Genomic DNA, 72089 nt, shown 5'->3' on the forward strand with positions numbered 1-72089 from the left:
TTCTTAAATCCCATTGATTCCAGAGCACGCGCTGTATGAATGGAAAATTTACTAGAAGTAGAGCTGATTACAGAGTTCATATCCAGAACCAGATCCATATGCAAATATTTCTAAAGTATCAGCCCATTAAAGAACTAGGTGTGAGAGGTGAACTTTGTATTTGAACATACAAGTGTTCAACATGCAGGGAAGATTCAGATCTGATGTTAGATTTGATCCCATCTCTAGATAGAGCATCCCTAATATTTCTTTTTCTGGGCCCAGCAAACAAAAATAGATGTAGACGATGTGCTATTTCTTTTTGGTTTTTACTCTTTTTTTAAAAAAACCCTCAGAGTTATAAATTAGTTTTAAAATAGTTTATTAACATGGAAGACTACTTCCCTAATTGTAATGCCCTTTCTTATTCTTTTAGAAAAATTCTGTTAAACACATTTTGTGCGATTTGCTTCATTATCCTTTCATTTAAATCATCTTCAATGAGACACTATTTAATTAGGTTTGTTGTGCAGGTACTGACAGTTACACTTCTGTATTCATTGCATGCACTTCCATTTGACTAACATAATAAATCTTATTCATGCCAATGGCTCCATCTATTACAAAAAATAATAAAGCATCATCCAGTTAAATTCAGCTTACAGAATGTTATAAGGGATTTTTGTTTCACACTATTATAAAACTCTTTATTGACAAAATTTTGACAAACCCAGCCACAAACAAAGATTCACTTGTCAGCACATATTATAAATGCTACCTGCAGGAAGTTACATTGTCTCCTTCTTAGGTCATAAGTACAATTTGGCTTTGTTACAGCTGCATTTTTTTCTGTTATGAGACTTGATAGTTGTGAGTAGGAATAGAAATTGGCTAGTAGTTAATACAAGTGAAATAGGATTTTGTATCCTATTTCACTGGTAAAAGTGATTTATTGTGAGAGGTAAAAGTATGTGGTCCTCCAGAACTTGCTAACTCTGTAGGTAGCCATGTATGCCTGGGCATAACACCAATATTGTCAAAATAAATAATCACATATCCAAAAGCAGAAGACAACTTAAGAAATAATTTTGTCAATTATTCTTAAAAGGACTACTATAATGACCTCTGTTTTTCCATTACTCTTTTCACAGCTAATTAAAGATTAATTTTGAAAGTGCTTACCTTTACTTATGCATCTACTGCAAATTCACTTAACTATGAAGGTCAGTATTAGTTAGCATCAGTCACTAACAATCAATATCAATTTAGTGATGACTTTGTAATGAGAGAGGGAGAAAACCTGTGGGCTGAACAGCATTATATATTATGGATCAAATAAAACCTGAATCTCACAGGTTCTGTCAGACACACAGAAAGTACAGGTTTAACTACTGAATTTATCTATATTATCATCATCATCACAAATGCACCATCTACTAAGGGCTGTTGCACCAGCCAAAGTAACCATAGTTGATGGAGTTTGCACAGGCATCATTTTATGAAGTTCTCAAATTAGGTTCACTCCTGTCAATCCACAGTTCTGCCCTGTAGGCAGCACCAAGTTAGGTCAGGCTATGCCAGTGGAGATTTTGAGACCATGATGTGCTGGGGTGTTTTTCTCCAGCCTGGTGACATAGCAAAAGAGCATGTTGCAATGCCACTTTTGTATATGATTGACTGAAGAAAGGCCTGATCTGTGTGAGATTATGATGTTTTGCACAAAAGGAAGCCACCTTGCATTCAACATTGGCATGGATAGCGCATATAGAATGCCTCTAGCCCTCCAAGTCTGCCTGCAAGAAGATCCAGGTTTCTGATATGTAAAGCCATTTGGCTAACACAAGTTTGGAGAAATCCTGACCTGTGCCTTAACACAAAGAGTTTTTTGCATCTATAAGTGATAAATGGACTTTGCCCAGGAAGCAACAAGACTCAGGTGTTGAACAACATCAACCAATGTAGATGAGCATTTACCTGCACTGGGGTTCTTGTGGCCAGCTGTGAGGATCTAGACCTTGGTCCCAGTAGTTCTCAAATTTTTGTACTGCTGATCCCTTTCCTACAGCAAACCTCTGAGCGTGATCCCCTTTATAAATTTAACCCCCCTTCTTATATATTTAACACCATTTTAAATGCTGGTAGCAAAGGTGCAGGAAGACAATTCACAACCCCCATGTAATAACCTCATGAACCTGGGGTCCTGGTCCTGAGTTTGCGAACCTCTGGATCTATCATGTTCATTCAAATCAGTGTGTGTCCTCTTGTTGATAGGTAACACTGAATAAAACATTTAGTAGTTATATCATGCAAAACAAAAAACAAAAACAAAGTAATATTAATCCTTGCTCCATGAAAAATACTTTAATGTGCAGGTTGAACTTCTCTAGTCTGGCACCCTTGGGACCTAACAACTGGTTCTGAATGAGAGAATTTTCCGGACCATGGGAAGTCAATATTGTCTAATACTATTACTAACTCTTCCACTGCTTACTGGGCTGCTAGAGGACATTTAGGAGTAAATTAGAGCTAAATAACAGCACAGAATACTGAGAACTAGGACTGGTAGCTGTAAATAAACTTTATCGGCCCGTGGAAGACTTGGTCACACCCATAAAAAGTGGACATCAGGCTGGGTTCAACCTGTACTTCAATTACATATCTGCCACATGCTAAATATGTTCAATATATTACGTCCACTATTTGCCCAACTTTGTGGACTATATAATGCATGAAGCTTAATTTCATGGGACCAACAGGCACAAGGTCAGGTTTCTATATAACAATATTAAACAATCGGTTTGAAGGCAATTTTTAAAAAGGGAGTAGATTGGAAGAAGAGAGTTTTAGCTTGTCAGGGCAGCACAAACAACAAAGCAAAATCAGTACCATCTGAGAGTAGGAAGTCACAACAAGTAGAAGAGAAAGGACAGATCCCTAAATAGCCCCCTCAAGGATTGAACTTACAACCTTGGGTTTAACAAACCAATGCTCAAACCACTGAGCTATCCCTCTCCCCAATGAGATTACAAGGTGAAGTTTTGATCAGGTATGTCAAAGGTTCGGTTTTCTTATATCGAAATGTGTAAAAATGAATAAAGCAAACATTCACGGGTTCATACTAGGAAGTTCATTTAAAATATAAAAATACAATATTTCAAAACACATTCTTAATTTTAGTACTCTCTGGTATCTTGTACAGCTCTTGATATGGATCCATGGTGAGAGAACATTATTGTATCACAATGCACAGAAAAGAGCCCATTGTAAACACAACCACAACTAATCCTTTCATTATGTTCCCACTGACTCAGGTCACTAGTAAGTTATTTATATGCAGGTATTGTAGCCAGACAACCCCCCCCCATCTCATCCATCCTGCTTGCCCCCTGAGATGTCTGTATACAGGGCAGAGAAGGAACAATAAGAAAATCAGCATAGCCATTAAGCTTTGATCTGCTTTGATGCAAGATCAGGATATGTGAGTGTTCCCTGACTCTGAGTAACGATTAAGGCAATAAACTGAGCTCGAGGCTGCAAGAAGTGCCCGGCTGGCACCCATGTTGATTCGAACACACACAGTCCCTGGGAGAGGAATTTCCCACTGAGAAAAAGAATGCCCAGTACTTCCAATTTAATTCTCTCAACTCTCTCTTACAAGTGTAAATTAAGTTCACAACTCCCTTGTAAGAACTGGTCTCACAAAAGACAGACCAGCACCATTTGGCATCAAAGATAAGAAAGAGAAATACGTGACCCAATGGGTATAAAGGTGGGTACAGCAGCGCACTCACTTTTGAGTGTCATTCTACCCTCTACCTGCTGGTCGGGTTAGGTGTTTGACCTCCCGAGGTTCTATGGGGACGCCCACCTCGTATTTTCGTCTTTCCTAGGAATTGAGGGACCGGCCCTGGCCTGACACGCTGGAGTCGAGAGGCACAGAAGGGGGTAAAAGTTGTACCTGGATGTGATCCTCTGTCTTAAGTGTACACAGACTTAGAGCTCTTTAAAGGTTACTTGGTACTATTATTTCTGTTTTTCCTGTCTTTATCTTCTTTGTAACCATTTTTAAGATCTATATTTTGCTAGCAGTTAAGAAATAGAACAATAGCCATTGCAACCATATGATTTATAAGCTTCCTCAATAAACCTGTAACTGTTTAAGCTTTAACCTGACTCCTTCAGTTGCTGTAATAGAACCAGGCACAATTTAAAAGAACTTCAGCCGGTCTTAAGGGACAGATATAGGGAGAGCTTGGGCGTTTGGATTTGTGTCACTCCCAGGTGGCAGATCCATTGGGGCACTTCTCAGCCTCCCCCAGGCTGCCCGCTGCCAAGGAATCACAGATTTTAGCAGCTAAAATCTGAAGCGTAATAAGCTCTTTCTGTAAACTTATTGGGGCACTCGTCAACCTCCTCTAGGTTGCCCGCTGCAAGGGACCCCGGTCTCAGCAGTTGAAGTCTCGGGTGTATAGCACACACACACACCACTCACTGCCCTGACCATCGGCTGACAGGTATATATAAAGTTTCAGACAAAATATTGCATATTGTAATATTTGCCAGGCTCTATGTAATTGTGCAGATAAAGCCTGTGTCACAACACATGCACAAAGAGTCAGAGTTGTGTGGGCAGCCTTGAATTTATAATATGCAGCCTTGAATTTGGCAACTCATGACTATTGCATGTTTAATTAGGCATCAATGTCATTTTAATACAGGTGTTATTTTTTTATTTGTTTTGAAGACTGGTATTTAGTGTGTGTGTATGTGTGTGCATGCATCTCAAATTGTACACACTTTTTGTTATGTTTGAATATAAAAAGAGTCAATGTCAGGATGTCTAATTCTAGAAGTAAAACTACAAAATATTCCTACTCATTGTTAACAAGCAACTTATCTGTACTCTTCTGTGGGAATATTCAAGAACGGCGTATTCTAGAATTTCTATTTTTGGCCTGTGTATTTTACTGTGGGTTGAATGAAGATATATAATGATATGTTCAAAAACAAGACAACTGTTTTTGTTATACTTTACAGCCAAAATTAAAATGACTAATCTTGGCATTTTCATGTTGTCTATATTTAGCTGTTAATCCAAAGCTATTCTTCCCACTATTTTTTTTTCCTGGCTGGTCCTTTTCAGGTCCTTTCAGGTTGAATTTGAATATTCAACAGAGACAGTGGGTAACCTCAGCTTTTTCTACATGGTCAGTACCAGTAGCAGGACACCAAAGTAGAATTCCCTTTTTCTAATTTCTTCTGTTGGAACTTACAGACTGCAACAATCATAATTTTTGCAAAGGTAGGACCATTTGAGCTGTATAAGGAGAGCTTATGTATTATCTGGCAGCCCTCCAATCATAAGATAATGAAAAAATAACTAATACAAAGGCAGGAGCCGGAAAAATACAGAGAGAGAGAGGTTTTAATATTATTTACTCAGAGAGGGAGAGAGTCCTTTACAGCCTCAAAAATCTGAGTAAACCCCCAAATCAGACAGTTCCGCAAAGTTCAACCTGATAAGAGGCGTGAGAGAGAATAAAACTCTAATGCAAAACATATACATGCTAAATGGGCTATAGGGGTATCTCTAGCAAAGGACAGAGAAAAAGCATGGCTGTTACTTAACAGATAACCTTTGGAATTGCTATAGAAATAAGAAATACTGGAATATTATCTTTGAATAGTTTTGATAAAAGCTGGGCACTCTATGACCAAATAGCAACAATTGTAGTAGGTATACTATTTACGGCTAAATTAAAAAGTATACTCTCTTTATTCCATTTTTCAGAAGTAGTAACACAGTGTATTAAGTCTGATTTGTATTACATATTTCATGTACATATTGCAGGTATTTATTTGATGTATGAAAATCCTTTGCTATAAAAACTATATAGCCTACCAATTTAATGTTCTTATATTACTCAATATGATTCTGTTACATAAAGTAAACCATAGGGGAACCTCCTAATTTTATACTAGTAAAATTGTGTAGTTATTGAAACAACAAATGTTTGGGAAACCTAACAAAAAAGAAAAACCATCCTCACTATCAAAATCCTTTGAGTAAAATCCTATTTATGATTGCTAAATATGCAATTTTCATATTATCCTAGATATCTCCTGGTTGCTTCCCATATACCTTTTGTAATAAATATTGGAATATTTTTATTGAATTTCTTAGTAAGTTTCATTTGCATACATATAAAAACATAAGCAATCCATCCCTTGTTGCCCATTCCTAGTTTCTGACAAACAGAGGCTAGGGACATTATCTCTGCCCATCCTGGCTATTGATGGACCTATCCTCCATGAATTTATCTAGTTCTTTTTTGAACCCTGTTATAGTCTTGGCCGTCACAACATCCTCTGCCAAAGAGCTCCACTGATTGCACATTGTGTGAAGAAACACTTTGCTTGTATTTGATTTGAATTGGCTGCATATGAATTTCATTTGGTGACTCCCCTAATTCCTGTATTATAAGAAGGAGTAAATAGCACTTCCTTGTCTACTTTGTCTAAATCGATCATTTTATAGACCTCCATCATATCCCCCTTAGTTTTCGCTTTCCAAGCTGAGAAGTTCCATTCTTATTAATCTCTCCTAATCAGGGCTGCCAATAGAGGGAGGTAATGGGGTCAATTTCCCCAGGGCCCAACAGTTTAAAAGGAACCGGGGCTCCCAGCCGCTAATGCAGCAACAGCAGTGGCTGGAGCCCTGAGCCCTTTAAATTGTCACCAGAGACCTGCACAGCATGGTCCAGCTGACACTGAGGAAATAGGTCAATAATATGAAATGATAGTCACAAATATTTTTATTGCCAACATAATACATCTTCCTACCACTCCTTCGATTAATGAGATGCTGACCAAATATATCAAAAGAAAAGGTTCTGCTTGGTTTTAAGCATATCAAGATTTTGGACAGGTGACACTGGATACATAAAATAAGACTCAACCATGGATCTTCACTCAAAAAAACCTACAAATTGAACTAAACACATCATGATGTTTAAAAAAGTTTAGATAACTTTTTACTGAATTTTTGCAAGTCTTTGTACTGCTTGATGTTTGGCTGTGATTTGAAGTGAAAGTAACAGAATATTATAGACAAGGTATTTTTGAACTACCTGGAACAGGAAGTCTCATAAGAAATCCTCTCTCAGGCAATATCTGGACAGCTCTCCAAAACAAAACAAGTTTGCGCAATTTTGGCTGAAAACTGATGTGGTTCAGAAGTCACAGCATGGACCATGGGACGTGTTAAAGCAGTTCTTAGCCATCTTTGTACTTTCCAGATCCTATTTTGTTTTGGGGGCTGGCTGTAGAAGGGAAAGACACAAGAACTAGACTGAATGCTTAAAAAACTCCCCCAAAACTAACACCTAAAATGATCTGAATGAAAATTCCATAGAATTTAATCAAGATAAAACCTATGGGCTATGTCTACATTTCACTTTCTTGTGCAAGAACATATGCTGCACCTCATTTGCATACTTAATTAGAGTTTGGCAGGTCTAATATTTATATAATTTTCTTTTTTTATATAAGAATTAGATACAGTGCTCATGTCAGCTAACTGCTAAGTTGGCTGCCAAAAAAAATAGAGTTAGTAGCCTAAAGAGGTAATGTATGTGTGTTTCTGTGTGTGTGGGGAGGGGGGGCGAGGTTGGTGGAATTGGTCCCCCCCCCCTCATTTCATGCTTGGCTTATACTGCACATGCTCAGCAACACTGCTAAAGCCTTTGTCTCAGTGCACCTCCCATGCTTTTACTTTTTCCCTCCCATATCACAGCATGCACACGTCAGCTCCCTGCAACCAAAATCTGAAATGGCACCCCTGCTGTCAGGTTGATTTGACATGATTTGCTCTTTACAAATCCATGCTGACTGTTACATATCACCTTATTATTTTCTAGATGTTTGCAAATGAGTTTCTTAATTTTTTGTTCCATTATCCTTCCTGGCACAGAAATTAAGCTGACTGATCTATGGTTTCCTGGGTTGTCCTTTTTTTCTTTTTTAAAGATGGGCATTAATTTGCCCTTTTCCAGTTTTCTGTAATCTCTCCCATCTTCCATGACTTTTAAAAAATGATAGCTAATGGCTCAGGACCTCCTCAATCTGCTCCTTGAGTATTTTAGGAAGCATTTCAGCAGGCTCTGGTGAGTTGAAGACATCTAAAGTAAGTTTTAACTTGTTCTTATTTCTATTTTAGCTTCTGAACCTACCTCCTTTTCTCCAGCATTCACTATTGTAGGTATTCAATCATCACCAACCTTTTTTAGTGAAAACTGAAACAAATAAGTCATTAAACACCTCTGCCATTTCCACTTTTTCTTTTACTATACTTCCCTCTTCATTATGCTGTGGGACCTACTCTGTTCTTGGTTTTCCTCTTGCTTCTAATATATTGGTAGAATGTCTTCTTGTTACCCATTATGTCTCTAGCTAGATTAACCTCCTTTTGTGCCTTCACCTTTCTAATTTTCCCCTATATACTTGTGGTATTTGTTTATATTCATCCGTTGTAATTCGATCTAGTATCCACATTTTTATAGGACTCCTTTTTTTTAATAGGACTCCCAGATACTGCATCTCCTTCACTGATGTATCAGAATGAGGTCTTTTTATATTGGCTCTGCTAATAAACAACTCATCTGAAATCTACCAAGCAATGATAATTTACATCTGTTGAGGCTCTGTCTCCCCAGTATTTTCATGCTTTTTTCGACACACCTCCTCTCCTTTCCCCCAGTCCCTTTCTCTCCTAATTAAATGTACTGTAGTTTTGTCTGTGCCTTCTTTCCACTAATCACAAATGCTGGGAGCTGCACGTTACAAGTGTGCTCGTAGGCTGGTTTCCTACAGTGCTACAAATGGCCTTATTTTAATACCTAGCTGCTATTATTTGATCTTCCACTCTCCTCTTCCCTGGTTAAGTGTATAGTGAAAAAATGAGATGAGCTCATACCAAATTCCTTCCAGCAGAGTTACCCTCAGCAGGCAAAGAGGTTATAATTAGAGCAAATTTATGCAGCAGGATTTTTGTGCCAGATATAATGTAGCATGCTATTCATGAAGGCAAACAGTATAGGAATTCAATATTACATTTGTTATTAAAGAAAAAATCAGCACCGAGTTCTCATATTTTTTGGAATAAACAACATTTTACAAGCCAGCAGAGAACTGCATGGACCAAAGATGCATGTACAACCTTAAACATAATATATAAATCAGTACGTGTCTCAAACACTAGACTTTAGCAGCCATATTATCCTCTTATACACTGGAGTAATTCCAATAATTAAAATGCAATTACCCTCATGTACAACAGTATGAACAAGACTGGAACAAGATCCAGCTGTACTAAGTCTGTTTAGTTCTTAAGTACAGCAGCATACACAGAATGACAGATTTCAAACTACCTGATGTACTTCTGCCTTTGGGAAGTTTGCGTTTAAAAAAAATCCTGTGAGTAAATAAATTCAGCGTAATTTTAGTTCAGATTTGTCACTGCCTTGACCTTGCTGTTAGATGACTCAGTTACCTGGGGGATCAACCAATTCAAAAAATCTGGCAGGAATTGATGAGTTCCTTTTAAGACTGCTGTTATGCCTGCATTTTATAAAAATGATATTTAAATATCGAAATAAAACTTGCCCATCATAATATCCACACATTGTCTCAACTTTCAAAAGGATTATATGGAAAGTCCAATAGAAAAAAAACTATGTCATTGGAGTAACCTCCTGGGAGTTTCCTAGGGAGAATTCTTGGGCTTCTCCCTAGAATTTTGCATAAGAGACTTGTAAGTTACATACTTTTAATTTACATTTAGAGATGACTCCAAGGTACAACATTTGGAATCTGATTCAGAACTGAATTGCACCAAAGTGTGGCATTGTTCAAATCTGGTTTTTTTTTTCGGGCCCAACCAACTTTCCTTACAATATATTTATGATACCATTTGCAACTTTATTGTCCCTATTCTCCTTTTATGCCTTTCTGTTTAGCCAGATTTAGGATTGTTGAGCCTAAGCAGCTATATGCAATAAAACAATGTGACTGCTGTCCTTGACTAAACTGATCGTTAGACAACAATAAAGTGGATAAATTTATTTGAACTCCGATTACATTACACAATCCCTATATTTCTTCAAATGCGCAAACTATCTTACCCATTACCAAGATAGCTTCCCCAATTATCACCTCTAATACCATTAGCTCACAGACATCCCACTCTCCCCACCTCTAATATCATCAATTCACAGACACTTACCTTCCTTCCTCCCCCCCCGCATCCTCCTCCTGTTCGGAAATGTGATTTGTCCTTTTCATATGTGTTCATTTTTTTAAATTGTATCCTTTGGTATATATGGTTGTGACTATTTTCTTCCACTATTTGATCTGAGGAAGTGGGTCTGGCCCACAAAAGCTCATCATCTAATAAACCATCTTGTTAGTCTTTAAAGTGCTACATTGTCCTGCATTTTGCTTCAGCTACCCCAGACTAACACGGCTACATTTCTATCACTATATTTTTCTAAGGACAGTTGCTAACTATGGTTAAATTTTCTTCCAGGATTTTATATACATCTTTGTGATCTTTCCCTAGTATTTTTTCCTCATCTATGTGGGCCAAGTCTTGTTAATCTTTCCTCATAATTCAGACACTGAAAAAAGGGTACCTTTATGAGCAATTAAAAAATAGAATGAATACCAACCTGTAAAATCAATTGTACTATGAAGCTGATGACGTTAGCACTGTTCAACAGCTATGAAGGTGGAATCAAGGGTAAGTGATTATTTAATATTTTAGAATACTGATGCAGAGCACAAAATGAAAAACTAATGAAATAAAACTGCTACTTGTGGAAATGAATGATGCTGAATAAATCAGCATGTGAGCTTTTTTCATGATTAAACTTATACTTTGAAGCAGAGTGAATCACCTGTTTTCTAAGATCCACCAACTTTCATGGATGGTCTAATCAATAACAGAGAGGATTGTGAATTACAAATGTATCCATCCATTGAAGGATATATCCTATTGCATTGGAATAAAAGATCTACAGTTAAACACATAAGAGATATACAAATGCAAAATAAGTGACAGCTGCCATTCAACATTCTACACAGATATTGTTCATCACAGCTCCCCTGCAATTCTACACCTATTTGAGTCTGTCACACATGCTAGAACTCAAAGTTCACCTTAAATTTTTGGTCTCGTGTCTTAATTTGCTTCCTACTGTATAGGCAGAGACTCCATTTTGGAGTTTAAAAAAATCCACACACACTAGAGAAAAGTTAAGATGGAGGGAAATTTACCCAAACAGGAAAGTATAAACTTGACAATATTATTCTGTCAAATCTCCCCAAAATGTATAACCTCACCAGTACACTAGGTATGGTTTCAGTCAAATTGGAAGTTCCATGTGAGGAAGATGTAACATTTACCTAAATTTTACCAAAGAACTTAGAGTATGACTCTTAGCCAATCTACACACTATATTCTGTAACCATAACAATGATCTCAGACATGAAAGATTTTTATTATGCCTTACACAAAGGTAGTATTAGTAGCAGCTAGTGGCCTCACAATACAAATATGGAAAGGTCGATCATGATAAATCAGGCAAGAAATCAAAAGAAATAATACCTATATATCTTCGAGGTAAATCATAGATAAGGTAAGGTGCAGCTGATGCAGGTGTACATAGACAACTTATACTGGACTAAATTTTCAGAAGTGATTTTTGGGTGTCTATTTTTGAGCTCCCAACTTGAGCCATATGGATGCTAATGATGAGATTATATATTTGTTACTTCCATAGGGTAGATCGAACAATCACATCTTCTATTATAAGTATTTTTTAAAATTATTAGTGAAACCTAGAGCCATTGATTCCAAGAGTAGAAGCCACCATTGTCATCATCTTTTCTGACCTCCTGTCTATGTTCTACAGGACATAGAATTTTCTTAAAATACTTCCTAGAATGCATCTTTCAGAAAAACAACCAATCTTGATTTAAAAATTGTCAGTGCTGAAGAATCTACCATAATTCTTGGTAAGTTATCCCATGTTGGTAAGTTGTCTCAATGGTCAGTTACTTTCACTGTTAAAGAATGTATCCTTTATATCCAATCTGAACTTGTTTAGCTTCAATTTTCAGCCACTGGATTGTGTTACACCTTATCCCCATTTAAGCATCTCAGGATCAAATTAGGCCTTTTGAGCACAGCATCACACTGGGAGCTCACATATAGTTGATTATCCACTGCGACCCCTGAGTATTTGTTCAGGGGATTCTTTTTGTTCCCAATCTACTTTAAAACTCCTTATTATCCATACATCTGCTAGCCATAGTTTTTTCCTTGTGTTCCTTTGTTTCCTCTATCACAGTGTTTCTTAAACTTTTTAAGTTTAATATATTGTTTGGAACACCAAACAATATATATATATTTTTTAATGGGGAACACTAGGGAGTTTTTTGTCAAGCAAAAAAAAAAAAAATCCCCCCACAAAAAAAACCTTTCAACCCCCAGGGAAAATTTGTCAAGCAAAACAAAAACAGAAAACCACTGGACCAGGAGGGAGGGTAGAGGAGGCTCTCGAGGCAGGGTGTCTGGCCCAAGGGAGGGTGCAGGAGGGAACTTGGGGCAGGGTGTCAGAGCAAGCTGGGAATGTGGGGTCATGGCAAGGGGAGGGGAGTGAGGGGTCTGGGCATGAGAGAGGATGCTTACCTGGCTTGGCACCCTGCTGCAGCAGGGAAAGCCTCCAGGGAGCATGTTCTTGTTCCTTGGGGGGTAGAGAGCTCAGTTCCCCACCCCCCTATGAAGCGGGGAACCCAGCGCAGCTACAGCATCAGACCAGGCTTTCCGCAGGCAGGGCGGGGAGTGTGGGGGAGAGGAGTAGAAACCCCGACTGTCCCTGCCAGATTAAACGTTGCCATTTCACCAGCAGGCTGAGGAGAGGTACAGGGGAGAGAGAGCAGGAGTGCATGGGAGGCAGCAGAGCCCAAGTGAACCCCGAGGGGGTGGGGAAGCAGAGCCCAAGCATGCCCCAGGTGCAGCGGGGACTGCAGAGCCTGAGCTGGGTTCCCCACAGGTGGCAGTTTTAAAATGCAGAGGTCCAGGAGTGGCTCCCATCTCCGCCCACCCCTCCTCCCCGTCCCATCAGTAGCAGCCACTATAAAAGCTGCCGCCTGCACACATGGAGGAGGAGGAGGCTGCACAGTAGCAGAGGTCCCGTGGGACAGGGGCTGTCCTGCGGCTGGGAGGGAGGGGGTGCAGCTGCAGCAGGAGCTGCCTACGGACTTGCAGTGGGCGGAGGAGCAGAATTTTTTCTGTTCTTTCCATGGCATACCTCTGACTGCCTCGTGGCACACTGGTGTGCTGCGGAACACAGTTTAAGAAACGCTGCTCTATCAGTTTTGTGTAATTCCTAGTTAATATGAATTTTATCTTTTTTCTGTGCTTACATGCACACATCTTTTGAAAGTACCTTCACTTCCCCTTTAAACCAGCTTCGTTTATTAACTAAGAAAGCATTCTTCCTCAATTGTGAGATTGTGACTTTCTTAGCATTTAATAAAGTGTTTTTAAACAATTCCCAATTATTATTCCAATGTTTCAAATTAAATTCTTCCTTCCAACTCATCTGGCTCATTATTGTTTTCAGCTTTGTGAAACTGGCCCTTTCAATGCGCCAAGAATATATATTACCGATTTGGATTTAATTCTGTTTGAACATTATAAATATAATCAAGTAATGATCACTTAAGTCGCCATTATTTTTTAGTCCTGTGTTTCATTACTTTTTTTCTGTCAAAAAATGAGGAGTAACATTAGTTCGGACTAAGGGCTTTAGTCCGAACTAACGCGTCCCGGCGCGCACTTCCTGGTTCGAATCAGCTGTGATTCGAACTAGCGCGCCGGCAAGATCATGTTAATGGAGCGCGGGATAGTTAAATCCCCGCTTCATTAACTACTTCGGTTGTCTCCATTTGCATCCCTAGTTCGAACTAGGGATGCAGTGTAGACGTACCCTGAGTTAGAATGTTCTTTTTCCATCCATGCTGGATGATAGATCTTTTGAGTTAGAAAATCATCATGTATAAATATTTAGAAAGTCCCAGCACCTTTTAGTGTTGGCTGCAAGAGACCTCCAGCATGTGTCACTCAAATTAAAGTACACTGTCAATATGCAGCTTCCCCCACCCCGTACATTTCAGAAAGTTGCCGAAGAAGCTGGTCATCCTGCTCCCTGGAGTGATTTGGTAGTCTGTCATCTATTACTGCATTTTTTGCTTTTTTGTTAGGATATTGATTCTTAAGAATTCAAGCTCTTTTTTTTCATGTTTTCTTTCCCATGTAAAGCCAGAAGGGACTTCATATGCAGAAAGTGGGTGGCTGTGCTGGAAGAAAAGCTTCTTGGATTGAAGGGGCAAGTACAAATGCTACTGAGAATCAAGAAGCAGACATCTGGGATTGCAAAACATGAGTACGTCAGGATCATGGAAGAAAGGAGCAGTCTGGAAAGGATGTCTGGCAGTTCAGAACCTAAAGTAGTGGCAACTGAAATGTGCCACTCCAGGTGGTATGAAGAATAAATCAATGGGAACAGAGAGCTCCCAGACAATGAAAAATGATACAGATGCGTTCTTACCTAAAATTATTTTTGTTAGATTGGAGCATACACAGATGTAAGTAGTAATGTTAGAACACCCACATAGTTTCTAGAATCTGAGATGGTACTAGGTAATTAGCAGCATATCAGCAATGGGCAGTTGCTTCCCAGCCATGGAATATGGTATCAGGAGAAAGACTCTCCAGATAGTATCAGACAATTGCTCCAAAATAAACCCTATTATTTAGTCTTTTTATAATTAAAATGTACAGAACACAGAGCTCATAGTGACTCCTACTGGGTCATCACCTCTCCTAATTTCAATAAATTACTAATCAACAAAATGCTCTTCATCTTACTCATAAATTTCTATATCAAAGCTACAAAAACGCAAGGTCTCCATCCACTTCCTTCCTTCAGTCAGGAATTTGTTGACTCTCTTCTTCCCTCCTCCCAGTCAGATTGACAGAAAGTGTAAGTTTGCTGCTAGCATTTGACCTTGCCTTCAGAGGCCCTGCTTCTTCAAATTATCCCTTAATTGGTGGTGTTCTATTTTATTAATTCATTGTGGCTGAATGTATACATTATGGTTGTGATTAGCTTGATCAGATTCTAACATTCCCTCCAATTTTAGAATAATACCAGAAGTATCAACATTTTACGTGCTTGGAGACCGTGATGATGGATGGCCGAGAGAGGAGGTTTCAGAGGAATTGCAGCTAGACATTATTAATCAATTTCAGGTCTGGTTAGAGAACCTGAGGAGAGGTCAAGAGGCAAGGTGACAGAATTGCTGGGCTCTCAAAAACGGAAGTGGGGCTCAGCTGCTCACTCTCTGAAAGGGCATGGTCTCAGGAGGAAGGGGTGGGTCCAGGGCAACTAGACCCCAGAACAACCCAGACAACACCACCCCATCCAGTGACATCTGGAGCATTCAGTGTGCCATGTGGGGCTCTGATAATAATCTAAAGGGCCAGGAGCGCTATATATGTTGGATGGCATATACCTCAGGAAAGGGAAATTGGCCTCTCATGGGACAGGCTGGCATTAAACTAATAATAGAAGAGGAGATAAGAGCATTCAAATTGGCACAGAATCCAGATCTTGAGAACAACATTAATCAAGCGAATTAAAAGACATGAGAAGATATTATTTAATTGACTACACAGTCTGGGTAACAAATGAAATTCTGATTACTTATTTGTGAATAAAGAGCACCAGCTGTCAATGGGTTCCATTTTTTTGTAACAATCTCCCATCATTTCTGAATGGAATGGAACTGGTTGAGGTATATATTCTGCTTATCCATGTCTCCTTAAAACTGAAAAGATGATAAAATATGAGTGAAAGCTCAATGACTCCTCTAACCAGTCAATGGTACACAAGCATTAAAAGGAGGAAAAGAGCGGTAAAACAATGAAGTGGTTATCAATGTACAGAGCTTTAGGGACAGGTATTGACACTAATGGTGACTGAGCTGGTTATGTTTATAGGAAAACTAAGAAGGTTTCCTAGATCAGGAAGTTACAAAGAAAAATGCCTGAAGAGAACAAGAAGTATGGATGATCTTTAGATAGACCTAAAATGGTGACTGGAATACTGCATGCTTGAATCAGTGCCTGAAAATATCTAGCTATAACTAGAAATAAAGGATTTAATATATTGCTTAGGGAATTGAGGTGACAATACATCATCACTTAATGAATATACCATACATCTGGGCATCATCTGAAACTCTCTTGGAAAACTTGGTGTAGGCTCTTTTCTTTCAAACAAACTTCATTTGTGTTTAGCCATATTTGAATTCTACCCAAGGAATTCATTATGTTATATTGATGTATTGATACAAGAGCCAGAATTGATTTGCATGTGTAAATTAGCAGTAAGAACATTTCCCATCACTTTGCTATGTGGCTGGATTGACTGTTTACTTAATTTCTTTCTACAAAACTTGGGAATTTACTAGATGCATTAGCAACCAGTTTTAGTTACATGTTGTATATACTTTACAAAAAAAGGTAAAGCAATATAAATTTATGTTAATTAGAATTAGCAACCCATTTTAAGGTTTTCAAAATAGGATGAATCTATCTTTCAGAACAGTTGACTCCCCCACCACCTGAGAAGCACTAGATAAGCTTATCTCAATCTCAGATTTCCATAAAGGAGGCATATTCTATTATCGGATATTATTTTGTTAGAATTGTCATACACATAATGATTTTGGTGCTCTATCTTTGGGGGAGGTGAGCAATAAAATGTGCTTGAATCTAAGATAATTCATCACTTATGGCTTTTTTCTACAAAAAGAATTGGACATTTGGACACTTTCTCAATTCAAACTAAATGGGTTGGAACCAAGAAATAGAGTCTAAATGAAACTTAATAGTAGTGCTCTGCATCACTTTATCAAATGAGGAGTTTCAGATATTACAACAAATGTAGTTACAATGAATGTAAGAGAGCAACCGTACTAAATCAATATTGTAACATTATCAGCAACTTTTGTGACATTTATGCATAAGGATATGATAATTAACTGAGTCTGATGCAGAAGAAGTTAAACTCCCAAAGTAGCAAATAATATATAGTGCTAAGGAAGATTTGTTAGACTTTAAAACAAACAACTAATGTACAAGAGAACAGGGACATATTCAGTGGAAAGTCAGGAAGAATACAAAAGTACAGGTGAAGCCACTGAAACTTTAAGACAGAAATATAGTATCTGATCAGATGCATATGCTCATGACAGTGAGAAAAAGGCTTGGCAATTGCCTTATGATCAATGGGCATAGCACCCAGGTGATAAGGTGGAAGAATTGGCTTTTGTGTAAGGCAGAAACTTCTTATGTGACCATGAGAAAGAAATTCAGAGCTAAATGTTCTGAATGTTCTGAAGTACTCAGACATTGAAGAGGAAGATAAGCACTTAATGGAATTTTCAAAAGTACCAAACTCCTATTGAAATGAACAGGGGGTAGGCAACTGCTGCTTTTGAAAATCCAATTATGCACATATGGGCACCCATAGACATCTATGGACTCTGAAAAATCTCCTTGAGACTTGTCAGCAGCTTGACAGACTAGAAAGACTGTGGACTGGCCTTCATTACCATGCTACACCAGTGCCATTGCATCAAAGTAGTGGTGGTGATGTAGTGCATTAGGTAAAGACATGCTATGTCGATGGGAGAGTGCTTTTCTGTTGATGTAATTATTCCATTTTAACAAGAAGCAGAAGCTATATTGGAGGAAGAGTGTCTCCTGACAACATAGTGTGCTGCAGGCACCACTTTAAGTTTTTTCTTCACAGCCCTGAGTGGCGAAAGTTACACTGACTTAAGCAGTAATGTGGACAAACCCTAAGTCAGTAACCTCAGGAAGATCTCTGCCTTGATATCAAGCTAGCCAACTAGAAGTGCAGAACATATGATCCTCATGAGGCCTCAACATTGATATCAATCCTACGTGTTCATGCTCTTAAATGAGTGGCCTTGAAACAGCCTGCCCCTCAACAGCAACTGAGCAAGACAAGTGTTGAGTTGGCAATATTAGAGACACCACTATTTGACAACAGCTCAGCAATTCAAAACTGCTGAGCAGCTGTTAAAAGGAGGAGCTGTGGGAGGCAGCTTCCTGCTTCTCGATAAAAACAGAGGGAGAACTCCCTTCCTTCTGTTCTGGGTTTGGAGAAGCTTAGTCAGAATCATCTTGAAAGGCTACTATCAGTATAGCCAGTGATAGCCTTTTGGCGACAAAATGTCAAATAAAATTTAATGTTGATAAATGCCAAATAATGCACACGGGAAAAATAATCCCAACTACACATACAAAATGATGGGGACTAATTTAGCTATAACCACTCAGGAAAGAGATCTTGGAATCTTTGTGAATAGTACTCTGAAAACATCCACTCAGTATGCAGCAGCAGTCAAAAATGTAAAGGTATAATGATTTAAAGAACCATTAAAAAAGGGATAAGAGAAAATAACTTATTGCATCTATATAAATCAGTGGTGCACCCATGTCTTGAATACTGCATTCAGATGTGGTCACCTCATCTCAAAAAAGATATATTCGCATTGGAAAAGGTTCAAAAAAAGGGCAACAAAAATTATTAGGGTTTGGAATGGGTGCCATATGAAGAGAGATTAGGACTTTTCAGCTCAGAAAAGAGGAAACTAAGGGGAGGCGGATATGATAAAGGTCTACTAAATGATGACTGCTGTGGAACAAGTGAATAAGTAAAAGTTATTTACTTATTCCCACAATATAAGAACAATTAGTAGATAGCAGGTTTAAAACAAACCAAAGAAAGTTTTGCTTCATGAAGTTCATAGTCAACCTATGGAACTCCTTGCCAGAGCACTTTAACAGGGTTCAAAAAAGAACTAGGTAAATTCATTGAGGTTAGGTCTATCAATGGCTATTAGCTGGGATGGGTAGGAATAGTGTCCCTAGTCTCTGTTTGTCAGAGGCTGGAAATAGATGAAAGGAGAGGAACCACTTGATGACTACCTGTTCTGTTCACTCTGTCAGGGACTCTAGCCCAGATGGCTCGGTTCGTTGTCTGACCGCAAAGAGACAGGCAACACCAACAAAGTCCAATCACAAGCTCTTTATTGTAGAGTGCACACAACAATAGAGAGCGGCCCATCTCCGAAGAGAACCAGCCCCGATTTTAGTAACAGGTAGGCTTATAAAGACCGTTCCGTTGCGTCATAAGCTCTTCACCCAAGCCACTCATCCCCCTTTCTAAAATGTTTAATATCTATGCATATCTTGGCCAACCATTCATTGTGGCCAGAAGCGCTTCATAAGGCATCAGCAACTTTCTTATCAATCACAAAAGGCGGGTACCAGGAACAAGGAGACAAGGGATTTGAGCACAAAGGGGCAAAAATAGGGAGGTAAGATCAGTGAAGGGAAACAGAAACAGGTAGTCACTGACCAGTTCCCAAAGCAAGCTGTTCTACTTACAGTAGGTACAAATATGTCATTTATCACTTATCTTACTTTTATAACCTAAGCCAACATGTAGGGTGCGCCTCTGTTTGAACCACATTCCTGGTTCTGGTCAAGAATACTCAGAGGCCTATGAAATTAGCCCTTGTTAACTTTCCTTAGCATAATGTCGACCAGGCCTTGGTTTTTTTTTCTGGGCCCGACAACTCCCTCTGGGGCACCTGGCATTGGCCACTGTTGGAAGACAAGATACTGGGCTAGATGGACCTTTGGCCTGATCCAGAATGCCCGTTCTTATGTTATGTTCTTTGAGTGGCCTCGGGCTGTGACAGGCAGAGAGCTGCCAGAAGATCCTACTGAGGGCCCCGATGAGCTGCAGGCCAAGAGCCACCTAAGTAAGCACTTCCTAGCTAGAGCCTGCATCTGGCATCTGACTGAAAAATATAGCATCCCTCTACAAAAAAACAACCCAGGAAACTACAGACCAGCCAGTTTAACATCTGTGCCAGTGAAGATAATGGAGCAATTAATGAATTCATCTGTAAACATGTGGAAGATAATAATGTTATAGGTAACAGCCAGCATGGATTTATAAAGGACAAATCATGTCAAACCAATCTGATAGCTTTCTTTGATATGATATCAAGCCTTTTGGATAAGGGAGAAGCGGTGGACAGGTATACCTAACCTTTAGTAAAGCATTTGACACAGTTTCACATGACCTTTTTATCAATAATCTAGAGAAATACAACCTAGATGGGGCTACTATAAGGTGGGTGAATAACTGATTAGATAACCAATCTGAGAGAGTAGTTATTAATGGTTCACAATCATGCTGGAAGGCCATAACAAATGGGGTTCCATGGGGGTCTGTTTTGGGACCAGTTCTGTTCGATATCTTCATCAATGATTCAGATGATGGCATAGAGAGTACAATTAAGTTTGTTGATGACACCAAGCTGGGAGGGGTTGCAAGTGCTTTGTAGGATAAGGTCAAAATTCAAAATGATCTGGACACACTAAAGAAATGGTCTGAGGAAAACAGGATGAAGTTTAGTAAGGAGAAATGTAAAGGACTCTACTTAGGAAGGAACAATCAGTTTTACACACACAGAATGGGAAGTGACTGTTTAGGAAGGAGTACTGCACAAAGAGATCTAGGGGTTATAGTGGACCACAAGCTAAATATGAATCAAAAGTGTGATGCTGTTGCAAAAACAGCAAACATGATTCTGGGATGCATTAATAGGAGTGTTGTGACCAAGACACAATGGCTACGTCTACACTGGCCCCTTTTTCGAAAGGGGCATGCTAATTTTAAACTTCAGAATAGGGAAATCCGCGGGGGATTTAAATATCCCCCGCGGGATTTAAATAAAGATGTCCGCCGCTTTTTTCCGGCTTGGGGAAAAGCTGGAAAAAAGCATCTAGACTGGCCCGATCCTCCGGAATAAAGCCCTATTCCAGAGGATCTCTTATTCCTACTTCAACATTTTACAGACAAACCAAAAAGAACCTACATTAGATAACTGCTACCTATCAACAGGATTAGAAAGAGATTGAGAATGAAAACCATTCCATATCATCTGAAAAGATGTTTTAAAAAAACCAGAATACAATATCTATGGATTTCTTTGCTTAGAAAGTTACTGCGTAACACCTAAGCTACCAACTTCCCTCTTTGTTTTCCATTAGTACACATTAAAAGATTCAGATTTGTTTTCTGTTTAGTTGGTTTCCATTGTGTTCTCTCTCAGTAGCTCAAAAGTTTCAGAAACGCAGCTGTGGTAGTCTGTAACTGAAAAAAACCTTTAAAGAACAGCGAATAGTCCCACAGCACCTTAGAGACTAACAAAAAGAGTAGGAGGTGCTTTTGTGGGCACAACCCACTTCTTCAGATGAATGGAGTAAAGAGGTCCAAATTGCAAATAGAGAAAGAGAGGGGATGGGAGGGAAAGAGAGAGGAAAAAATATAGTCAATTAGACTGCCCAAGCTAAATGAGTCTAATAGAGTGGGCTATAAGTATTCTTAGTGTCCAGTGCTTACCATTTTATGTCATTAGGATCTGGAAAGTAGCGGCCTGTCCAGGACAGCTCTTTGTTTAAATCTCTATTCAAGGTGTCAAACTTGTAAATGAAACCCAGTTCTGTAGTTTCTCACTCCAGGGGACTTTTGAAATTGCTCTGAAAGAATACAGACACTTTTAGAGCCATTAGTGCGTGCCAGGGCAAGGTGAAATGTTCCCCAGCAGGTTTGTGTGTGTTACCATACTAACTCAAGTTATTTGAAAAAGCTATAGAAGTTTGGATAAACCACTATCATTCAAGCAAGGCTCCTAGTTTATATAAAGTGTAGCTACATTTTTTTTTTAAATTGAGGAATCCAGGTGATAAATTACTCTTTTTAGAAACAGAGAATAATTTATAAATAATTTGAGGATAATATGAAATCTTGGGACCAGCAACCATTAACTACTTTAATTCAATACCATAGGGAATGAATCAATATAATTCTGCCTTATAAAGGTATTAGCTTTCAAGAAACCAAATTTTGGGGAATTAAGAAGCTTAGCAAGCAGAGTTCAATGGGAATAAGACTGATAATAAAAACTGTCACACTGGAAGAGACCACTGTATGTGTTTGTAATCTATTTTCTGTAATGTTGCATAGAAACAGAGGAATCTAACTTGTTCTGGACTATATGTATATTGTAAGAATGTTATTAAACAATTATACAAATGTTATTTCTAAGCAAATGATATGCAAGAGTACAACCTAAGGATTTTATAATTGCAGCAAGACAATGCAATAATCTACTCAATGTACTGAAAAATGAGCACTTAACATGTTATTTCCAAGGAAGGAATTACTATTATTTTGCACCTGAAGAGTTAAGATTTTGAAAAATGAATGTTGAGTATTATTTCATTCATATCCTATTGGCCACTCTAACAACTGGTTAAGTCCACTGCCCAGGGTGAAAATGATTTTTAACAGTGCTGCCAAGAATACAGACTAGTGTAAAGAACGTTACTGCCCAGGAGCAAGCTAAATTCATTTTTCCCCCCCAACTCAGTGTTAGTTGTCAGCATTAGCTCCAGCATGTAAGGTATTATATATTCTTTTTGAAAAATTAGGTTGCAACTCTTATCACATATGCAAAGCACCATTGAGTCAAGAAGGAAAATGTTCATTGAGCTTGCTGGTAATGAGAAGGGCTATAGCCAGTTGTGACAAATGAGATGTAAAGGAGACAGATAAACCCATAAAAGACAAGTGGAAGTAGAACTAGCTTGAAAGAAATCTGAAAGAATATAGGAAAGTATTTTTGTAAAATGTGATAGCACTGGAGAGCACGTCACACTTGGCATACATGGGAGATGTTATCAAATACAGTTTGCCCTATTTCTTCTAAGTGACATGTGCCCTCACTGGGCTCAATTTTGATCTAGTTTACCATTTTAACACCATTTATTTCTGTACCTTGTATGTAAACTGTGTATTTAGGCCTTATATATTCCCTCCAACTTTGACATCAGACTTAGTCTTAATGGAAATGGGCATTTTCAAACAAGCAGGAGGCCCTTCACAGAAATGGGACTGAAAATTATCAGGTTGACCTCCATAATCATCAAACCCAGACAATGTAGAAGAGCCACTATCAAGTCTCATACGACTTCCATTTGTGCACAGAAACCACTGGGCCCTCTTTAGAGGATGGTGTCCAACAGAAACTTGGCTAATAAACCACTTGCTGAAACACAGAGCTATAAGACAGGATGCATCAGGAAATAATATACAGGAGTTGCACCTTCAGTCTGCCTGCATTAAACTAATTAATGTTCACAATACCTATTGCGAAACACCTATAATCATGTCAGAGATTGAGAAAACTGAGTCTGAAATGATTTAAATAAGAAGATGGAGCAAGGACTCCTGAAAACATGGAGCGGGCTAAGTAGTGGAATCTCCATAGAATAAGCTTCCTTTCCAGGAAGCCCACAAGAGCCCTGCCACAAAGCCAGTACTCAGTGAGAGCTGCACAGGTCAGAAATAGGACAGAATTGGGGAGATGGAAGGTAATTATCTGAAATAATATTTTTAAGTTCAATTTTTACACACACAGCTGTGGAATGTGACTTCCAGTGTAGTTGCACTATTACACGTGTTGTCTTGATGTGGCATGAACTATTTACAAGCCTGACTTTTCTGTTGTCACTGGCTCTTAGAGCTTGTCTCTCTGCAAGTTAGTAGTACTGTGTAATTCAAAGAGGCCTAAGAATACTGAAATGGTACTTTTCTCCTACCACAAGGTTTATTGTCAGATTTATCATTAGCACAAGATGTGACCACACATCAATAAAATCATAAAGACCAGAAAACAGTTTGCTTACAGGAGTGACAGCAGATGAATTTGACTTCTCTCCATTTTACTTCCATTTATATTGAGACACATTGTCTTACATTGTCTTTTGCTGTGAGAGAGTAAGAGCAATTAAAGAATGCTAGAGAAGTATCTACTGAATCTTTGAACACAGGTAGATTTTGATTAACTCCCTCAGGGTATGTCTACACTACAAACTTAATTCGAACTAACAGACGTTAGTTCGAATTAACTTTGATAGGCGCTACACTAGCGCTCCGCTAGTTCGAACTTAATTCGAACTAGCAGAGCGCTTAATTTGAACTAGGTAAACCTCATTTTACGAGGACTAACACCTAGTTTGAATTAGCTAGTTCGAATTAAGGGCTGTGTAGCCACTTAATTCGAACTAGTGGGAGGCTAGCCCTCCCCAGCTTTTCCTGGTGGCCACTCTTTGCATCACCAGGGAAACTCTATTGCCCCCCTCCTGGCCCCAGACCCCTTAAAGGGGCACGGGCTAGCTACGGTGCCCATGCCAGGTGCAAGCCTGCCAGCACCCAGCCAGCAGACCCTGCACCTGGCACGGATCGAGCCGGCCACCCGATGCCCCCCAGCCCTCCCCCTCTTCCCGGGACCAGGCTGGCGGCTCCCGGGAGCCTGCCCGGGTTCGCAAGAGGCGGGCGCCCGCCTGGTCTAGTGCGGAGATCGTGGACCTCATCCACGACCTCCGCACTAGGCACAGGAAAGTGGCCGTCTAGGGCAGGATAGCTGCCAGCCTGGCCACCCAGGAGCAAGTGTGCATGAAAATCAAGGTGGTCCACTGAGACCCCCGACTCTGAGCCCTGAGCTTACAATGGCCATACTGGGTCAGACCAAAGGTCCATCTAGCCCAGTAGCCTGTCTGTCAACAGCAGCCAACACTAGGGACCCTGGAGGGGATGGACTGAAGACAATGACCAAGCCATTTGTCTCATGCCATCCGTCTCCAGCCTTCCACAAACAGAGGCCAGGGACACCATTCCTACCCCCTGGCTAATAGCACTCCATGGACCCAACCTCCATGACATTATCTCACTTCTCTTTAAACTCTGTTATAGTTCTAGTCTTCACATCCTCCTGCAGCAAGGAGTTCCACAGGTTGACTCTTTGCTTTGTGAAGAAGAACTTTCTGTTGTTAGTTTGAAGCCTGCTACCCATTCATTTCATTTGGTGTCCTTTTGTCCTTCTATTATGGGAACTAATGAAGAACTTTTCTTTATGCACCCTCTCCACACCACTCGTGCTTTTATAGACCTCTATCATATCCCCCCTCAGTCTCCTCTTTTCTAAGCTGAGAAGTACCAGTCTCTTTAGCCTCTCTTCAGATGGGACCTGTTCCAAACCCCTGATCATTTTAGTTGCCCTCCCCTCTCCCACTCTCTCTCTTCTCCTCTCCCACCTCCTTTTCCCAGTCTCCCCGAGTTTTGTTCAATAAAGAGAGTTTCTATTTTTGAACACAATTGTCCTTTATTTTGTACATCAGGAAGGGGGGCTAGGGAGGGGTAAGTGGAAGGATGTGAGGGAGGAATGGGGTACGAGCCCCCAATGGGGAGGACTGGGCTGGCTCTGCGGGCTCCTTGGGATGGAAACTCTCCGGAAGCCCCTTGATTGACCCCCTCTCCGGATGGCAGCCTGCGGCAAGTGCAGTCGGGCTGATGGCCGAGTGCTGTGATGTGCCCAATGTGGGCACTCAGGGCACTCCAAGCCAGGACTGCTTTGCAAGCGGGGAACCCCTGAGAACTGTCTGTCCGGGGTGGGGGTCGGGTCCCTTTAAGCACAGCCCTCGGCTAGCCTGAGACAGCAGCTCCACGCTCTAAGTCCTAACCTGATGCCCTGCCAGCACTGCTTCTGGCCATCCTTAACCTCGGTTCAGGGTCCACTCAATGCGGACATGCTAGTTCGAATTAGCAAAACACTAATTCAAACTAGTTTTTAAGTCTAGATGTGCTAATTCGAATTAGCTTAGTTTGAATTAACTAATTCGAACTAAGTTAGTTCGAATTAGTGCTGTAGTGTAGACATACCCTCCAAGGACAGGCATAGCAGAGTGATAGAAGAATAATGCTTATAATGGACATTTTTTGTAGCTTATATTAGAAGAACAATTGAATGTATAGTCTTCACCAAAAAGGCTGAAAATTCCCCTAAGACCAGAGTCAACAACCGGTGGAAAGTTTGGGAATGGGAGGCAAGTTTCATAGGTGGGGAAGGCATTGCCTTCCCAAATCACCAGTCTGGCCCCACCCATACTCCACCCCCAGAATGCCTAATACAAGCGTACTGCCCTCGAATGCCCGCCCTCTCTGTGCTCTGGAGCTTGAGAGGCTGGGGCCACGTGCCCTCTGCCCTCCTGGTGCTTTGGGCTGGGAGGGCCAGGGCCCGTGCCCTTCACCCTCCTGGTGCTCCATGGCTGGAGAGGCTGGGGTCACATGCCCTCCCTATGCTCTGAGGCTGGGGAGGCTGGGGCCATCCACCCTTCCAGTGATGCTGCGGGGTGAAGGGTGGCAAGACTCCTGTGGAAGTGGGGCCTGGGCAAAAGGGGTGGGGCTGGAGGCGGGGTATGGGGATTTTCTCTCCCAGCCCTACCTTCACCCACTGCCCATGTACCAGGGCAAAAGAATGTCTTTGTGCCATACCTAAAACAGTGATAGATGTCCTAGACACTTCTGTAACAAATAATAAAGCACTGAGGATTTAATCTTCCCTAGGGTTCTTAAGCAAATTAGTATAGAAACATATATTTAGACAGAGTTAAATATTGTATGTATCCTAATTGGAAAGACATGATGGCATTGCAGCCATTCTTTTTATAAGTTTAGAGAAAGAAGGAAGGACTTCACCTGAAGCAGTAAAAAGCACAAAACTAAAGAACATCATAAGATACCTGTAAGACTGAAGCAAAATGCAGGACAATGTAGCACTTTAAAGACTAACAAGATGGTTTATTAGATGATGAGCTTTCGTGGGCCAGACCCACTTCCTCAGATCAAATAGTGGAAGAAAATAGTCACAACCATATATACCAAAGGATACAGTTAAAAAAATGAACACATATGAAAAGGACAAATCACATTTCAGATTTGTAAGACTGAGAACTCTTGACTTACAAGGCAGGTGTTTAACAGATAGACAGCATCTGTAAGTGAGGTAAGTGGTACTAAATTGATCTTGAGCTCCCTTTTTTGCAGTTTTCCAAGTACATGAACAATATCGTATTCAGCAGCTTGACTAATGCTATGTGTTATATTTATATTTCATGTTACCAATATGACAGGACTTTGCCACTCTCAGTAGTGACACTAAGAACTACAATTGTACTACTCTTTCACTGTATTATTTTTTAGCTTATCCACTCAGACCACTTCTGCAGGTATGTGGCTGGAGTGGGTATGTCTTCACTAGGGAGTTAGCTACCCCCACTCATTGGGGGTGTTTTAATTATGCCTACGAGAGCTCTCTCCCGCTGGCACAGAGTGGCTAAATGGAAAATAGAATAGAGCAGCTGTAGTGATACAGCTGTGCTGCTGTAAGATCTGTAGGGTAGACATAGTATTAGATTCAAGGTGTGGCTTACAGTCAAGAACTATTGAAGCATTTGGGAGAGGAGAGACAATGAACAAAAACGTCTTCGCTAAGCACTGAACATGAGATAACACATACAGGATAAAAGGTTCAGAGGGGTAGCCTTGCTATTCTATAACTGGAAAAACTTAAACAACCAATAGTCTTACAGCACCTTAAAGACTAACAAAACATGTAAATGATATCATGATATCCTACATACAGGATAACTTATTGAACAGGGCAAGACAAGAAAATGAACTGTTAGCAAAGACTGAACCCCCCTCCCCCAAGTTAACAGATTGCTCCCACAATATCTTTTCACAAAGAGAAAAGCCAAATGTGGTAAAGCCACCAGGACAGAAAGGACTGCATACATGCTGTGCTTTCTTAGAGGAAAAAAGTCTTCACAGCAAAATTAGTAATGGAACAAAATAAATGAATAAAAAAAATAACCAACATATTCTATGAAAACATAAGATGTAAACCTTTGATGCCAGACTGCAAATTCAAAGAAGGCGAAAATAAAACACAACTAGAGTGTATGTTTTTTGATATTTTAGACTACAACAATCAATGTCACCTTTAGTCTGCTAATCACATGTATTTATGGGGTAGGCACTCTAGTAAATTATACATATATTTTTCATTGACCTACTTCTGTTCCAGCTCATTAAACTGATCTGCTTTCCAGTCTGCTTCCCTCTGGCTAGGTGTAATAGTGTCCCTGCCTTCTGGCTAGGTGATAATTAAATTCATTGAATAAGTGGCAAGTGGGTGGAAAAGAACTATTTACACCTATCCAAAGGGGATAAGCCCAATTAACACTATGTTTAGGAACCTGGTTTTTAAAAGAATTATTAAAACTGAAATTAATTCTGAACTCTGCTGCTCTCCCCATATTTAAGTTGGTGTATTTCACCTTATGGTAAATTAAATTTTTAAAAAAATAGTAGCCTAAATTTAGGGAACTATGTTCACTTTTCCATTCAAGAAGTTGTGACTTTTTAAAAATGCTACACCCAAAAGCTCATTGCCTTCGTTAAAAAGCTACAAGCAAATCTGAACAACTATTGATGAAACAGCTGAGAATTATATCGTGTTGCTAAACCTGGAGAGAGATCACTTGTTAAATGAAGTGGGCCAAATTCAGATTTCTGGCAATTTGTTACTGAGGCATAGGACAGAATCAAAAGATTTGAACTCTAGTCCTTGTTCTGCAACCAACCAATCCAGACTTTGAACAATTCAAAACATATTGCATTTCCCAATTTATCTTTCTAAAGTGCTTGGAGACCTTCACATGGAAATTGATATATACGCACAGAGTACTCTGATAATATTCACCATGACCATTATCCAAAGCCCATTCAGATGAATGGGCATCCTTCGACTGATTTCAGTAGGTTTAGATTCCTGCCTAATATATTATATAAGTGAGACACTGGTGAAGCCCTCTGTCTAAAAAGGGAGGTGGAAGACTCAGCCAGAGTTTTTAGCCATTGGTGCCTGTAGCTGGGGACAAGATTAAAATGTTTGCCTGTCCCCTAGCAGTAGGTACAACATGAGGTACCAGGGTGGTTTCTAATGAGTAGGGTTGCCACTCCTCCAGGATTGTCCTGGCGTCTCCAAGAATTAAAGATTATTCTTTAATTAAATATTATGCCATGTGATGAGTCTTCTAGGAATCCATCCAATCAAAATTGGCAATGCTACCCACTACTTCCCAGAGTATATGTCTGCATGAGCATATGACTGAAAGAAACATTATCTCCTTGCTTACCTGGAGCAAAAAAAATCCCAATATAGTAGTAAAACTGTAACTTCTCCTTCATGACACAAATTCACTGCTTGACTACTACCATGTTGTCATTTAGAGTCTCTCTACACTGTTGCTAGGAGTAAGCCTCCCAACCCAGGCAGACAGACTTGTGCTAGCATGCTAAAAAATAGCTGTATAGATGCTGCAACTCTGATTGGACCTCATGCTCTCACATCTAGGGATCAGAACTCAAGACCCAGCCCAATCCATGACACCTACATTGCTTTGTTGAACCTACTATTTTGAGCCTCTCTAGTGAGAGTCTATCTATACCAGCTGGGAGGGCTATTCTCAGCTGCATTGTGGACACACACTATATTTAGGCCAACACAGTTAGTACAAGATACCTTGGAATTTGGTCTACAACATTTAAAACAACTTGCTGCTGAAAAGAGTCATTTTGCAAGTAGCAATGAAATAATTTGTGAAAACTGAAGAAACTGTGATTATTCTTCTCACTTTCTTTTTACCTGTGAAACCCTCTTGGCTAATTTTATAAAAATTCTCAAATGAATATAAATATTGCCATAGACACACTATATTGTAAATGACACATTTACAATTTTTTCCTGCAATTTGTATTTGACTTTTATTATTGTTGTAAAATCTTTATCAGAAAATTTTAATGTGACTACAGAGGTGATGACTATACCTTGTGATAATAGTACAGTAACTTAAGCAATAAGAAACTATGCAGCTTTTATGCAGACATTCATTATGTAAAAATATTCAGGATGCATCGGCCTATACTGTATGTATGTAGGTCCAGCAGCATAAAGGTTAATGTATAACTGGGTTACATAGAAAGCTCAATGCTCAAATAATATAAATGACATTTTTTGAGATGATTGTGTCAGGCGAGGCCAGCAGTTCCATTAATTCTGCAATATCATCATATATCTTGCTAATAATAAAGTTCTGCTTCACTGTTTGCTGTTCTGATTTGCATCCGGAGTGACTTTGACAGACACAGAAAGTCTGGGGAAGGATGCAAGAGAACACAGATCACTGAGGGTACACCTACACAGCAGCATTATTTCGGAATAACTGACGTAATGAATAATAGACAACTTCTTAATCCAACTCTTGTAACCCTCATTTCAAGAGGAGTAAGGGAAGTTGAAGGAAGGATGTGTAGACAGCACCAAAAGTCGAATTAAGCTATTTTGACCTCAGCTATGCAATTCATGTAGCTGAAGTTGCGTAGCTTAATTCGACTTTTGCCCTGCAGTGTAAATGTGCTCTATGGGTAGAATGCAGAGAGTGCTGGAGAGTTTCTCTGTTTGGTTTTTAAATGTGACCCTTCACCTTAGAACCCACAAAAATTTAGCTTTTAAATAAAGAAAAATACCCCAGTCCAGGAAAATATTTATATGTATTATTCACTTTAAACACATGAGTAATTTGATTGAAATCCATGGGCTCCACATAGGCAAAAGCTTTAAAGTTTCCAAAGGGTTTCAAAATCAAAGTAATTGTTTGAGTCTCCAGGAACGGCATAAGACGTTTGTCCTGTTTCGGTCAGGACAGTGCCATTTTTAAGCCCTGTCCTTGATATCCTGACTTTTGGAGAACAAAAAGTGGGCATTTGTCTCATTTGCTTTTACAAACTGATTAGCTGGCGAGAGCAAAACTGACATTTCTTTTTACCCAAAAATGCCTGGTAAATGTCCATAGGGGGTGAGATTGCGGGGGGGGGGGGGGGGGGGGTTGAAAAGTGAAGTTTTGGGAGGTGAAGGCCAGGAGACTGGTTGATGTGTGTCTGCTATACCAAATCCTTCCAACCAGGAAGAAATTTTAACTCTGCAGCCCCATTGCAGGGCAATGCAGGACAGGACTAAGGAACTATGATTCATGGGCCCTAGGCCCTACTCGGCAACTTGGCTTTCACAGTATCTACTTGTGCCTGGGCACCAAATGAGGCATGCATCCCCTACAGCCTCTGAATTGTTCCTGAAGTCCCCACCCCAGCCTAGCATCTTCCCCATCCGCTGGCCTTTAGTTCTAATCCCTGGAATCCTTCTAATGCCCCACCTACCCCAGCTGGCTTCTTGACCTTCCCAGTCTGTCCCCCGTTGCCTGTTTCTTCCACATGCGAGCAGGGGAGGAATTTAGGGAGGGTGATTGGAGATGCCTATCCCCATCCCATGTTTCTCACCAGTCCTTCATCTCTCACTCCTCTGCCTACATTCCCTCACCAGTTGAGAGAGGCCCATCCCCGGTTGCTTGCTCCTGTCCTCTTGTTCTCACAGTGTCTGGGACTGACATGTCCCTGCTCTTCACTCTCCTTCCCTCACCAGTTAGGATCAACCTGTCTCCTGCCTTTCTCTTCTCCCCTCACTGCGAAGAATAACCTGTTCCCTGCTCCTCCTTCCATGACCGTTCACCAACTGGGAGTCCCCCCATCACCCACCAATGCTAAAATCTGAAATGGTGGCACTGTGATTGTCTTTTTTAGGAATCTAGTGTATATGATATGTAACTTGATAGATTCCCAGTTGATGAGCATTTTTTTCCCCACAGAATCTGTCACGAGTGCTACTCACTGGAAGCCTCATCAATCTCGAAGTGCGTGAAAGAATAACTATGGAGGAAGCCATTAGGAAAGGACTGATTGATGGCCAGCATGCTCAGAGATGATGGCAGTAAAAACACTTTAAAGTTTGTTACTTTAATGTGAAAACCATGCTTCAAACCTCAGAAATCTCACACATCATAAGGGAGATGGACAACTATGGACTCACAATTATGGGCATTAATAAGAGCACATTGACAGGTACGGATAAGAAGCACTGCGAGCAAGAGAGAAAAAAACCCAGTAATAGTGATAAACTCTCATAGGGTATGTCTACACTACCCTCCTAGTTCGAACTAGGAGGGTAATGTAGGCATACCGCACTTGCAAATGAAGCCCGGGATTTGAATTTCCCGGGGTTCATTTGCATAAGCGGGGCGCCGCCATTTTTAAAACCCCGCTCGTTCGAACCCCGTGCAGCGCGGCTACACGGGGCACGAACTAGGTAGTTCGAACTAGGCTTCCTAGTTCGAACTACCGTTACTCCTCGTGGAATGAGGAGTAACGGTAGTTCGAACTAGGAAGCCTAGTTCGAACTACCTAGTTCGTGCCCCGTGTAGCCGCGCTGCACGGGGTTCGAACGAGCGGGGTTTTAAAAATGGCGGCGCCCCGCTTATGCAAATGAAGCCCGGGAAATTCAAATCCCGGGCTTCATTTGCAAGTGCGGTATGCCTACATTACCCCACTAGTTTGAACTAGCAGGGTAGTGTAGACATACCCATAGGGAATATCAGCCATCATATATACCAGATTCCAAACCAGATTCCTGAAAAAAAGAGTCAGTCACAGATGAACACAGCAACAAAGATAAAGATAGATTCTATATTTACCTCCAAAGTACGAATGACAGAGTACCAAAATATGACTTATTTCTTGTGATAGGTAACTTTAATGTTAAAACAAGATGTGACAACCATGGTACACAAAGAGTCATGTGGAAACACAAGCTGTAGATCACCAACAAAAAATGGATAAAGACTCACTGAATTGTACTTGGTATCTGACCTAGTTCTCACCAGCGCTGTGTTTTCTCAGAGAGAGATACACAGAGAAACATGAAATTTGCCAGATGACAAAATGAAAAACCAGATCAACCACAGCTAACTTAGCTTGAGATTCAGGTCACCTGTCCAAAACACAAAAGGGGTATCAAGTAGCAGCAATCACAATCTGTGTATTGGCAAACTGGAATTAAAATTGATAATAATTGAGTTTAAAGAGAAAGCAGTAAAGAAAATCTACAGTACAAACTAAATGTGAAAGAGTAAGATGGGAAATTTCAACCTGATGCATGGAATAGATTTGAGGCACTACCAGAGGCAAAGGAAGGTGAGAGACAGAAGCATTAAAAATGAAAAGAAAGAAGAGCAATGCTCAGAAACAATGTGATTCAAGCTGCAGCCGTTACAAGTTGGATATCCACAGAGCAAGAATTGGATGAGCCAACAAAACACTGGGAAAAAGGAGTACAAGAAAGTGGACAAAGCCATGAATATCAACGCAAGGAAAGATACCCAGAGATGCATTCAAGATTGTTAGAGAAAAGAAACTGCTCCCCCAGAAAAAAGGTTTGGCCAGGCCGCTCTTGCTATAGTGGGCTGTAGTACTCCTTGAGAGAAACTGGCTGCACCCTTCCTGCATACCATTGCCTTTAGAAAAAGGGGAAGGTGTGAAAAGGGGAAAATAGCCTCAGACTCTCCCACCCGTCACCTTGGCGTGAGAACTGCGGGGCTTACCTGGTCGCATGAAACCTGCACAGTTTCAGCCCAACCCCTGGGATGCCGACCCCCCCACTTGGTGACCATTGGGCCATATATGGTAACATGCAAGCGCAGGAAAGCGATGTGCAGATTTGGGGATAAAAACCCAGGGCACAGTTCGCTCTAGGAGGTCTTCGCAACACACGTACCACTGTGCGTGTGCTTTCTCATATACTTCCAAGCGCTTCCGGCCTGATCAACCGACCTGCCACCTCCCCCGACTCTTGGGCGTAACCAAGGCCTTCGCAACCGAACCGATATCTGTGAAATGTTCCGTGTGCTGTGTCAGTTGGTATGGGCCATAAACAGTGAAGATAGAAAATGCTTACAACTGACATAGAACAGAAAAAATAGACGGGCAGAACATTTCAAAGTAGTGCTCAACTGAGCTAGCCCCATCTCAGGACCAGATATTGGTGAATGTACAGTATGGCACGCTCCCCTAATCCATTTAATTCATTTTCTAATGATAATTTACACCCTGCAAACAGACAGATTCTGAGACATACTCTTCAGTCCTGTGAAATCCCAGATCAAATTGTCAAATTCATCCAGACCAGTCAACAGCCAGAGTCATTCATGATGGATATTAGTGTGAATCAGGGATGCATTTTCTCTCTGCGATGGTCTGGCATTGCCGCAGACTATCCGGCTATTAAAGAAGTGTATTAGCAATATACATGCTGGAACAGCATGCCTAGAAGACCTGGACACTGCTGATGTTATTGTGCTACTGAGTTGAAAAGTTATGAAGGTAGACAACCTGGCAAAAACAACAATCCAAGGAGGACTTAGGTAGTTATCTCAAAAGAACATCCCTGAAACCCAGATGTTCAAACCAAGCATTGACAGTACATTAAAAACAAAAAATTTCAAGAAAGTACAACAGTTTATCTACCTGGCCAGCACTATACTAGCCAACGGAGACCTCAAGAAGAAAGAACATCAAGAATAGGAAAGGCATCCACAACATTTGCTAAAGCATAACAATACATAAAAAATAAGGGGTGGGGAAAAAAAGAATTTTCAGTTCAAATGTAATCTCAGTGTTAACATACGTCCCCAAGAACTGGCAAGCCACCAAAACGTTGGACAGAAAAATAGATACAAGACCCTCTGAAAGACATTGGATGTTAGTTGCAAACATTGTTACCAAAAAAGGGATTCAATAAATCCCCAACCAGCTGTTTGCACCAGAATGAGAAGGATGCCCTAGATATATTTGGGGCAAACACAACGGATGACAGCACTTTCCACATGAACCAGTTAAGTAGAAACTAACTGAGTGTATAGAAATGAGGGCACCCAAGAGAAGAACCCATAGCAGGTAAGATAGATCTATCCATCTTAGCATTACAGAACAAATGGAAACAGCAGCCGATGTCAGAGAGGAATGGAAGAGACCAATTCCTGTGGCACAGGAAGGATGTAACACATCTGCTCTACCGGGAGATGGTTAAAAAATAACTTTTGAATCTATGTTCATTTTCTTACTTGATTATTTTCACCCATTTACGTAGATGACAATCCATCTGTTTCACTTGCAGTTTTTCTTGTTTGTTTCCAATTTTATCAGATATCAGCACAGGCTGTACCCATCTTGATCCTCCATGCTCTGGCATACTAATGGCAGGAAATAAGGTGAAAACACTAGTATGAACACCTGATTCCGCCACATAAAAATGATTTAGCAGCTTCCACATAAAAAGCTACGCTCACATTATTTATAGGAATGAATGCTGATAACTTTTAGAGCCCACCAAATTTCAGTATCTAACACTAATTATATTATATGCCACATAGCGATAAGCTCGATAAGTTTCTAGAAGCAGACACCTGGTAAAAATGTGAAGTCTGGCTGAGATATTATGGTTCACACTGATTTATTGGGAGAAAACTTTATATTGCTACAAATTTGTACCGAAGATTAATTTGAATGATCTTACTTGAATTATCCATTAACTGGTTGCATAACTTTATGGTGACTATCTGTTTCCACTCTGCCCTTGCTGGTGACATTTTAAAATATGAGGTTTTATTACTAGATGTCATAAGGTTAAAAGACATGATGGTAAACAGTTTGAGCTCTGCCTACAATAAAACATCCACCCTTGCCTAACGCTGATGGAGAATTATGGGTCTGATTTTTATTAGTGTAATAATACCCTATTACTCTAACACCTTGAATTTCACTGAAAAGTATAATGGTAAATAAGCATTATTTGTACTATCATGGTGCAGTTGCAGAGAAACCCTACTATCAAGGATTAGAGCCCCACTTTCCAATCACCATACAGACGTAACTAATACATTTCACAACCCAAAGAGCTTATATTGTTACATGTTCATAGTGAACAAACTTGCTCAGAAAATGGGCCACTGGATTCTAAGGGATATATTTAATTCTATTGGTTATAAATGTTTCTTTAATTGGTCAAGGTTTAAAAAAAAGCAGTTTGTCAAATTTCATGTTGCTTCTCATCATTTTAAATACCGCAATGAAGTCTGAATTAGACTACAGTACAAGTTCTTTGATGACACAAATAATAAATGCTTTCAACTCTTCTTCTTTTCAGGCTAAGTAGTAGCAATTCTTTACAGCCTTTCACATGCAAATAGTGACATACTGTTAACAATTTTGCGAGCTCGGCCTAGGGTGGAGAGGATTAAAACTAGATGCAGATGAGTAGCACAAATCTGATAAATTAATGATGTTAGTGTGTTTCATGTTACTATCTGAGTTCAAGATATATCCAAGCATTTTAAATGTTTCCATATGCTGTGCAGATATTTGTGTGAGCTTTAACATAGCATAGGTCTTTTTCCTTTGAAGATCTCTACTGTAGACTTCTATATGGCTGCCGCAGCCCGGTATCAAGCCCGGTATGCTCACACTTTCTGCCATAAAATATTGAGACTTTTAAAAAAGACTCTTAATATCTCCATTGTTGTCATCAGGCCTTTGAAATTTGGCTAGGGGGCAGCTTTGGAACTGGAGAGGTAACTTTTGCTGATTCCGTGTAAATCTGTATAGATCAGTAAGAGCTAAAAGCTGGTGACAATAATAGAAGCACACTTGTACAGTATGGGAAAACCCTTTGAGATTTCATTAACGCTGCACATATACCCCTCACTGGTGCTCCACTGAAGTTTTTTTTTTTACAGACATAGCAGAGAGACCTGATCCTGCATCACTTGTCCCTTGCTTCCAATTCCCTTTAATCTACTCCACCCCTGAGTCTACTATATCCCCTTATCAAAGTTCCCTTTGTGAGTATAGCCTTTTAGCTCTAGTTTATTCCCAGAACATTATCCATCCTGTGCATTAATGAAACCCAGGGGCCCTGTGGAAAATAATATTTAATCATGTAATTTTAAAAAGACTATGGCAAAGCAAATGCACCAGGGGGCTGAATTAAAGTTGCAAAGAGAAGCTTAGTATTGCATTTCCTAAACTTTCATTGCTTGACTTTGCAAACTAAACACAATTTTCAAGTAGTTTAAAGCAATTGCTTTGTACTTGCTTAATAATACAATCTTCATACATACTTAAACCAATGGCAACTTACAGGATGACACAGATGGAAAAACTGATGAAAGAGGAAACAAACATCTTAGAGACAAAGTAAGACAATGAAAATAATGAGGCTATGTTCAGAAGCCACTAGCATTTAGGAAGAAGTCTCTGCAGTACAAGAAAAGACAAAAACACTCAACAGCATCATTAATCTTAGTAGTCTTGTAAAAGTAGAAAAAATACCAAATAACTTCTAATAGCAGCAGCTCGGACTCTAGAGATATTTTTCATAAATTGATTCTAGTAGAATGAAAAAGACAGCATAAGAAATACCCAGACACTACAGTATATTTTCCCTGCACAGACAAAATTTCTTCTTCCCTTGAGCCATTGCCTTTCCCCTTGAAAAAGGTTGATTTCAGCCCTTTCTCCTGCCCACAACCATGACTTTAGTTCCCATGTGCAAAATGTAATTTTCCTGATTCCCTTGTACCTATTCTTTTTTCCCCCCTCCCAGGACTGAGCTCCTTCTTACTCTTTTCTTTAGTCTACTGTAGACCCCATGACCCTATATGCTCTTTTCTTTGGCTCAATGGTTATTGGTTTTCACAAGCTCTAGCCATCTTCCCTCTATGTTCCCTCATGCCTTCTCATCCTACTTCTTTTTCCTTATGTCCACTCCACAACCTTCTTTAGTCTGCCAACTGCTTTGTGTCAATCACTGTTCTTACCTGCCCATCCAAATGCAGTCTATTTTTTTGACAAGTCTTATCATTCCTCAGAATCTAGGTTTTCTTCTCTCTTTCGGCTCACTTAAAGTCCCTATGCAGCCAGGAGTCCTATGCATCCTTTCCCTCTGGCACATAGTGGTGGTGGTGAATGGGTACCATAATATTATCCAATTAGCAAAGTCCTAGGTTTGAGAGCTTTTGGGTTTATGGAAAAGAGGAATGGACATGGCTCCTTTATAAAAATCAGTAACCCCTAGCTGCTCCTTCTTCCTTTCTTAAGTGGCCTTACTGCAGCTGAAATAAGGGAGTAAAACAGCAGTCTGGATATCCAACTACCACAAGGAAGAGTTCTACTATATGTCAGTACTAGTTAGACCACAGTTTGCTTTAAATGCAATCAATATATCTCATTGTGATCTTAAAAATGGTATTTCCAGTTGCAGTCAGCTTATAATGTGAATTGATACAAAAGACATAGATTTACTCTCAGGCCTATGGGCATGGGGATCATTGGGCATGCACAAAATTCTCTCTTCTGAAAAGTCTATATGTAGTGATGATTCCTACCAAGCCCTGTACAATCAATATTTCTCCTTGGCTTTAAGTGTACTAAACATTCACTTATGCAGAATTAGATGTCATATGAAGCCTGATTCTTCAATGCTTCATAAGACAAGATTGATAGGGAACTAGAAGCTTTGTTGTTTCTGCTAGGTCCACTAACCACCAAAATGCTAACAACAAGAGAAAACTAGTATTTCTGACGCACACGTTATTAAGGCTATTGACTTTGTGCTGTAATGGCTTGTTATCCTCCATCTTGGGAGTAGTCATGACCTCCTGCCCTGAAGATGTATTTTCTTTGTTCAGAGACTCTAATCTCCACTTTCTGCTACCTGCTGTTAAAGGGATTTTTAATCAATAGCTCTAAATGACTCTTGCACTCTGCTTAGCTTTTTATGCATTAGATCTGGGATTTACATATAGGCTGTGTCTACAATGGCATGAATTTCCGGAAATGCTTAAAACGGAATACTATTCCGTTTTCAGTTTTTCTGGAAAAGGAGTGTCTACATTGGCAGGCTGCTTTTCCGGAAAAGCCCTTTTTCCGGAAAAGCATCTGTGGCCAATGTAGACGCGCTTTTCCAGAAAAGAGCCCTGATCGCCATTTTCGCGATCGGGGCTTTTTTCCGGAAAAGACTGCTGGGCTGTCTACACTGGCCCTTTTCCAGAACAGTGTTCCGGAATAAGGACTTATGCCCGAGCGGGAGCAGAATAGTTTTTCCAGAATAGCGGCTGATTTTGTACAGTAGAGCATCGTTGCTTTTCCGGAAATTCAAGTGCCAGTTTAGACAGCTCGCAGCTTATTCCGGAAAATCGGCTGATTTTCCGGAATAAGTGGCCCAGTGTAGACACAGCCATAGCGTCCAAGAGAGTGGTGTAGGATTGACTTAAAATGCTGACAGCCTTTGTCTGATTCCTTGAATGCCCTGTCCGTTTCTTTGGCATACTGTTTGAACTTAGACATGGAGTTCCTCCTACAGCTGCGGATTTGCCTTCTGAAAAATTGGGGGTTGGTGATAAAATAAGGAAACTCATTTGGAGTTGTATTTAAACTACTCCCATAAGACATTTAAAAAAAATTACTTCGATGCTTTTTAGATGTGTCCTAAAATTTGCAGATAGGAACTGAAGCCCTCTTTCTCACTGTGTAGCTCAGCCACCAAAGTACATCACCCTGGATTTTGATAGATCACATCTAGGGATGAAAAGATGATTTAATTATATACACAGTCTATCTGGGGTCTCTTTGCTTGTTTTACCAACCAGGGTGCCAATAAATGCTAGTTTTAGTTACATTTGTGATATGAATACTTGTAGACAGGGCCATCCTTAGCCATACACAGAATATGCAGTTGTGTAGGGCATCTGAAAATGTGGGGCACCACTGGGTCTTATTGTCCACTCATCTCTTCCTATTCATGTTCCGTGGCTTTGCTTTCTCCAGAGAGGGTCTAGTTAACTTAAGAGAAAAAAAAGCCTGCCAGACCGATTAGCAGAACACTGAATCTTTGAAAGAACCCTTCAAGTGGTAATGAAGCCATTTAACAGGCATTTGCCAACCCCATGTATATGTTGTCAGTTTCTGAATTTACTGTAAAAACGAGTAGTCCTGTGGCACCTTAGACTAGAGACTAACAAAAACATAGATATAGCATCATGAGCTTTTGTGAGCAAAGTCTACTTCCACATATGTACTTGAGTGTCACAAGCGTATTGTTTTTAAAGTTACAGACTAATGTGGCTACCCCTTTGAATTTACTGTGTTAGTTTACACCACCTTGGTTAAAAGTTGCTTTAAAATATTTCATTAATGTGTTGAAAATTATAAAATCACATCTCTAAAAAATCGTCTCCTCCCCACTTCCCGTGCTGCCACTGGGCATAGATGCACCGGTTTAATAGCACTGTGTAGGGCCCCATAAATCCTTAGGATGTCCCTTCTTGTAAAGTAGGAATAGGACAGAGGCCATCTACTTATGAGAAATCACCACAGCCTTCACATAGAAGTCGTTTTTGGTCAGTTTTGCGCACTGATTTAAACCCTTTTTTCAGTTTTGGGTTTTGCTTTTAAAGAAAAAGTTAAATCTTTTGTGTCCAAACGGATTTAGAACTGTGCAGTACCTGCTCCAAGCTTTCATTTGCTTTCTGTTCAAATGGTATAACACCATTCCAAGCATTGCCAGCCTACATGATGAGTAATGTATTTATATGCGTGCTAACAAACAGTATTTGATGGAATAAGGGAATGCAAGTTAATTAACTGTTGAACAGGATATCTTTATGAAGAATTCCAAACACATAAAAGAAAATTGACTTTTTGGCATGTACAAAGTGGTTGCTATTTCTGTCAAACTAATTTTTGATATGCATGAAGATTATTCTTAATAGGTACATCATTCTCCTGAGTCTTCATTAGTGTTTATAGGAAAATAATTTACCCATATGCAATTGTTAAGAAGCACAATGCACAAATTTGGTTATCTTGGTCCGACAGACAGCTAAGAGTGCAAAGTAATCAAGCAGGTACTGAAGCACACAGTTCTGCTCAATTTTACCACTAATCCTTTTTCAATAATCTCTTGCATAATTTCCTTCATTTATTCTGCGTTGGGTGCTCAGAGACTTACAATATTGATTAGGCCTTGTCTACACACAAACTTTTCATTACTTACAATAAAACTGTTTAAAAACAACTAGTGGCAATATTGCTGTATGGTCTAGGAGCTCCAGTCATTGGTCAGAACCCCATTGTACCAGGTGCTATATAAACATAGAACATTAACAAGAAAGATGTAAACTCTGGGTGGCAGAAACAATCTGAGTTTATACAAAACTAGGAGTGTATCAATTTATCTTAAGACAATTCCGTACCAAATTAAACTAAATTGAGAGGTCTCAGAGGGGTTAAACTAGTTCTGTGGAAGCTTAGAGACAAACAAAAATCTACATAGTATCATAAGCTTTTTGTGGACATAATCAATTTCTTCAGATGAAGTGGATTTTGCCCACAAAAGCTCATGGTACTATATAGATTTTTGTTTGTTTCTAAGCTGCCACAGGACTACTCATTGTTTTAAAAAGTTACAGTTTAACACTTTAAAAACAATGTAAATTGACAGGAACCATTTTAAAAATCAACTAAACATGTTTGCACTAATGTAAGAAAATAGATTTAAAAAGCACACTTTTTGTCAAACTGGACCAAACTACATGTGTGTAGGCAAGGCATGACATGGAGTTACACAAGGGTTGTGGAAATGGAAAGATGATTTAGGACTATTCTTTTCACTTTCTAAGAGAAAGTGAAACTGTCCCTAAGACTGTGCTGTTAATACCAACATGTAATGATAGACAAATCCTAATCCTATCATTCAAAAAACAACTTGTTCTTTCATGTTCTGCTAACCTCACCAGTAAATAAATGGGAACAAGCTGAAGTATAATATTCCTGCTCAACAAAAAGTTTTAAAAGTAGAAAATGCTACAATAAATAATTAAAAGGTTTAGTTGCATAAGTAACTCCAGTATTGGTGGATGTTACAGAGTATACAAGGCTGCAAACTAGTGGTGATCAAAGCCACATCTTGATTAGTCAAATGGGCCTTTTAGATAATGTTTACATTATGCATCAATTCCCAACAGTGAACAATTGAGTCCTTATCACTGTACCTCTCTCACACACATCTCCCAGTGTTTATTAAGTAAATGCGGGGAAGGGATGTTTTTGAATGGAGGGAAAAGATAAGGTTGAACAGATGTAGGGCTGAACAGATGTAGTTGGATGAGGAAAGGAGGGAAAAATTGGGAGAGAAATTGAGAGTTTTAAAGTGCCACCTTCTAAAAAATTCAGCTGCCTTTCTAGCTCCTTCCAGACACTTTTACTTACATTTCTTACAAAAAGCTAAATCAGTTGTTTTGCAAGAGCACAATAATATTTTTATTACAAAAAAAGTGAGTTTAAGTTAGCCACTGGCAGCCAAAATTTCTGGGATGGGAAAGGAATCTGACTGTTCTAGGACATCTTCATATAGAAGATGAAGGATATATAAAAACCAAAGAATTCCAAATGTTTATAACAATTTCTCAATTTTTTCACAGCATAACACTGAGACCTAACTTTAACAATGAAAAGATACATTTCAGAAACTCCCAGATCACTTTTTTTAGAAGTTTAGTTTACCAGAAATGTATAATTAATGATTCAGATAAAATGACCTCTTAAATAAAGCAATGGACATGAACTTGGAAGATATGAATTCTATTCCTAGCTCTGTCACTGTCCTTAGCCATAGCAATGAGAAAGTCACTTTACCTTTGAATCTGTTCTGCCATCTGTAAACTGGGAGTGATAGTGACTGCCTTTAAAAAGAGCTTTACATCTATTGATGAAAAGTGCTATATAAGAATGAGGTGTTAATAACAGCAGCTATAAAACACTCCAAGGGATGCACGGACATTTCTATTGGTGCATTTCTAATGTAAATAATGGCATGAGACTTTAGGCTTGTAAGTACGCACCAATACCTGCTAGTCCACCCCATACTGCAGTTTATCATTATAGTCAGGAATGACACCTACATTTAGCATATTACTCAGGATTTTATGGTATATCTGAAGAAACCTAAGAAAGCTTTATGCCAGGGAGGCTGAAAGACTTTCGGGGCCCCTGAACAAGGATGTGAGGGAGTGGCTCTGTGCTCCCAGAAGGGGCGGGGCTGGGGCAGCCAGCCCTCAGTGCGACTCAGGGCTCCAGTGGCAATTTAAAGGGCTTGGGGCTTTGGCTACCACCACTCCTGCAATAACAGTAGCATCTGGGAGGCCTCAGGGCAGTTGCCCATTTTCCCCCCTCCTTATTGACAGGCTACTTTATGCTGATCTACAGTATGTCAAGTGCATGATGGTGAAGAGGGGAGTAAAAAAGGGGAATAATATAACTGATAGCTAAAATGAAAACAAACAAAAACCCTTTAAAAAAGAATGTTTGAAGTTGTCCAAAAGGCAGGTTTTTTCTTACCACTTTAGAACTCTCCCATGCTTTGTGAGTATATCTGAGATACTATTGGAAAGTCTTGGTTTGTTGGTCTAAGTATCCATCAGATCACTATTTTATCTTCTATTACAATATATAACCCAAGTCCTTTTGCCATATATTCCCATTTCTTTATCAAAAAATATCACAGCATAAGACAAAAGCTGCAACATTTTCATATCTGATACCTTCCTAGTACAATAAAACTGAAGCTTCTAGCAATTCAAACTGTGCCGGATACTTCTTTCTCTAAGTATCATACGTATCAAAAGAAACACTCTGCCTAGGGATGCAGAATTAGAGGACTCTGCAGGTCAATATTAGATTAGCATGAGACCTTAAATACTATTCTCTATCTGATAAACTAAATATACTGAAATGAAAATTTCATAGCCTTTATTCAACAGACTTCACCTTCTGAAATGAAAATTTGCAAATCCTAACATTATGATGTGGACTAGACCCCTTGGGCATATAAAAAGCACATAAGAATTTTAAGTTTAAAACTGTCAAGTTTTAGAGATGTAGAGTAATTATACTACATGTGTGGGAATTTTGCTATGCATTCAGATGTACATATATCTTAATTTTAATATATACTCTTAGCTTATCTATAGTGTGTGTTGTGACTGCAAAATGAATAATATAAAAAATGCTTAAGGCATTTTGCACTGTGGATTCAAAATACACAAATATATATTACTGAAGGAAATAGTGTGTGTGCTAGTGTAATTAGTGAGATAATTACACTAATTGTTGCTAAATATAATTCATCCGTTGGCATTATAGTGTCCAAAGGAGCCTCAGACATGATATATTGAGGATATAGTTTCTGTCCTCTTTAGAAAGAAAGGTGGTTTCCTCCTAAGTGATACAAAGAGATAATATCTTCCCCTATCTTTGCCATTTAGACTTGGTCCTTTTCATCAGTAAGATCAAGGAGGACTGAACTGAACTTCAAAGTCCTGACCTCTTGAGGTTTCTTCCAGTTTTCTGATTTTCTGTGATTCTACAATGTTGAAAAGAAGAAAATTTCCTCACCACGAGAAGCCACTGAGGATCACCTGTCACTGGGCCCAAACAACGATAAGGTCTGATACACTTAGTGCTGATGCAATAGTTGTATCACTAAGTAGACTTGGAGAACTGTAGCATGGGGATTACTCAAATAAACCTCAGTTTTGAGATAGCTGGGGTAATTTTACATTTTGCAGAAGCAGCCTCTGCTTGGAGACTTCTTTCAATGGGAAGCGTATGCATCTGTGTTTTTCCTGGTCTGTTAGTGATAACAAAATTGCAGTCTGTAGATCATGATGGTAGTGAAGAAAATACACCCTCTCTTAAGGTACCTATTATACCAATATCATCTCTAGGATTCCTACATTCAGCAATTCACATCATCAGGCACTTCAACATGCATATTGGTACTTGTCGGCCCGATTTTGCTCCTTGCCTACGTGCTCTTGCATTACTCCGGTAGTACAGAAAGGGATGTAGAGCTGCTCCAAGAGGAAAAATAGATATTTTTCTGTATCATCTGCTGTCTGCCTTCCAGCTTACCCTACCTTCTGGTATAGCAAACTTTCCTAGCTGGGCTAGAGTCAGGAAGAGATGGAACTGGAGCTCATTGCATTTAGTAATCTGGAAATCAGTTGGATACAGGGCCGGCCCACAACATTTTGGCACCTGAAGTGGGGAGCTCAAATGATGCTCCCATGTCCCCTCTCTTGGCCAAAACTTTGAAAGGTCTCAATTCTGCCTTCTTCCCATTCTACTCCGCTCATGGTACTGTGCATCTAGAGCAGAGAGAATACATATGCACAAGCAGCAGACACAATTTTCTACACTCTGGATCCTAGTGGTGCCCCCCCCCCCACACACACACAGTCTGGCACCTGAGGTGGTGAGACTTAGTTCCCCTCATGGTAAGGCCAGCCCTGGTTGGCTACTCCCCATGGATCGCCATCTCTGCACAGCCTTGCTCTTTTATTCTCCTTCTTCAAGGGCCTTTCACACAAATTCCATGCACTTGCTCAACCAATCAACACCCTTGGGGATTGGGTTTATTTAGACAAAATGGATGAAAAAGTAAGACAAACTTCCCCAAGTATTTCTTAGGGCATGTCTCTTTCTTAAGTGAGGAAAGGGTCCTTCACAGAATCCTCTCATCAGTTCTTAGGAGGTGACCCATTGTGGGATTTGGCTTGTAGCTGCCCTGCTCAGAGCTGAATCCTTTATAAAACTTTCCAAAGTAACTTCTCCTTCAGAACTTTTTACAAGGAACCAGCTACTTGAGTTCACTTCCTGTGCCAGATATCTCATTTAATTCATTTAGTAGGCACAATCCAGTTTTGAAGTCTCTGTCAGGAAGTTCTTTCATTGCCTCTTCTCTTACACAGACCCCCAACAGGTAACTGTGGTCCCTAAATAACACCTCTAGCCAGCATTAGTTAAACTTTTTTATACTGCTTTGGATGCAGTGATGATCCCTTGTCAGGTGAAGGGTCTTGAAAGTTCTAAATTACCTCACTCCTCCCTTCCAAGTCCTGCACTGAGATAATTTGGATGGATTCAGAGATCTGTCCATACACTTTTAACACAGGAAACAGTGCTTCAAAGAAATCTCTGTACTGAGTCAGCTCATTGCAATGTGTTTATATTTATTAAAAATAATTATATAGCAACTTTAAGTGTATTAGCTAAGTACGCTCACATCTCCCCACCTCTATCAAGGTCATTGTAAAATAGGAATACTGCTTTTCAGAAGGAAAAAAACAGTTCCAAATATTCTTAATTCATTCTTTTCCTTTCCTCCATTCCTCCTACTCTTCAGAGTAATATACTTGTAGTTTTGACAGGACTCTAAACCTAGATAATATTTGCAACTACGTTCTTCTGAAGCACTGGTGACTTTTTTTAAAGCACAAGAAAAAGCCTTTGCTTGCAGAACAGGAGATGTATCTTTGATGGAGAGTGGAAGAAAAATGTTTTAATAAAAGAACCAATCTTAAGAAAGCAGAAATCTGAGAGTACTGTGACACGGTGCATAAATCTTTACAACTCACTCTCTTCTTATATGTTAAAAAAAGGAAAACTCGATTAGAGTCAAAACTCTTGCCGGATGTGCAAGAGGTCTGAATGAGGACTGGAGTTTTCAACAGCACAACTCCATGTGCCATGTACCTCAATGTTTTAATCTAAATTCTGATTCAAAATTACTGTTATAGAAATACATCTGTTGCAATCTGGCTGAAAAGATATGTAGGTTTCCAGAAAAAGGCTGTTTAACATTTGGATTCCTTTCCCATTGCTATTAGTTTTCTTTCTAGTTTATGTGTATTAACAGTAATGCAATTTTAACTTAATAAATGAAGGTTTGATTTGTAGCCAACTTAAGCCCATAGGAGTTTTTGCTATTGGGGCGTAATCTAACAATGACGACACATGTTTTTAAGAAGTATTGGTTACATTGTGTTATATTTCTTTTTATGGATTCATTGTGTTACCTTTGTTCTATTAACACAAAGGATGCCCAAGAATGAACTCAAATAGCCAATATTGTTAATTACAATAAATGGAAAACCATGAACACCAAAGATATATGACAAAGGGTACTTCCAAGGTACCTTAATCATGAAAGTCCTGCATTCTATCTTCTCAAGATTCCTGGAAAAGTTGAGGTGGCCAATTACTGCAATAGCATACTTAGATCTTGTGCAATTTCTGCTGAGGAAAACTGACAGATTCCCACTGACTCAGCTGGTATTGGATTGGGGTCAATGCGCATATTCTTCCAAATATAGGTCTTAGTGTAGCAAAACACTTGAAAATTAAAGCATACACTTACATATGTGAGTAGTTCAATTGCCTGAAGTGTTGGAAGAAAATTTTGTTTTAAAATCGAGCCCATCTTATTATTTTTGAGACTCAATTCATGATGGTTTTTGGAAGGTCAGGTTGCCTATTTCTCCTTTTAAAAAGCACCAGGCCCTCTAGTCAGGTGATTAGATGGCAATTCCTTCCTTCTTCCCTTCCTTCGTCTCATCCTTCATTTTTGTTTAAAGAGCAAATTTCTACCTCCATCCAGACGTGAACATTAGAGTCAGTGTGCTCTGGTGTGCTGCTCTGGCAAGGAGCCGGCTTGCAGGGGCACTCCGCTGGAGAAAGCAGCCACATACACCTACAGCTGGGCTCCTGGAGCTTCCTATAGGTTGCTGCACTAAGCAATCGACAAGCAGGTTAAAGGGACTGGCTGGAAGTGTGCTCCCCCACCAGTCCAGGATTGCACCAGCTCCAAGCTCCCCAGGGCACCGTTTAGGGAGGACAGAGAAGGCTGAAATCTCCCACTCCCTGAGATTCATTCAGTTGCTTGCTGTTTCCCTTCTCATGAGGGAGTGAGATGAAAGCATGCATTCCCCGCTGTGGAATGTAAGTGCGTTCCTCTTCCTCCTGTCTGGGGCAGGGAAGGGGAGCAGAGGAGTGAGTGACCCACACTCTTTGAAAGTGGCAAAGGGTAACAGCAAGCAACCTCCTGCTATGCTCCCCACCCTCCCAAAATAGCACCCTTTCCCCCCTGCCCCATGCTTCTGGCATACACACACATTCCAGTCCCTCACCCCGAGCCCTGCTGCACACCCCCAAACCTGACTTCTGCACCTCTCTACATTCCCACCTCCCTGAGTCCCCCCAAGCCTAGTACAACCCCCAATCCTCAGCTCCTCCCCCACTGCACCCACACTTACATTTCTAACAAGTACTGTCATATTGCAACCTCTCCAGCCCCTGAGCCATCCCTCCCCAAGCAGGGAGGATGTGATAGAGCAGTACTGGTAAGAAATGTAAGTTACTTTCACTGCTGTCTCCATGTTATCAGAGAAAAAAGCTTAAACATTAGAATGAACCCTAAACGGTTAAAACATTAATAAAATAGGAGGCGATGGGAAGAATAAAAAATACACCCACACAGGTTCAGGAGAGCGAAAGAGAATGTGAAAAAAATTCACAGGAAGTGGCAAAGCTGGAATCCAACACATGGATTTCCTTTTTACCCGGGTTTTATGCACTGATTTCGACTGAGTTCCTTCCAAACTTTTGCCCTAGTGTGGAATCAGAATCAAATGCCAGGCATTCTCTTTGCCAATTTGAGAACTATAGACTTAACCTAGGAAGTGCTTAGATATTATGGTGTTACTTGAAACTGTATGGCAAACAGAGCTGGCATACATCATATGTACAGTATACACATGCACAAAATATCTTGGAATGAAATAGAGAAAAAAACATGAATTGGTACCAGTGCATGCATAAATTATACTTAAATGTAATTTTTTTAATCATAGCTAAGTATCAGAAGATGTATATAGGTAAAGACAGAAAATCTATAAAACCTAAAAATAAATTTAATTTTAGAAGCAATAGGAAAAATATGAAGGTAATTAGGAATGGAAAATGTTAAATCAGTGATACCATTTAGTAATGTATCAGATATTGTGTCCAGTTCTGGGTGCTGCATTTCAGGAAAGATGTGGACAATTTGGCAAAAGTCCAAAGAAAAGCAACAAAAACTATTAAAAGTCTAGAAAACCTGATATGAGGAAAGACTGAAAGAATTGCCTTTATTTAGTTTAAAAAAAAGGAAGACCGAGGGAGGACATCATAGCTTTCAAGTACAGATTAGACCTCTCTGCTCTGGCACCCTCCCTGCCAGGCTGCTGGGCTTGACTTGACTGGTCCTGAACCTACTGGCTCCCCAGAGCATTCCCTGCTGCCAGGCCCAAGCACCCTGCCCCCTTCCTGCCGGGCTGCTACAGGCCCAGTAGCCTGGACTTCCCCAACTCCAGCCCCACTATCAGGGCTGCTGCGTCCCTGGCTCTGGCCCCATTATTGGGACTGCTGCAGCAGCTGCATCTCCCGCCTTGGCCCCGCTATCGGGGCTTCCATGTCTCCAGCCCCAGCACCGCTATCAGGGCCACCATGGCTGCTGCATCTCCAGCCCTGCTACTGAGGTTGCTGTGGCCCCTGCTGTGCTACCAGGACTGCAGCACTGGTCCCAGCCCCAGCCCAGCTGGGGTCTGAGCCACCAGCCCTCTTATCAATGGGGCTCCCAGTCAGGACTCCCTAGTCCAGGAACACCGGTGGTCTCGCCAGACCATGGATGTTGCTGGATGAGGGAGTCTCAGTTTTGAGAGGTCCAATGTGTACTTAAAAGTTGTTACAAAGAGGAGGAAGAAAAATTGTTTTCCTCAACTTTTGATGATAGGACAAGGATCAGTGGGGTCAAATTGCAGCCAGGGAGGTTCAGGTTGGATCTAATGGTCACAGTGGTTAACCACTGGAATAAAACGTCTAGGTATGTTGTGAAATCTCTGTCATGGGAGATTTTTCAGAGCAGGTTAGACATATACCTGCCAAGCATGGTCTACTCTAGATGATGTTTGGTCCTGCCATGAGGGCAAGGTACTGGACTTAATGGCCTCTCAAGGTTTCTAACAGTTTTATGATTCTATGAAATAGAGCATTAATTAAAAATCTTGTAAACCAACATTTTTCAAATGTGAACATACAGCTGAAGACCCAAAATTAATGAAATTCTACAGCATAAGTCAGGTTTGCACCAATTGGAGTACACAATTGTAGCCAAGTTTGTAACTTAAACATGATAAAGACACTTCCTTCAGTGCTCAGGCAGGTGTTTTGCTGTACCCTTGGAAAGTTCTTATAAAACAAAGAGCCATATCGCTCAGGATGACAGACTATCCAATGGTTTTGATAGGATGTGTAGGAGTACAGATTAAAAAAAACCCTCAACTGACTTTGAAAGGAGATAGAATACTTAAAATATTTTAAGAACATAACTGTATTAGACATGTCTTCAATTTTTATCTTTTGTGATGTTGTCTTAAGTTTTGGCTCCATACTTCTAGCAGTAAAATATATATAAATGCAAAAAAAGGCAAAACAAACTGTCTTCTGCCTCTGGATGAGATTTAAATAGGCAGAAGGAGCAGGTACTGCATAAAGTCTTAAGCATTAGCAATGTTCTGTCAGTGGTGTGTAGCGAAGTCTAGTCTTGTTTCCATTATTCTTTGTAGCCTGGATATGCTACTGAATTTTTTCATGGCAAATGTAATAAGCTATGGAAACTTAACCCACTGCCATATGAGCCATGCAACAAAAAGGAGACATTTCTTTAAAATATTTTAGAGATGCTTGGATGATATACCAAAAAAAAAAAAAAAAAAAAAACCCTCTGTATCACTAAAAGATACGAAATCCTCAAGACAACAGGTAATTGTTGGGATGAAACTAGAAATAGAGTAAGCTGAAATTCCATGTATTGTTTAATGCAATGTTTTATTCACTTAATCTCCAATTACAAAGGCAAAAATATGTTTTTGCAAGTATTTTCTTCTAGCAATTACCTGGGAATGAAAAGTTGAGCACTAATGACAAGTGATCTTCAAAGTGTTTAACCTGGATAAGCGCTGAAATGTTTGAATACTTTCTTATCTGAACCTCTGGACTTTACAAACTGAGCTCAAAGTCATGTGAGAATAAGATCTCTCAGAATTTTCAGTTCTTCCTGTTCTAAGTTAGTGCAGTATTGCTATGAAATTAACCACCTTCACAGCATTTCAGGGCTTCGTGTCCCAGAGAAAATCTGGAAGGGCATACACAAATGACTGGGTAAGAATTAAGAGACCTGTAACTAACCTGAAAAAATATTCAATGTAGCATAGGTTTGAGTTCAGGGATAACCATGCAATAATACCCTATTTTCTTTAGTCTAAACTCCCCAACAGAAGGAAGAGAGAGAAGATATCCCCCTAGCTCTATACCTAGGTGGGATGAAATACCCTTGCATAGCTCAATACCTAGGTGGGATGAAAAAATGATATTAGAAACAGCCTAAAACTGGGAAAATTGCCAGAGTCCATCCCTTCCCCACAGGATAGATAAAAAAAATAATTCTGATTAGAACATGATTCAATCTAGGTGTGGGGATAATGGCTTCAATTTGGAAGTCTTCAATTATTTTGAAAACACCTCCTTCCCCCAAGATAATTGCAAAAACTTAAAACGTTTGTCTATCCTCACCTTATCAAAGAAATGCTGACAGAAAGGGACTCGATTGGTCATCTAGTTTAGTCTGTTGCACCGAAGATGACAAATTATTTCCTAGATCATCCCCAATAGCTGTTTGTCTAACCTATTCTTAACACCATCCAATGACAGATTCCACAGCCTCCCTTGGTATTTGTTCCCATGCTTAATCCTTACAATTAGGAAGCTTTCCCTAATGACTAACCTAAATCTTCCTTCATGCAATTTAAACCTATTACTTCTTGTCCTGTTATCAGTTGCAATCCTCGTCTTTATACAATTGTACGTATGTGAAGACTTATGTCCTCCCCTCTATCTTCTTTCTTCCCTACTAAACAAACTCTTTCAGTCTTTTGTTGAAGGTCATCTTTTCTAGAACTAAAATGATTATTCTCTTCTGGGCTGTTTGCAATTTGTTTGCATCTTTCCTAAACTGTGGTGTAGTACTCCATTTGAGGATTTATCAGTGCTGATTAGAGCTGAAGAATTACTCCTCACTCATTACTTACGATATTGCTGATAATACATCATCCAGAGTGATGTTTGCTTTTCAAGTATCAGTATTACATCATATTTAGTTTATGGTATTAATTATACCCCAAGATCATTTTCTTCAGTACTCTTCCTTAGGGACAGAGGCGTAGTCATGTTAGTTTGTAACTTTGCACTTTAGAGACTAACAAATATATATGATCATGAGCTTTCATGGTTAAATCCACTTAATCAGAAAGCTCATGATCCTATATATTTGTCAGTCTCTAAAATGCTACAGGACTACTCGTCCTTCTTAGGCAGTCATTTCCCATTTTTTATATGCACATAAAAAAATCAACAGAAGCAGGAAGCCTGCCAGTCAGTGGGGCCATTGGATGATCGGGATGTTAAAGGAGTGCTCAGGGAAGACAAGGTCATTAGAAAGTAATTGAATGAATTATTTACATCAGTCTTCATTAAAGAGGAGGTAAGGGAGAGTTCCACAACTAAGCCATGCATGTAGAATAGTGATAGAAATGTAGCCGTGTTAATCTGGGGTAGCTGAAGCAAAATGCAGGACAATGTAGCACTTTAAAGACTAACAAGATGGTTTATTAGATGATGAGCTTTCGTGGGCCAGACCCACTTCCTCAGATCAAATAGTGGAAGAAAGTAGTCACAACCATATATACCTTTGGTGACTACTTTCTTCCACTATTTGATCTGAGGAAGTGGGTCTGGCCCACGAAAGCTCATCATCTAATAAACCATCTTGTTAGTCTTTAAAGTGCTACACTGTCCTGCATTTTGCTACAACTAAGCCATTCTTTTTAGATGGCATATCTGAGGCACTGTCCCCAATAAAGAAGTCAATAGAGGTGGTATCAGGTCTGTTCCTCACAGGAGTAGCCCAAGGCCGGCTGTGGCAGCTGGTGCCCCAGGCAGAAGGCGTGATCGGCACCCCCGCCTGCCCGGCCGTCAATGGCCATGATGTAATCATCGTGTGCCTGGGCACTTCATGATGTCATCATTGGGCACCCAAGGTCGGCAGCGCCCTAGGTGACCATCAAGTCTGCCTATGCTCACGGGCTGCCCCTGGTTACCCACTCTGCCACTCTGAGTGCAGAAGGTACTGGCCCCTCAAGAGAATTTCAAAATCTTACCTCTACAGGCACTAGTTACAAAAACTTCCCCCGGGAATCCAAATACACAGAATTTGGGGAATTTGCTGCCACCATCAAGTGCCTTTTGATCCCTAAAAACCAGGGGTGAACACTTAAAATCACCCCCAGGGGTACCCCAAGCTCTTTTGTCCCAAAAGAGTTTGAAAAAGAAAAAAGAGAAAAACAAGTTTCAGTCTCTGGAAGCTGGCCTCTCAGTCAGAGGCATGCACATACACACACACACAGACAGAACTTCCAGGACACAAGAATCAAATCATCACCTTAAAATAAGTGATTTTATTACAAAGCAAAAGATAAACTTGATAAAGCGTACTTGGTTGCTAGATGTTACAGAGCAACTAAGGAAAACAATTTAAAAATCAGAATAGTCTCGGCATAATGCTTAGATGGTAGTAAATGGGGAGAGGAGGCATTGATTCACACAGCAGTTCAAACCAAACCACAAAATAAAGAAAAGTTACCCTGAATGTGACTGGTACTCACTTCTAATTTTCTCTTTGTGGGGGGGGGGGAGGGGGGGAGGGGGAAGGAAGTGGTAGTCCTACCTGGGTTTAAATCATTCTGTGTGTCTCAACTCCTGGTTTCTCTCTCCCATACAAAGAAAGCAGACAAGGAACCTATATACAATTCAAATTTCAACCTTCTATCTTGATTGGTTCTCCCAGAGCCATGGCTGACTCCTTTGCTAGGTACCTGAGTTAACCCCATAGTCACTGGTTGCTGGTCAGCACTCCCCCTGGTCATGACACGTGGTTTTGGAAACAACTGATAAATTAACTGATAATAAAATCACCAGAACTAGATGAAGGAACTCAGATATGAAACTGCAGAACTGCTAATGTGGTTTGTTAACTATTATTTAATCAATCTCTGTACTAGGTGACAGGCAGACAGGTATTCTAAAGTCAATTTTTTAAAAAGTCGCCAGAGGCAATCCTGGCAGCTGAAGGTCGGTAAACCTAACTTCAGTACCAGGCACACTGGTTAAAACTATAGTAAAGAGTAGAGAATGTGCTATATTGGGGAAGAATCAACATGACTTTTGTAAAGGGAAATCATGCCTCTCCAATATGTTAGAATTCTCGAGCAAATATAGGGACAAGGATGATCCAGTTGATACCATACACTAGGAATTTCAGAAACCTTTCACAAGATCCTTTACCAAAGAATCTAAACAAAAGAAGCAGTCATGAAATAAGAGGGAAGCTCTTTCTTTGAGTGGTAACTGGTAAAGAGAGAAAGATAGGAAACAGTAGATTTTCACACTGAAGAGAGGTAAGTAGCAGACACGCCGAAGAATCTGTATCGCAACCAGTGCTGTTCAATGTATTCATGAACAATCTGGAAAAAGGGGGAAAGAGTGAGTTGTCAAAAATGTGCAGATGATGCAAATTACTCAACATAGCTAACTCCGAAGTTGACTGTGAAGAATTCCAAGGAGTTCTCAGAGTTATGAGACAGTACCAAAATCCTTATTCAAGTTGAGATGTGTCACCTCTACTGCTTCTTACCTATCCACAAGACTTGCTACCTTGTCAAAGAAAGACTTAAGGTTGTTTTGAGGACTGCTATTTGTCAGCTTCTATGTGCTTACTAATTGATTGTTTTGATTATTTGTTTCATTCTATTTTTGGTTACTGAATTTCAGCTGACATTTACAATTCTCTGGATTGTCTTTATTCATCATCTTTCACCCCATCTTCTTTTAATAGAGAGGTATGCTTACCCTTATACTTACCCTTTCCCAGTCCATTGTGATCTCTCTTGTCTTCCACGAGTTCTCAAAAATAGTTGTTAATGATCAGAAATCTCGCCAGGTAGTTTAAATATTTTGTGATATATTTTGTCAGGCTCTGGTGATGAACTCATTTAATTATCTAAGTAATTCTTAACTTATCCTTTTCCTATTTTAGCCTCAGATCCTATCCAGTTTACCCTGATGTTTACTATGTTTCTCAAAAGATCACTCAAACTTTGATGAAAACTGAAAGAAAAAATTGTAATTCTTCAGTCATGTCTGAATTTTCTGTTACTGCTTTTTATTCCTCCTTGAGTAATTAGCTTGCCCAGTACTTGGTCTTCCTTTTGCTTCTAACATATTTGTAAAATGTTTTCTTGTTACCCTTTATGTCCCTGCCCCTATGAAATGTAAATTTGTTCCTGATACTGTAATTATAAATCATTATTGCCTGTCCCATATTCCCATGGATCATCAAGCTGTCTCTTGCAACTATTAGAAGTCTCTCTCTTTCACACTAGTTTTTTTATTTTTAAGGAAAGCTGCTTAACACTCTTGCTGCCAGAATATAAGTTCATATTGGCAGCAGTTCCCCACAAAATTTCTATTCAAATTAATGGAAAGTTATTGCAGAAAAAAAGTTTCACCAACTTATCCAGAAAAATGGATGGGAGTTAAATCAAGTTTTAATTTAGTTTCCTCCCTTCTCTCCTCCTGATTACCTCCTGTTGCTGTCATGTTGCCTTGTCCATCTGACTTTAGTAGCAGTGATAATGAAAAGGAGAGTTGAATTGTGTGAAGTCATTTCCCAGGCCCACCATGCAGATGCCCCTTCAGCAGTTACCTTACTAGGCTGAAGAACTAAATAGGAGCTTCTAATCAGAAGGAATCCACTCCCTTCTCAATTGTGGAGTCTCTGGCTCAGCAGCTGTAACTATGCTGAGGGAAAGTGTCCTGAAGGAGATCTTTACCCAGCTTCTTAAGCCCAAAGCACTGCAGTGCTGTCCCCACCTCAGCAAATACATGCTAGGTCTTTCTTCACAAATGAGATGCAGGGACAGTGGAATTCAACAGTCTCTGAAAAAGCTATTTACTTGGATGTACAATCAACTTCAAACCTTTATATTTTCCAGATCCCAGGGATATTTGTAATATTCAAAATTAGATGATTCGTCCTGATGCTATCACTAATACGTGTGTCCAGATCTTTTGCCTGAGCTTCCTAGCTGACAATCAAATCACTGCACTTTCAGACAGTTCAGGCACAACTAGGAATCAACAGGCCCAACCCTGCACATCTGTTAGAAGAGCTATTCATCACTGAGATTTCACCAAACAATCTCATTCCTTTGAACCATAGGATAAGGGGCATGGTGGGGAGCGAGGGGGGAAGAGAGAGAAGAAGTAGTCAGTAGGTCTTCTCCTGTGACCTAGAGGATACCAACGTTTCCCTTCTCCACAACTCTGTCCTCTGGAAGGGGAAGCAAAACTACTTCTCAGTATGCTCTGTCATGAAAGGAGATTTGAAGATCCCAAATTGCTAGTAATCCCAGCATGGCAGTTGGGATGCATAAGAGAAAATCCCTAATCTACAGATGGATATATGGAATAAGTGTGCTGCAAGATTTCTAGTATTTTGGAATTCCCTCCACTACTGATTAGAAGAAGTCTTTTTAAAAAATCTTCATTATGCACTGATCTTTTTGTTTAGTTCGTATCTGTAGAGCTAAGAGACAGATTCTCTACTGCTTTACACAGTGTGTAGTTATTTTCAGTTGTGGAAAGAGAACAGAATATGATAGTGCTTTGCAAGTTGTATGTTAAAAAAAATCACTAATTAGTTACTGTAATATTAGAGAAACAAGGTAAGTGAGATACTATCCACTAACAGTGTACACCTCATACATCTGGTCCCTCAAACACATTTCTGCAAGTCAATGAAAATTTACAACATATACAGGACTTATGACAAAAGTTCAAGTATTCAACAATGTATAGTGTCCGTCCTATAAGGCTTCAGAAACAAATATGTTAATTCATTGTTAAGGAATTAGCATTAGTCAAATATTGACGGGGCAAAAGAGTGGCAAAAATAAGGTTGCATGTGCCCTCCTAAATTTGTCAGTTCCTAATTCTGAACCATGAAGCTTTAATATTCCCTCAACTTTTAGTTTTAAATCATTTCATTCAATAACTTGGTATTACTTGGCTAGATACCTTGAGAATGCAGAGCTACATTTGGGTGAATACCACAAAACTATATATTCAGAACTGCTTGAATTCATGAATAAGTTTTATTTAGTTGCTCTTCTTGTCTTTGTACCAATGCTTTGAGACAGCAAATTTTAAGTTTGTACACTTGAGCATTGACTGGGAGAGGCAATATATTTTATTACAGAGGGGACACAGCAGTAAAGGTTTCCATAGTTCTTTGCCAAAGCCTTAGTACAGAGACAATTAAAGAAATTGAAAAAGATCTGACTGCAGCCTTTCCAAACAGGACTGGGAACACCCTTGCATTACTTGCAGTGAACATGAAATAAAAGAAAATTACAATTAAATGTTGCACTTATGTTACAAGGTGTCCCCTTTTATAGTTTTTTTTTAAGAGAGGAAGATGCATTAGGCAAGGCCCACATATGTTTGATATTAAAAAATCTCTATGATAGTATCTCTATGTCTGTGTCTCCAAGAGTTTCTCCTGTCCTTGTGCAGCTTACACACTGCCCGTTGGTCAGGGCTGCGCCTGAAGCTGCACTCTACCATAAATTGTTTCTATTCTATATGCAGAGCATGCACTGAGGAGTAAGTAAGTGGCAGATCATATATCATGTACAAATATTTTATAACATGATTTATCATTTATTTTTCCTATGGTAGACTCAACACCTGAATGCATCATGTTGTTATGTCCTAGGCACTGCTCTCATAACAATCAAGAAGAAACCAGAGAGAAGTGAAAGCTAAGGCAGTACCAAAAGAGATAATTCAACAGCAGGAGAGCACCACGGTGAGGAATTTATATTAGAGTAAGAACTACTCAATTTGTATTCACTTACTTTTTCTCTGTTTATCACCTTAGATTCCATATAAATGTTTGACCCAGCTGCATGGGTCAGATTAAGACATTAACATTCTTTTAATCCCCTTCCAAAATCTTCAGCTCCTAGAAATAGCCATTTTGTTCAAATACTTTAAGAATCAAAAGACTGCTTGTAATTCAGAGATAGAATTTGTGACTGGCATAAATAAGTATTGAATCAAATGGTCTTTGACAGCAATACAATCCAAACACTAAGCCACCTAGTAATTGCTGAACCAGACTTGACACCTTTAACTTGATGCAATTTTATTCACAAAAAGGGGCTATGTATTACGTGGCCATGGAAGAAATAAAAAGGAATTAAACCGATCTGAAATGGCAAGTGAACCTGAACTTGCCAGTGAAATTCAAGCATGGGCTCACTCAATGGTAAGACATTACTGTGTAGGTGAAGCATTAATAAAACTCCTACATGCTTTAATGGTATGAACGTTATGGATTGGTAATGCAATCACAACATTAGACTTTATCTCTGTTTCTTAGCAAGGTTTTTCCCTTTTAAAATTCACCCCATATCTTCACTAGCTCTTGTGACTTCTGTATTTATTCTAACATTTTGGAATGCAGAGTATATTTTGCATTTTGAATGACAAAAATTTCTATGTTTCCATTATCGTTTAGGCATTTACCACAGGGTTGGGGAACCTTTTTTGGATTGGGGGCCACTGACAGTCAGAAACATCAGTTGGGGGACACATACAAGTGAGGAAAAAAACCCCAAACCCTCACTGATGTGGCCACCTACTGAGAAAGAAAAAGACACTCCCCACATTCTCCTCATGTACCAGAGCCCAAGGGGGCCCAGCCTGGTAGATTTTGTGTGCTCCAGCCCCATGGTGAGGCAGCAGGGGGAGGGCCTGGAGAGCCAGCCTGGACTTCCCAATGCTTGGGGGGGCCTGAGCCTCGCGGGCTGGATCCAGGCAAGCCTGAGGTTCCCCACCTTTGCTTTACCACTATGGTATCTAGTACATATCAGTACAGGTTGAAATTCTCTAAACTGGGACTCTTGAATCCAGCAACATCTGTGGTTGGACACAGAGGACCAGAATCAGGAAGCCCTGAGGTGCCAGTAGGGCAACGGGCTGCTTGTGGCATATTGCTGGCAGGGTTGTCTAATGTGCAGCAGCAGGGCTGCCCATTGTGGTTGTGAGACCTGGCACATGGCTATCTAGTGAGGCTGGGAGCCTCATCAGTGGCAGCAGCAGCCAAGTGGGGCCAGAAGCCATAGCAATGGTGGGGAGCCAGCTGGGAGGACAGCAGACTAGGCAAGGACTGGGGACACAAATGACCTCCTTGATCCAACAAAATCCCTCATTCATGACTGGTCAGATGCCAAGGGTGCCGGACCAAGGGGGTCCAACCTATTTATGAGTGCTTAGTGCATGGATGTGTAAGCTACAGTATCCTTGAAGTCTATTTTTAAGTTATTGGCTCAGTTCATCACTTTTGAAGAGTTGGACAAAAACTGTCAGCTTTTTAAAATGAAAATCAGGGTTTCAAACAAAAAAGGGGTTAACTAAAATTACATTTTTCTGTTACCAGAAACCCATATAGCTTTCGGTTTTAAAAAAGATCAGTTTCAGTTTTCGGTTGAAGACGTGGAAGATGTTGATGGTAAATTTTGGAAAAAATATTTTGCAATTTCCCTATAATATTTTTTGTTTTACCAGTTTTGTTCTTTTGTGCTTTCCTTGCAAGTCAATTGATAACTTAAACACACTTTCCGTTAGGTTCGATGAAGCTACTCTTTGTAATGTTTCAGTTTAATACATAGTAAGTGGTCATGTTTGTTAGAGATGTTTCATTAAGGCATTTATTAGTTATTATTCTCAATCAGGCTGACCCTGCAAGATTCTAATATCCCAAATGCCTGCTGATGTCAATGGGAGCTGGCATCACCCAAGATTTGCTAAGAAGATTTCAATCTTGCATAGTGCTAACCATCGATGCTTAAACCCCTTTTCACTGAAATGTTTGTTTCATATAGGAGTGGCACTTCCATGGATCTGATAGGAAAAGCTTACTGTACAGGGCTTCCCCGCTATAAGTTGCCCCTGTATAGATCAGTTTCACACTATTGTTGACACTTGTAAGAACTGATGCATTATAAATCCTCCTATTCCCTGCTCTTAAGTCATGCCAAAAACCAATCAACCAACCAACCTACCAAACAAACAAACAAAAACCCCAATTTGTTCAAATGGAAGGCAGCTGTGGGAAAAAAATTCCCTGCTTTAGGTTGTTTTGCTATAAGTCCAAGTTTTTTTGGAGCCTATCTTGGGTTTATAGCAAAGACTGCCTGTATGCTATAATAGAATATGGACATTCCTACTCCACTGTATAAACACCCAGGCCCACAGAGGATTTTTAACAGAGTCTTCCAAAAGTATGACTGACTAATTACTTTGTAACTCCTAAGTACAGTAAAACTCCATTAGTCCGGCATCCAATGCTCCGGGACTCCTGATGGTCCAGCACCCGGAAGTGCTGGGGCAGCCGGACAGGCTTCCCCCATTCAGCTGCTGCTGAAACTGACCAGCAGCTGAATCGAGGAAGCCGGGAGCAGAGCAGCTGGGGTGCTGCTGGGTTGGTCTGGTAGCGCTGCCCCTCGGGGCTGCGGGAACAACCCGGCAGCACCCCAGCTGCTCTTGGGGACGCCTGGGGCAGAGCAGCTGGAGTGCTGCCAGGTTGGTCCCGCAGCGCCAAAGGACAGCAATGCGGGACCAACCCGGCAGGACCCCAGCTTCTCTGCCCCAGGGGTCCCCGATTCAGCCGCTGCTGAAACAGATCAGCGGCTGATTCCAGGAAGCCAGGGGCAGAGCTGCTCTGCCCCGGGCTTCCTGGAATCAGCCGCTGATCTGTTTCAGCAGCGGCTGACTTGGGGACCCCTGGGGCAGAGCAGCTGGGGTGCTGCTGGGTTGGTCCCGCAGCGCCGAGGGGCGGCACTAAAAGACCAACTCGGCAGCACCCCAGCTGCTTTGCCCCAGGCGTCGGGATTCAGCCGCTGCTGAAACTGACCAGCAGCGGCTGAATCAGGGACTCCTGGGGCAGAGCCTGACTATCGTAAGGGGGGGCTATGAGGGGTCTGGGGTAGCATCCCCTCCCACCCCACTCCAGACCCCTCATAGCCCCCCCTTCTGATAGTCCGGCATATTTGATAATCCGGCACCCTCTGGGTCCTAAAGGTGCCGGATTATCGGAAGTTTACTGTACCACCTCCTGGTATCCACCATGAGTTATGGTGTTAAAGAAATCACATATAGAGAGCTAGACAGGAAATATTTGACCAAAAATTCCATCCTGGACCTGAGAAATCTTTCCCAAAACAAAGGTTTGTAGAAGCTGGTATATTTCTGAAAAGATTTGGTTTCAGCTCTAATTATGCAATCTTAACTAATTAACTCTCTTGATATCTGACAAGAAGTAGATAAGGATTATTACCTTCAAAGGCTTATGTTAGTGCTATGATTATGAACAAGAGTCCTTTATTCTAAGTTCCAAGCTTCTTAGACCAGACTGTCTCACTCTACTGGGCTACCCTTCTGTGGCTTGAATCAGCTATTATATTGGCCGTATAAAAAAGCCAGTTGCACTGGACAGGCAGGAGCTTGTGTTACCCCTGTAGCCCCCGGCAAAACTGACAACAACCTGAAGGACACCATCCACTTGCTGGCTAGGCCCCATTCCAGAACTCAATAGAATCATGGCACAGACTGTTTCAAAGCCTTAAGGTCATACCTGGATAGATGAAAAGGAGATTGTGACCCACAAGTAATCCATGAAAAGCATCACTATAGCAAGATTTTAGCCTAGTCAACTGTTTACATTTGCAAAACTATCTTTATCATGTGAGGAATAAGCTACTCTTTATAAATGAAAGTGGAGATTAGTCTGAACATTTTTAGTATTCCCAGAACTGAAGGAGATCTGTTTAGTTTTCAATTTATTATTGTTTATTACTTAATGGTTTGTACTGTAGGATCCCTCTAGATTAGATTAACATTTCAAAAATAAAAATATGACTCCCTTTACTCTTTGGAACTCTACTGTAGATCAGTATTTTACTGCTCATTCTGTTTGTGTCTGTCAGTTTCAGTGTGCACATTGCTACATGGGGGAAAAGAAACAACTGACAGCATTTTAGAACAGAAGAATCTTTTTATTTTAACAAAAAAACCATAGGTATCTATCATTGGGGAGGTCGCTACTTTTTAACCGGCGTCAAATGGCTAAATGTTCTGGCTCTGTATTTGGAACTCAGAATTAAGGCAAAAATGGTTTCTATCAACAAAGCTCATCATTCCATATATAATGATGTGCATTGACATATGAGCATTAGGACTCTGGATCCTGCTAATTCTCATTCAGACTAATAATCCTTACATCTTATCACGAGATCCAGAATGCTCTATTTTAATGACAAATTCTCTTCAATATTTATCACTACCTCAATGTGTGTCATTAGATGTTATAATTTCTTCCTGTTCCTTTATAAAAATGTTACTCATTATAGAGCTATCCCTATGGTATGCAACTAGAAACACACCTGCTCTTAGCAATGATGATTCCCATTTACAGTTACATTGAGACTTGTTAGAGAACCAGTTTTTAATCTGAGTGTTTGCAATGTTAAATTTTGTATTGTTCTAATTAAGTTTTGAATCAAAATGTTGCACTGTGCCAAGCAAAATGACTTATACAAGCCTACATGTATCACATCCACACTAATACCTTGTAACAGCATAAAAATGATGTTAGTTTGACAATCTATTTTCCATAAACCCACATTGATTGACAATAATTATATTACCCTATTTTATCTCGATTAATAAAATCCCATAACAACTATTTCATTATTTTGCCTAGTATCAACATCAAATGGACAGATCTATAACTACCTGGGTTATTCCATTTACTCTTTAAATATTGACTCTAAATTAGCTTTCTTCTAGACTTCCCAAGAATTAATGAAATCTCCACGTTAACAATTCAGTGAACTTATTTGCCAGCGCTTTTAAAACCCTTTGATGCAGATTATCTACACCTGCTGATTTAAACTTTAGTAGACATTTGTTTAACATCCTCCTAAATAGGAATGGAAAATGTTTCATCATCATCTGATGTGGCTGCATCATATTTTATTATATCAGACACTGAAAAAATGTACAATGCACATTTAATTTAAAATCTCCCCAAATGTTATAACATCAGTGAGGTGGTAGAGAGGTGGTGTAATGCAGAAGTAGTACTTTAAAAATTACACTGGTCAGAACACTTTTGCTCCTTTTACTAAGGATCTGACCTTATTTATCGAACTCTATGCGGATACAACATTTTGTATCTATATCTGTGTCCACAAAAATGAGCTGTGGATATCTGCATCCACATCCACTGATGTGAATACCCACAGATATTAAGTGGATATCCATGGATTTGGAGGATTCTGCATATTTAACATTCAGTTTGCACTGATCTCAATGACTAAACAATGCACATTACAACTGTGAATCAGGCCTCAGAGATCAATTTTAAGGAAGATTTAACTTCAAAGCGTCAAATTCACATTCTCCCAGTGTGTTTCAATGCTAAGCATATCGCTAAATGCCTGCATGATACATTACCTTCAATAGACTAGATGTCCTGTATCAGTGTTTTTTTGGATAACCAGTGTACATGAAACTCAGCCTATTCTGCTGTTATCTGAAATGAAGTATCATGAATCATAAGTGTTATTTTCACTCCTTACACTGGAATTTTGGAATCAAGATTTTTATAATGGAAGCTAGTGCTGCTGTTCTGTAACCCCTTTGGAAGTACCAACTTCAAAAAGAAGCTGGCACAGTCCCATTGCTGAGTTAACAGCAATAAAAGTGATAGCCCCTGCTGAGGGAGTGAAGTGTTAATTGGCAAATTAACACAGTGCTGCACTGAAGCATTGAGAATAAATTGCCATATTGAATGTGCATTTTCATTGGCTCATAAGTAAATTGAGTGGAAGATATTTAAAAGGTGTCATCCAGATTTACTCTGAGAGGGGGTGTCTGATTTCTTTATAGTCCATATACAACAATCTCCTGACTCTCTGGGAAGTGATGAGTTCTTTCCAGAATATTACGTAGTTAAGGACTGAAGTTTAGCTAAGAAGGACTATCTATCACTTCAGCCAGATTTCCAGTCTATCAGATCATTACAAAGGTTAGGGCTGTGTAAAACAAAGCAATGAAAGTTACGCCTGAATACTGTGACAACTACAGAGCTATTTGCATGCTCAATTTAGGTATCTATTGTGATTATTATACAATGAGACTGACAACGAAAGCTATTTTCTAAGAAGCCAATAAAGGATTGATTGCTATGCCCTACTCAAGGCCATTTTCAGTCAGAGGAACTGATTCTTCTATCACATAATCAATCAAAAAATCAGGATCAACACCAATGACATCAGCAGAGTTAAAGGAGCAGGACTGCCAACAGGGGAAGGGTGGCAAAAGGAGATAATTGCAGGCGGCCCAGTGTTTCAAAGAGGCCTTAGGCCCCTGGCCACTGCTGCTACCCTTGCGTCAGCAGCAGGAGCCAAATCTATGGGCCCTTTTGAATTAGTGCTGTGCCGAGCACTCCACGTGGCTTTAAATGCCTGACTCTCATATCTGTAGCTTCAAGGGGTAGCCAAGTTAGTCTGTACTGAAAAAAACAACATATGGTCTGGTAGCACTTTACAGACTAACAAAATATGTAGATGGTATCTCACTGCTCCCCCCCCCCCAACCAATCCCACAAGAGGAAGGCTTCTATGTCGACCCCCACCAATGGATGTAATGAAAGTCTTGATTTCTACATTGACTGCTTCCGCAAATGCACTCGAGCTGACATCAGCAGCAAACAGCAACATATAACATACAACCTCAGTCATGCACAACGCAATGCTATTCACAGCCTCAAAACCAATCCTAACATTATAATCAAAGAGGCCGATAAAGGAGGCATTGTAGTCATCATGAACAGGACATATTACGAACAGGAGGCAAACAGACAACTCACCAATACCAGATTCTACAGGCTTCTCTCCTGTGATCCCACTAAGGAATACCAAAAAAAACATGACAAAACTGCTCATGAAGCTTCCTGATGCTGCTCAGGAACGAATTTAAACTACCCTCCTCCCCCAATCTCCAACCAGGAACTTTCTATCTGCTACCCAAAATACACAAAACTGGTAATCCTGGACAGCCCATCGTCTCAAGCATTGGCACACTCTCCACAGGATTATGTGGCTATATCGACTCCCTCCTCAGACCTATGCTACCAGCACTCCTAGCTACCTCCATGACACCACTGACTTCCTGAGGAAACTTCAAAACATCAGTAATCTTCCTGAAAATACCATCCTGGCCACTATGGATGTGGCCCTTTACACTAACATTCCACATGAAGACAGATTACAGGCCATCAGGAACAACATCTCCGATAACAACACTGCACACCTGATTACAGAGCTCTGCGACTTTGTCTTCACCCACAACTACTTCCAATTCGGAGACAATTTCTATCTCCAAGTCAGCGGCATGGACATGGGCACTCACACGGCACCACAATATGCCAACATCTTTATGGCATACCTTGAACAATGTTTCCTCAGATCTCCCTCCTAACACCCCTACTTTACTTATGCTACATTGATGACATCTTCATCATATGGACCCATGGAAGAGACTCTTGAAGAATTTCACAAGGATTTCAACAACTTCCACTCTACCATCAACCTCAGCCTGGACCAGTCCACATGAGAAATTCACTTCCTGGGCACTACAGTACAGTTAAATAATGGACAAATTTCCACCACCCTATACCGGAAACCCACCGACCACTACACTTACCTTCATGCCTCCAGCTTCCATCCCAGACACATTTCTCAGTCTATTGTATATAGCCAAGCCCTAAGATACAACCAGATTTGCTCTGATTCCACAGACAGAGACAATCACTTACAGGATCTTTGCAGAGTATTCCTAAAATTGGAATACCCACCTGGAGAAGTGAAAAAAAAAGTTGACAGAGCCAAAAAAGTACCCAGACATGAACTACTTCAAGACAGACCCCAAAGAGAAAATAACAGACTCCACTTATTACCTAGAGTCCACAAGGCAGACCCCTCCTGCGCATTATACACAATCTACAACTCATCTTGGAAAATGATCCCTTACTCTCAGAGGCCTTCGGAGAAAAGCCTATTCTTGCTTACAGACAACTCCGTAACCTGAAACGAATTCTTTCCGGTAACCACGCCATATAACCATATCTTAAGCATTCAGGAACCCAGACCTGAAATCAAACACGATGCTAACTCTGCCTACATATCTGTATTAGCAAATTCATCACTGGAGCCAACAATATAAGCTACCAAATCAAAAGGTCATTTGACTGCACATCCAGTAATTTGATCTATGCCATCAAATACCAACAATGCCCCGCTGCTATATATATTGGACATACTGGACAGTCTCTGTGGGAAAGAATCAATGGACACAAATCAGATATACGTAAAGGAAACATACAGAAACCTTTTGGGGAACACTTTAATCTTCCTCATCACTGTTTAAAAGATCTTCAAGTGGCTGTCTTGTCACAAACCAATTCTACTAGCCAGATACACAGAGAAGCATTGGAATTAGAGTTCATTCACAAATTCAATTCGCATGCTAATGGACTCAATCCTGATGAAGGATGGTTGGGACACTATCAACTTAACAGTCAATGAAGGTGCAAACAGCTCTTTGTATAGATTCCTGTGTCAGGAAGGATACTATCAATTGACTTTGATTCTTATCTGCTTTGTTTTAACTACCCAATCTTCAGATACTTACTGATTCCCTCTACCTTCCTGATTTTCTATACCCTCTGCTCCCTGTCTCCGCCGCTTTTTCCTGATTTATTTTGGGTCTGCACATCCTAAACTCAAAACCCCTGTCATCTGAAGACATGAGCTGTGCCCACGAAATGTTTTGTTAGTCTATGAAGTGCTACCAGACCATTTGTTGTTTTTCTCATATCTGTGTTATGACAATTCTCTCATTGAACAGCAAAAAGGAAAATTACATTGTGCAAGCAGGGAAAGGGAAAAAGGGATTTGTGTGCAGCCATTTCAGGTTTGTTAGGAATAGAGCAAAAGACAGGCTAACCCTATTCCTAAACCACGCGAGAGTGGTAAGAGACGCTTTCTTCATCTCGCTTTAGGAGATAAAGATGGAATGCTGACTCCAGTGGGAAGCTTGAGATAAGGTTGCTTCTGGAGAGAGTATTGTATAAACAAAGAGATAACCGCTAGCCATTGATGTATGTAACGGGAAAGTATATATATACTTTTCTTTTACTGCTTGTATTTTGAAGATCTGTCTAAGGAAGGGGAGCCACTCCCCCGTCTGACTGCAGTCTTCCCTTGCAATTGCTCCGAATAAACTGACTCTGACTTGTTGCTTACAAACGCGGAGTGAGGACTTGTTTTCTTCCACAACATGCACATTTTCAGTCTTTTTAGATCTTAGAAAAAAAATCACAGAACAAGTCTATGTACTATACTTTCTACTATGCTTCATAAGGTAGCTGATATTGTTTTTCATTTTCTGCAAACAACTCACTATCTTTGCTTGAGGTAGACTACAAGTTCTCAAACTTCAATGCATTGTGAAAGACCCTTTTCTGACAAAAAACAAACACAAAACCAAAACAAAAAACTACTACTGAAAGACCCCGGGATGGATTAGCCCACACAAGCACCTCCACCTTGACTGGAGAGGCCAAAGCCCACAGGCTTCTGCCATGGGGGGCCTGTAACTCAGTCTCACCACCCAAGGCTGAGGCTTCTCCCTGGGTAGTGGAGCTTAGACTTTGGCCCTGGACTCCAGTAAGTTTAAATCAGCTCCATAAAAAAATGGGGTGATGATCCACTTTGGGTTCCTGACCCACAGTTTGAGAACCACTGAGATAGATCAGTTAGTTATCGTAGAAAACTTTTCTACAATAAAATTGAAGGTAGTTGATGGCAATGAAGTCAGAAACAAATGCTAGTTAGCAACACTTGCTTAGGAATATGTAAAACATAATTGAAACCAACACTTTCACATTCTCCTGCTCCCCTAAGTATAGTGTATTAACAAACAATATACAGGATTCAGCAATAACATTGACCAGAGGGATCATCATCTATTCCTTTAATTCACTTTGATTCTGGCATATGCTGTACTTCAGAGACACATATGATCAGTAATTCTGGTTTCAGGCCACAAAAGTGAACTATATTATTCATGTTTGCAGCACTTTTATGGCAAGTCTTGTGACAATGTGTTTTTCTGGAAGCCTTATCTCCTGAGGCCAAGTAAATGGGAATCTTAGCTCTCTGTAAAACAAACAAACAAACAAACAAAGCAACCCACAAGTTTCTAAAAGGCATGATTGCAGAGAAAAGCATGAAAGAATCCCAAGTGCACCCTAAAGAATCAAAAAAGACAAAAGGAGAAAAATAAATCTCATTCAAAATATTTTAATTTTGCAGCCTGACAGGTTTTGAACTCGTGGGGTTGTTTGGCAATATTGACTCCTACCTCTGCTTATCAAAGCCTCTGTATATGTTGCCAATAAGCTCAGATCTATAGAAGGATCTTCCTTTCAAACCATGGATATTTCCATTTGGTACTGCAGACCAATGGCAGCAATGATGGAAGTGCTAGTATAGTCAATACTCCACACAGCCGCTTGTGTTGTAAGCTTATTTATACAATGCGAGAGAGAGCAAGCCTATGTGAACCAGTGCCAAGACAGCTTGGATAACCCGAAGTGCCTAAAGTGACAAGAGACTAAGGACATGTCTACATTTAAAACACTGCATTGGTGCAGCTAAGCTGATGAAGTGCTTTAATGAAGACACTCTATGCCATTGGTGGAGAACCTGCAGCCCATGGGCTGCACAATGCCCATCAGAGTAAATAGATTGGCGAGCCAGAGACATTATGCTAACACTGACTGTCCACAGGCAAGACGCCACACAGCTCCCAATGGCCAGCACACTGTTTTTAGCCAATGGGAGCTGCTGGAAGCAACAGACAGTGAATTGGCCACCATGGCTCTACACCAGTGGTGGGAAACCCTTTTTGGGGTAGGGGCCGCTAGCCCACAGAGATATCAGATGGCAGGGGCTGCCCAAAAAAACCCCCACACCACACACACAAAAATGATTGTGGTATGATTTTTTTAAATTAGAATTTTAATGTGGTGGCTAAATTTGCTTTTGAGAGGGCCGGAAGGTGTAGGGGGAGGTGAAGGGGAAGGGGGTGGCAGGGGGCTTCACCACACTCCCACTCCTGCAAAGGATTCCATCTCCCTCAGGTCCTGCATGCATCCTTAACTGTTAAGGAAGCATTGCTGGTAGCGTATGGCTCCAGTCTGCCAGATGCTGATCCCTGCTGCAGCCAGCCTATTCAGGGAAAGAGGAGGGGAGAGAGACTCTGTCGTGGTCTCGCCTTCCTCCAGAAAGGTGCCCCATGTAGGGAAGAGGCTCAGGGGCTTCCCTTCACTCCAACTCTGGAAACAGATTCCCCCCTCTCTCCTCTCCTCTGGTCCTGCATGCCTCCTTACCAGCAAAAGGAGTTTTACTGGCAGCCTCTGCAGCTGCTGGAGGCTAGAAAGCAGCGGCCGCTTCCGAAACGCCGCAGAGCTCCACCATGTGGAGTTTCTCCCTCCTGCCAGATCTCCTGCGTGCACTTCTCCTACATGCAGGAAAGGAACCATAAGTATCCGGCCACGCTGCAGTGGAGGCTGGGGAGAGCTTTAAAGCCCCTGAGACCCTCTGTGAGATGTTTCACAGATGCTTTTCTCCCTCCCTCCCCCCGAGAGCCAGATGAAATTGTTTGGTGGGCCGGATCCAGCATGTGGGCCAGGGGTTCCCCATCTCTGCTCTACACTAATGAGAGAGTTCTTCCCCATTAGCATAGGTCAGTGTTTCTCAAACTGTGCTCTGCGGAGCCCCAGGGCTCCACGAGACATCTCCAGGAGCTCCACAAGGTTGACAAATTGGAAACATACAATCAGTGGACCGTTGGGGCTCTGCATAAGAACAACACATACAATCAGCAGACCGCTGGGGCTACGCATACATTTTTACGCATGTAAAGGGCTCCAGAGCCCAAAAAGTTTGAGAACTGCTGGCATAGGTAATTCACCTCCCTCAGAGGAAGCAGCTATATCACCCTGGAAAACTCTCCTAATTTTACAGAGGGGCTAGGCTGGCATTACTACATCTCTCAGGAGTGTGGATTTTTCACACTACTGAGTGACATAGTCATACCAAAATAGGTATAACTAAGTTATACCAATATAGACCATAACCACGTCACATTTTGTGATTTGATCCACTTAGGGTCCTAATTCATGTATGTGTTTTTGAAATTTTACCTCTTGCCTATACGAGAGCTGTAAATGTTGTTTGTGGATCATAACTAGAATTTGAAATGGCAAAACTTCTTGGAAAGAAACTCCCAGGATCAATAAGCCTTTTGAGATAACAAGATTACATTACACATTGTCCAAAACATCTTCCATATGTAATTTTTTTATTATGGAGATTTGGAGCACCACTCTTCAATTTGGGTAATATTTTTGACTTGGCATCTTGATGTCCAGTTTGGTAAAGCAGTTTTTATTTAATTAATGCTCTTCACAACACAACTCCTGGAAATTATGCTGAAAGTTAATCTCCCTGTCAGGGGAACTGAAGCAGCAATTCTCAAAGGAGGGTACATCTACACCCATTCCTTTCCTTTGGTGTCCTCTAGTCCTTCTTTATGGAAACGAATGAAGAACTTTTCTGTATGCACCCTCTCTATCCCACTCATGCTTTTAGAGACCTCTATCCTGTCCCCCCTCCGTCTCCTCTTTTCTAAGCTGAAAAGTCCCAGTCTCTTTAGCCTCTCCTCATATGGGACCTGTTCCCAACCCCTGATCATTTTAGTTGCCCTCCCCTCTCCCACCCTCTCTCTTCCCCTCTCCCACCTCCTTTTCTCAGTCTCCCCCAGTTTTGTTCAATAAAGACAGATTCCATTTTTGAACACAATTGTCCTTTATTTTGTACATCAGGAAGGGGGGCTAGGGAAGGGTAAGTGGAAGGAGGTGAGGGAGGAATGGGGTACGCGTCCCCGATGGGGAGGACTGGGCTGGCTTTGCGGGCTTCTGGGGTGGAAGCTCTCCTGCAGCCCCCCAATTGCCCCCTCTCCCCAGATGGCAGCCTGCGGCAAGTGCAGTCGGTCTGATGGCCAAGTGCTGTGATGTGCCCAGTGTGGGTACTCTGGGCAATCCAAGCCAGGACTGCTTTGCAAGCGGGGCACCCCTGAGAACTGTCTGTCCGGGGTGGAGGTCGGGTCCCTTTAAGCACAGCCCTCGGCTAGCCTGAGACAGCATCTCCACGCTCTAAGTCCTACTCTGATGCCCTGCCGGCACTGCTTCCGGCCATCATTAACCCCGGTTCACGGTCCACTTAATGTGGACATGCTAGTTCGAATTAGCAAAACGCTAATTCAAACTAGTTTTTTAGTCTAGAAGCGTTAGTTCGAATTAGCTTAGTTCGAATTAACTAATTCGAACTAAGTTAGTTCGAATTAGCGCTCATGTGTAGACATACCCTGGGGGATTCTATCCTGAGAAACAGTGATTCTGAGAAAAATGTGGTAATTATGGTAGATAATCAGTTCCCAGTATGAATCTGTGGGATGTATTTTGCACCTGTGAGACCACTGTGGGACTACTAAGTCTAGTTCTAGTGTTCATAAGTCTCAGAGGGATAGCCTTAGTCTGTAACTTAAAAAACAAAACAAAACAAAACAAAAAACACAAAAAAATCCATAATGGTCCTATAGCCCCTTGAAGACTAACAAACAATATAGAAAAGCTTCAGAGGGGTAGCT

Source organism: Pelodiscus sinensis, chromosome 4, assembly GCF_052426305.1.
Source record: "Pelodiscus sinensis isolate ZL-2025 chromosome 4, ASM5242630v1, whole genome shotgun sequence".
Classification (NCBI taxonomy): Eukaryota; Metazoa; Chordata; order Testudines; family Trionychidae; genus Pelodiscus; species Pelodiscus sinensis.